Source organism: Lissotriton helveticus, chromosome 5_1 (genome assembly GCF_964261635.1).
Source record: "Lissotriton helveticus chromosome 5_1, aLisHel1.1, whole genome shotgun sequence".
Classification (NCBI taxonomy): domain Eukaryota; kingdom Metazoa; phylum Chordata; class Amphibia; order Caudata; family Salamandridae; genus Lissotriton; species Lissotriton helveticus.
In genome coordinates, this window is record NC_136065.1 from 1,162,377,254 (window position 1) to 1,162,449,342 (window position 72,089).

Genomic DNA, 72,089 nt, shown 5'->3' on the forward strand with positions numbered 1-72,089 from the left:
AGGTAAAAAGTGCCATAGCAATGTATTTTCAGGTAGGCCACATTTTGTCCACTTGTCTGAGGCATTGAGAGAGAGAGAGATTGTGTTTATGTGTCTGTGATAAGCCATACAGTGCAGTACATTGAAAGAAAGTGCACCTTATTAGAGAAACATCTATGACTACCATTGGGTCTGGCAAGTGCAACAGCTGAGAAGCGCAGGGAAGATATTAATGGACATTGCCAGCTCCTCTTTGGCAATTACTGTGTGTGGCATGTACTTTGCCATTCTTGATTATTTTGCAGTAAAGGTGGGCACCAGCATGTTATTCCTGCTATCCTGCTAGTCCAGTTTCAATGGGTCTTACTGGTCTGCTCATCTGGCCTTGCATCAGCTCAGTAGAGTGACATGCATCAAACTGAGGTGAATGCCTTCCTGTTCACTAGATGGTGTATGTGGTGTGCCAGAAAGTATGAGGAGTGTTCACACTGCTGATAATGGATCCATCCGATCCCATATACCATAACATCCCATATGTAAACTGGATTTACATGTAACTGACAGGATTACATCTCTATTTCCAGGATGGACATGGGTCATGAAGAAATGTATCTTGCATTTTTTTCATTTGTGTCTGTTTCTAAACCTTCAGGGCCTTGCCAACATGGAATGCCTAATCCCCACACCCGAAGGAAGATTTTCTCTTTCGAAATATTATGTCCTGTTGGGATGTCATTAGGCTAAATCTCCTTGCAAGTGCAAATTTACTTTGTGTGAATTTCATAAGTGAATAGACATTCACATAACTTCAAATTACACATGCAGTAAATCCTGCCGGAAGAATCAATTCTGCTTTGACCTTTGTAGTGCTCCTGTTTGGATGCTTCAGAAATGTCCTGATTCTTGCGCCATAGCAATTACTAGTTTTCCTGAGCTAGCCCTGTTTTGCACTGTATGCTTGTTGCTTGCACTAGCACTGTTGATGTGCATTCTTGTTTCCTGAGCTGGCACTGTTTTGCAGTGCATTCTTATTTCCTGAGCTTGTCATGAAGTGCATTCTTGTTTCCTAAGTTAGCAGTATTTAGCAGTGTTTCCTCTTATTCCCAGAGCTAGCACTAATTAAGTGCAACCTTTTTTTTAAACGTCCACACCTTTTATTGGTTACCTTGCCTTTCCTGCTCCCTTAGTTTTCAGATTTCCCAACTTGCTGCTTCACCATCTGTGAGTACTGGCTTGGGGGTCTCTTAGGAGCAGCTTGTGCAGTTAAGAGCGGGGGATTGGGAGTCGAATGAAGACGATAAGAAAAAAGAAAAATTTAAAAAAGAAAATGTTCTTTGTGCTTGAAGCGTAATTGCAAGGTAGGTGGTTTTCTTTATTTTTTATTTTATTTTCCCTCTTCTTCATCTGTTGACTCCCCTCCTTACCCCGTCCAACCACTCTTACCTGAACAGGCCAATCCTGGGTCCTCTGTTCCAGGGAGGACCTGCCCTCGCAGTTCGGGCTGGTCTGTTCCCATTGGGCGCAGGGTCAAGACTGATTTGCATATGGCTGTGTCCAAACTGGAATGGTATGGTGAGCGAAAAAATTGATGGATTTAGGCCCAGATCTCTGTACTGGGGTGAATGAATGACATTGTTCTGCATTCTGTCCATCAATTGTTCTTTTTTAATATCTTGAAAGCATATATTGCACATGTTACAGACCAATGATGAACCATACTATTTAGCCAGGAGGGAATTTAAAGGGAGCATGCCCTGCCTCAGAAGCATGCAGAAGTGGTGCACTCCATGAGGTAGAATCCACGAAATATGAGCCTATACTTTGTTTATCAAACAGGAATCAATAGCTGGATGGTGATCTCTTCCCATAGGAAAACATAAGTACCATGTGGCCTGTATTAGAGTAACTTTTAGTTGCTGCTGTGTCAAAGTAAAAATGATAGAAGGGTCTAATTGCAGCAGATTTGCTGCAGTCACAAAATGTATGTAAATTACTTATTCATGTCACATTCCAGGATATCATTTGTAACTCATTGCTAATAAGAGGGACGTTGCGAGTGTCTACTGTGGGAAAACACTACATAATGCTGCAGGTAATCAATTCCATTTAGGGTTCTCATCTTTAAAATTTACCTGAGAAGGACACACAGGGGATTCTCTGATTGACACTTGTCTGCCATGCTTATCTGTATTGAATTTTTATCCCTTTTATATCAGTCAGCGTCCCACCCCCTACTACAAGGTAGAAATTGATATGAGGGAGACCTTTTTACCACAGCACAAAATAGATCCTCTTCTAGAATTGGGATACCATCAATCCCCCTACTTTGTAGACCTTTAGATAGTCTTAATATCAGATTTGCAATAATTCTAGAATAAAGAATTTCCCTTAATTTAAATCAAGCTTCAGAGGGTAAGAGGGAAACCAGATTTTTATCACTACTGTAGATAAGCTTCAGATTCTCAATCTCCAAAAATCATTTAAGCAACAGAGCCCTATTTAAAATTAAATCTACATTGAACAGGGGAATAAAATCTGACATATGTGTCCACATTCCACCATGACAGTTCTAACACTTCTAACAAGGAGTACCTCTCTTTATGCCAGTGAATAGGACATGTTACAACGCAAACCATTTCAACGCATGATTTTATAACGCATGCCATCCCAACATATTTTTAGAAACTACATTCACAACGCATTCCATTACAATGCATACCATTACAATGCATAATACTTTTAGGGCTACAGTAGGGTAAGTGTTGGATGGTGTAGGGTAAAAAATACTATTCCCACTCCAGTGAGTGCAACAGTAGGGTAATTGTTGGATAGGTTAAGGGTAAGAATTACTATTCCCATGTTCCCCAAAACCCACACCCACCCTAAAACTTAAAAAATACCCATTACTTACCTCATAATGCGTTGTGATGGCATGCGTTGTAATGGCATGCGATGTAAAGGCTGTTGTGTTGATACAACCGCGTTGTGATGGATGTTGCCATACCAGTATCTTAGAAAGGAGCAGCCGTTGGATTCAATGAAGATGGTATATAAGAGAGGGATACCCTTTTGTTTACCATTGGCACCACTGTAGACCCCTCAGCCAATATATTAGCATGATCATTTTCAGGGTCCATTGGATTCAATTGAGATGGTATATAAGTGGGGGACATCCCATAGTCTACCATTGACTACTGCAAATCCCTTTGTTGATATGTTAAAATGACCACTTTCAGGGTCCATGATTTGATGATACTTGCGGGGGTTAGGTAATACCCTCTGCACTAAGTATAGCATCTATGGGCCAGATGTAGGAAGCCCTTTACCGGTCGGTAACGTCCGAAAATCGGTATTTTCGGCCGTTACCGACCGGTATTGAGCTTTCGGGATGTAGGAGACCGAAAATCGTCTGATTCGGTAAATTTACCGAATCGGTAAAGTTACCGATTCGGTAAAATACCGATTCGGAAATATTACCGAATCGGTAAATTTACCGAATCGCAACGGTTTGCGATTCGGTAAATTTACCGAATCGGTAAAGTTACCGAATCGGTAAAATACAGATTCGGTAAATAAGAAGTGGTAAAAATGGATATTGAGATGTAGGGAAGCTCTGAAATACCGAATTTGCTTGAAATTCGGTATTTAAGAGTCGGTATTTACCATGGATTGGAATCAGGTGGTAAACAGGTGCAACCTATAAAAATGGACCCAAAATGCAATTCTTCTTGCACAATGGCGGCATTTTATGTCATTGCAAGACGGCTACGGCTACAGGAGGAAGGAGAGAGGGAATGGCAGAGAGAGGAGCAGGTCTACAGACAGAGGATAACCCTGTTCATGCTCACAGAGGCAAAGATACTCCAGAGGTACAGGTTGGCCCCAGACACCATCACGGAACTCATCAGGGACCTTCACCCACTGTTGGAGCATACTACCCCAAGGGCACATGCTATTCCTCCCCACGTGCAGGTGCTGTGCAGCCTACACCTGCTTGCGTCTGGGAGCTACCAGAGTGTGGTTGCTGTGGTAGGTGGGGAGACCCAGAGCAGCCTGTCAAGGTTTTTCCACAAATTCCTTGATGCCATGTTACAGAGGATGGAGCATTATATATCTTTTCCTGCAACCCATGCTGAACTGGTCCAAACAAAATCTGACTTCTACCAGATGGCACGTTTCCCCAATATAATTGGCTGCATTGATGGCACGCACATTCCCATTTGTCCCCCTGCTGCCACCAAATATATATATACAGGAATAGGAAGTCCACCACACCATCAATGTGCAGGTGATATGCAATGCAAAGTTCACCATTACTGACCTTGTGGCAAAATTCCCTGGGAGTACCCACGACTCCTATATATTTCAAAACAGTGGCATCTATGCCCGGCTGACTGCAGGGGAATTTGGTGAAGGATACCTCCTAGGTAAGACACAGTGTACGACCCCTATAACACCTATTGCAGTAAGAAGTACATGTATGCATGTGAGTAATGTATTCCCATTTCCTTTTAGGAGACAGTGCATATGCCCTCCGCTCCTTCATACTCACCCCCTACCTCAACCCCTCAACACCCAGCCAAAGGAGATATAACCGGGCACACAAGAGCACACGGAATGTGGTAGAGCGAACATTTGGTATCTGGAAAAGCAGGTTCAGATGCTTGCACAAGAGCGGAGGTGCAAGGCAGTATACCCCCATCACCTGCTGTAAGATCATTGCTGCCTGTGCTATGTTGCACAATCTTGCTGTGAAGAGGGGTACTGAGGTGGAGTTGTCAGACTATGAGGATAATGACGACGACATTGCTGTGCCTGAAACACAACCTGCTGGAGTGTCAACACCAAGTGATGGCAGATACAGACGTGAGGAAATAACACGCAACTATTTCTGAGTAAGTGATGAGACTGAGACCTATATTGAAAGCACGCGAATTTCTTTTATTTAGTATATTTCTAGGTATGTTAAAGAACAAAAGTGCAACAGTAAGCATTTCACAGCAATGCTCACAGTGAGCAAACACACACAGACAGGTGTTGAATCCACCGTAGTTGTATATTGTCACTAGGCAGGTTTAAATGGCACAAATGTGCAACAAAAACATTATTATCTATAAATTGAATGTCCAATGGCAGTAGGCCATAGTATTAACTGTTCATTTGCGGCCACGCTTTGCACTGGCAGGTGTATGTGGCTCACCCTGTTCACTGGGCGTTTAGCCTGTAGCCTCACCCTGTCGCCTGCTGCTCCTCCTTGTCTCTACGACATGGGGGCTTGCCGTGCTGCTCCTACTGGTGCTACCTTCAGTGTCCGGCACGTCAATAGCAGCAGTTTGTGCAGTTTGAGCATTGAGTAGAGCCTCCAGCGCACCGGTCATTCCGGCTATGCCCCTTGTCAGCTGATTGCTGTTTTGAGTCAGGATTTCCTGACTATTCATGCTACGCCTGCATAGCAGGGATGTGGCTGTTGCCAGGCGGTGGATAGATTCCTCAATTCTCTCTGCACGCTGCTTCTCCCTGCGCCTTGATGTTATTTCAGAGTCCAGTTTTGTGCACAGTTGCTGCATGGATTGGGTCATGTCATGTATGCCTGTTGCCATGCTCTTGTTAACTTCCACCAGTTCCCTGATGCCCTTACCAATTTCCTGCATGTTGATGTTGAGGTTGCGCATTTGTCTTTGACAGGACATGACGCCCTTGCCCTGCATCCTCTGAATCCTGACCATGGATCCCTCCAGGCCTTGGAAGACACTGGACCCCTCCCCATGTGCACCTACACTCCTTCCTTGTACTGTGCGGCGTCTAGTGGTACTTGGTACAGGCTCTGTGCTGGGCTGCAGTGTGGCAGAGATGCCAGCTTCAGGCAAGTTGTGTGACTCTTCACCCACCATTTCACCAGCAGCTGTCTCCATTTCCATCAGTGGGGAAACGACATGCCTCTTGCTCGGGTGTGCAGCAGGTGTTTCAATTTCTAAGGATGCTGGCATTTCGGGTGACGAAACCAATAGTGGGGACTGTGAAGGTCTTGGGGAGGCCTGCATTTCTTCACTGATGTCAGGTTCTTGGGAAGGTGGCTGCCCACTCGGAACACCTGTGTCCTGTGATGCACTGGGACCTGGCTCATGACTGTCATCCCTCTCGGGTGCCGTGCCTTCTGCCTCCTGAGACTGCCTTCTGGATGTGTGACCTGTGGACATATGAGCACATATCAGCTAGGTGCAAATGTCTCACAGCCACTACCATTAAACTTATGAAATTGCACTTATTACATGCTGCCTGCCCTTCATTATGTCTGCATTCATTTGCCTAACTTGGTGGTTACAGTGCTGTGTGACATGCTCTTTCATTAACTGACTACATGTACCATGATGCATTGCTACTGTTTTGCACAGACACACTGGGACTGGGGTAACTTAGCTGCAAGGGGTGAGGGATGGATGAGGGTGTGAGGGGGATTGCTGTGCATGCATCTTACCTTTTCTAGTTGCAGCTTTCGCCGAGCTGTCCACTTCTCCCAGTCCATGGACGCTTTCAGGCTCCAAGGTTGTGGCTACCATCTCCTCCAGGTCGGTGAGGGGGGGTGCTGTGTTCTTTCCTCCACCTGTTTGCGAGGCCTGTTTGTGGTGGTCAGCTATTTTTTTTTTGTGAGGCTCCTTAGGTCATAAAGCCTATTTTTTAAATCTTCAATGACTTTGGTGGTCACTCCCACTGCATTGACGTTCTCTAGGATTTCAAGCCAAAGCTTCCTTTTTGCTGATTCAGGCACAGTAAGGGAATGCCTTCCAAACAGTCTGTGGTGCACCTTTACCACCTCCTCCACAAGGACCTGGAGCTCCATGCTGCTGAATTTGAGCTTTCTTTTTCTTTCTGTATGCTCTGTGTCCTTGCTGCTTGCCATGTTTAAATTTTAAAAGAGCACAAACTCTGTCTGCTGCTGCTCCCAGTCTTTCTGCTCCAACTGCCTCTCCAGAACCTTCTAATTAGTTGCAGCTGCCTGTGTAGCCACTTCCTGGTAGGAAGGGGGAGGGTGGTTGCACCTGATTGGCTGTTTTCTTAAGTTTCACTTTTGCTTGCTGTCCGATTCGGTATTTACCGAATCGGTATTTACCGATTCGGTATTTACCGAATCGGTATTTCCAATACATTCCTGGCCCATAGGGATGAATGGTAAATACCGATTCGGTAAATACCGATTCGGTAATTACCGATTCGGTATTTTCCGAAAGTCCGATACCGAATTTTACCGATTCGGTAAAAAATACAGATTTTTCTCCAACATCTCATTTACCGATTTTTGAATACCGAATCGGTAAAATTCGGTATTTAAGAATCGGTAAATTCAGATTACCTACATCTAGCCCCTAGTCTTCTATGAAACATAGTCTCCTTTGTCTCTTTTTAGCAAATTTTTCCTCTTTTTATTTCCTTCCTCTCCTTTGCATTTACCAGTGGAGGACTTGAATCGCCAACATTTAACTTCATGTCTAGGCTGGGGTTTAAGATTGAAAACACTTCCTGTTTAACCTTCCGAGAATTAGCGTCCAGACTATTACTATTAGGATTAGTATTGGAGACAGATTTTATAGATTCAAATAAACTCTCGTAAAGTGAAACTTTTTTTAGACAGCTTCTTACATTGTGGTTTACCAGCCTGAGCACACACATCTATTTAACAACCAACATTTGTGTGAGCATTGTCTCTACAGGACATGAAAATCCCTTCTATTTCTACTGGTTTCCCCGGGGTTGTATTCTTTCCTTTTTTATTGCTTACCAAAGCCTTTAATATTTTTGTCACTGTATCAAGAACACAATCAGAGACACCCCAAAAAATTCTAACAACTTTTAAATTGGGGATAGTAGCCTTTCTAAGCACACTAAGTAATCTGATACTTTTACCTCTTCATTTAGAGGGTGGAAGGTTTGAATAACACTTATAACAAAATCAGGGGTTACAGAATGATGAGATATTAAATAGGAATTATTTAAAGATGTGCTAGTGAACAATTTCACTCCAGTGGGAACTACTGCAGCAGATGTACACACAGCCTCCACAGTCTTACTAATCTACTGTAAGCCTTACCTCCTACATAAGTCTATGTCCAAATCTGGTAAGGTAAAATCCTCATCCTGGACGCTTGCTACTATCAGTGGATGGGGAACTTCTATGAGCATTATGTGAGGGTTATCAATAGTGGTGGCTCCTCCCTTAAGGCGGAGGAGCGTAGCCCGCTGCTCAAAAGGAAAAATAAAATGATAATAACGTATCTTTATTATCATTTTATTTTCCCTATTGCAGTCAGTGGTGGGGCGGGCAGGGCTGACCAGAGCAGGGGAGGAGTGGTGTTATGTTATGTTAAATATTACTTGTAAAACGCATGTACACCGGGTTGGTTTCATGGCGCTGACTTATAGGGAGCCAGTGCAGCTTCCTCATAAGGGGCGTGAAATGTTGACACCTGTTTTTCTGAAAAATCAGTCTTGCTACCTGGTTCTGTACCAGTTGCTATTGTTTGATTAAGTAGACTGGGATGCCAAAGTAGAGAGAATTGGCGTAGTCTACATGGGACATAAGTAACCATAGCTAGAACTACCTGTATTAGTTCAAGTTCAAGTTTATTTTATTTGCATAGTTCGTTAAAACCATTGCAACACAGAAATAATTCATTACAGTCCATTTTATGTATATAAAAACTCCTTAGTTATAAAAGGATAAAAGTTTCTGTTAAATAACTGTACATTAAAATTCAAATATTAAAAATCACTTGTTCAGGCACGTTATAACCGGGAGTACATGTCACGTTGTTTCCGCCAAATAACTACCTGTATTAGAGTTTCCTGTGAGAAGAATCTACTGATTTTTCTTTTTTTTCTCAACTGGAAGAAGCACGTTGAGATCACAGAGCCAATTTGGGTCTTCCTGATAAGATCGCTATTGATTGTTACCCCCAGACGTTTTGCAGAAAAGGGTGGGGTAGGAGGCTGTCCTAATTCCTTTGGCCAAAAAAGAGGACTCCAAGGGTTCAGGGATCCCCCCGTTAGGATCACTTCCGTCTTGTCTGGATTAAGTTTCAGGTTATTGAATTCGCCCAGTCACGAATAAGTAGCGTAGTACTCTGAAATTCATGAATGGATTCAGGGGAGTTACTAATTCATTCATTCATTCATTAAGCTTTATTGAGGCTATTTCAGACCAAAAAGCACAAAATTAATTTTTACAATACATTAAAACATAATCAATGCCAGCATTGCCAATTGCAGTTTCAGTTCATATAAATTCATACATTGTGCAAAGAGTCGCAGTAGGAGTGCAGTGAATCAACCATATAGTTAAGGCTATAAAAATATAATTTAAGATAAAAGGTTAAAAAGGAAATCTAAAAATCAGCGAACAATAATTTTTAAAAGAGAGCAAAACATCCCAACGTAATACATAAAAAAATGTATCCAGAAGATGGGAATCACTAGTAACTATATAGCTTCTTTTACCAAAAACATACGTTTAAGCCACATTGCAAAGGGAAATTTTGAGCACACCACAGCATGTGCTAATGCAGTGTCAGATTTCAGAATCCTTAGAAGATATCGATAGTTTCTAATGCCCATGTTCTTACACATTTGGATGATCCACTTTGCCCTGGATGTTTTGTACGCAGGGCAAAAAGAACATTACATGGGTCAGAGTTTCCTCCTCCACCATGCAGCCTGGACATAGAGAATATGTGTGTCCAGCCCACTTATCAGTTACTGCATACAGTGGGAGGGTTCCGTATCTGAATTGCAAGTATAGCCTCCTTGCTAACGGTGGCTGAATCTGGTCTAAAATCAATTCAAATTGATAAACTGACTTAAAATCCAGAAACACCTGTGTTAAGCTTGTCGTAGCTACTCCCTGTATTACTCTCGTGAGTTGATAAGCTCTCACAGTCTTAGATAATTGACTTTTGGAAATAGCTGGACATGCTTCCTCGGGCGAGGTCCCTAGATCCTCCATGCGCATGGCACGGAAGGAGTCCTTAATAAACAACAACCAGGGTATACGGCCTGCAGCCCCCAACAATGAAAGTACCGCTTTCAGTTCATCCCTATAATGCCTTAATTCCGGTGTGCTCCACAACCGCCGCCAATATAGCAGCGGCCTAGCCGAGATAAGATCTTCTATTGGGAGAATTACCAAGTCCATTCGTAGTGGGACCAGGGGGGTGCTTGTTGGTAAAGCTAGAATGTTTCTTATAAGCTTGTTTTCTGTAAGTTGGAGGCATTTAGGCGAGCAGTGGCCCCAGAGGTCTGCCCTGTAAGTGGCAGCCGCCCTAGCTTGGACTTTATAAATCTCAAGTAACGGGCTTATAATCTTTGTCGTACAGGACTTGTGCACTTTCATTAAACCTCCTACAGCTTGTATTAATTTCAAATTTGCCTTGGCAATTTGGGTGTTCCATCCCATCTTGTCATTTAGTGACAGACCCAGATAGTCGAATGTTTTAACTTGCTCTAACGGTCTATCATCCATCAGAGGATATAGGCAGTTAGTGGTGGTGGCATTGAAGACCATATATTTTGTTTTATTAATATTAACCGCCAATTTTCGCTACTTGCAGAACTGGGCAAACTCATTCAACACCTTCTGCATCCCCATTGATGACTTAGAGAGGAGCAGGGTGTCGTCTGCAAACATTAGAGCAGGAAATTTAGATGACGAGATTCTTATGGCATCTAGATCTTTTGCGAGAAGCAGGTCATCTATCAGACCATTTAGAAATAAAGAAAAAAGGGTTGGGCCAATAGACAGCCTTGTCTAACACAATTTCCGACTGGGAAGGGAGCTGTTAAAGAACCGTTCTTCCCGTATCTTACCCTGGCATAGGTGGTTTCATGAAGACGCTTAAGTTGAAAGCACAGATATGGCGGAACCCCCATGTCCAGTAAGATCTTCCACAACTGGTCACGGTCCACCATGTCGAATGCCGACTTCAGGTCTACAAATGAAAGATACAAGCTCCCCCTTCTAAAACTACATGCTTCCAGTAAATTAACTGGAGCCTGAATAATTGGTCTGTAGTTGAAATTTTCGATCTAAATCCTGCTTGTAATGGAGTTAATATGTCTCGGTCCTCAATCCATTCCTACAATCTGCCCAATAGTATCCTTTCGTAAATTTTCTGTGTGACATCGATGAGACTGATTGATCTGTAATTTGCAGGCTCAATCGGTGACCCTTTTTCATAAAAATGGGGACAATCTCTGCTCCCGCCCATGTTGAGGGTAATGGAAGGCCATGGAGTATCTCATTAAACAACAGTAAAAGATACGGTGCCAATACTGTCTGTTCATTTTTAAACAAATCCCCTGGGATCCTGTCCAACCCGGGTGCCTTATTAGGTAATAATTTTGCTAGAGCTAATAGAACCTCGCCACTTGTAAATGGGGGTGTTTCCTGTATTAGTTCCGAGTTAAAATAACAATGGGATGAGTTACTATCAGGAAGAAGAGGGGACGATCAAGAATACAATTTTTTAAAATATAGAAACTATGATTGTTCGTCAATGTTAGGATCAATATCTGTCTTTCCCTCTGATTTCCCAGTATGAACCAGGTTCCAAAATGATCTAGCGTACTTGAGTTCTAAGGCGGTCTTAATGGCCTGCCATCTGTCATCCTCCCAGTCCAATTTAGCTTTTTTAATTATTCTTCTAAAATCAGCCCTGGCATCCCTAATGCGAACCCTGTCACTCCCCTTGAGTGCACAGACAATGCCTTTTTGGCTACCCTGCAATCCCTACTATACCAGGATTCTTTATTAGACCCGGATTTCTGCTTTTGCGAACTGACATTAGAAAAGAAAAACTCAGCTAAAATCCATACCATTTCCGTGTGTATTTCCCCAAAATTGTTTAAAGGGCCCGTGTTTAATCTATTCTCAGTTAGGCCACTAACCTTTTCCAATAGAGGAATAACACTTGTATAAAGCTTAGACAGAATGTCCGGAGACTGGTTGATTTTTGCCCACCTTATACGCCTACCTCCATGTGCCACTTCTAGATTATTACATAGCACAGTCTCTTGACTAGTGGCCACTCCCACCAACTGGAAATCCAGATTGATAATCAGTGGGTTGTGGTCACTTTCAGGGAGTGCATTGACTCTAAAGTCAGTCACATGGTGCCAAAGTTCCACACTAAGCATTAAGTAGTCAATTATTGATGATATATCTCCTGACCTGAATGTGAGATTACCCGGATTGTCTCCATTAAACCTCCCATTACATGCTCTTAATGAGTAGGTCAGTGTTAGGGTTGTTAACTGTAAAACGAGAGGTGTCCACCCCCTAGTGGGATAACTATTAGGAGGGGGAATTGACCATACTAAATCCTCTTCGGAACTTATGGGTTGTCTCATCCCTTTAAGTGGCTCATAATGACAATTGAAATCCCCCCCCAATAATGAGGTGGATGCCACCCTCAAGTGTGCCGAAGAAGTCTGCCAGAGAATCTATAGTTGGGGAGGTGGCCCCTTATTGTACTGGCCTCGAGTAGACATTAACAACAGCTAGTCTAGGGAGATTACTGTGTATCAGGGGAATGCACATAATATCGGGGGAATGCGTGTCTACCCGCCTTATTTTGAAGCCCAAATGGGTGCCTACCCATATACAAAGTCCTCCTGATGGTCTACCCATGGGCACCTTGGATGCTGCTTCGCAATATGCCACATATCCTGTTCTATACTGAGAATCAATTGCCCACGTTTCCTGGAATAAGCAGATCTCATGCCCATCAATGAAGGCCCCCCAGTCAGGTTGGTCCATTTTGGATACCAGACCTGCAATATTCCAGGATAAGATTCTAAGACCACCTACGTCTAGACTTTTCTCCAGTTGGGGGCTTATCTCAAGCATCTCATCCAGACCTTGAATAACAGTTTCACAGTCTCCCCTAGGTCCCTGGTCTAGCGCAGGGTCTTCACAACTGGGCACATTAGTTCTAGTGGAATTCTCCCCCACATCAGCTGCATTGGGCCACAGTGTTAATTCATCCAAAGCCAGCCCCTCGTTTACCTTTGATACAATTCGGGGCAATATCCCCCCTCCCTGAACCCCACTAGATATTGGTTTTAGAATTGGCATAACATGCCTATTAGTGAGCGCGGGGGTTAGTCAGTCTACCAGATCTAAACCACTGAATCTATTACTAAGTGGGACCATGAATTGCAAACCGTTGTATCCGGCCCTATTCCCTTCTTGATGGTCATAATTAAACAGTTGTTTTAGAGGGCAGTAAAAGTGGCTAAGGTTGTAGGAGTTACTAATGGAAAACATGAGATGAAAGTCGTCCGGTTAGTTGAAAGTACACACTTTCCTTTCTTTGAAGATGCGGATCAGTGGGAGAAGGTAGAGGTTAAGCAAATGAGGGGAAAGTGAGGAGCCCTGTGGGACTCCGCATGTGGTCCTCATCTTAGGGGCTGTGAACTGGCCTACGCGGACCGACTAAGATCGGTTTTCTAGAAAGGAACAGATCCAATCAAGAGCTGAACTTTGGATTCCCGCGCTTCCGACACAGTTGATCAGTAAGTTGTGGTTTACAGTGTCAAAAGCTGCGAAGAGGTCCAGTAGCACCAGAGCCTGCGGAGAGCCCTTGTCGGCCTCCTTCCGGAAAGTTTCCAATACTGTCAGTATGACCAACTTTGTGGAGTGTGCTGGACGTAAACCCTGCTTGATGGGGGTAAAGATATTCAGACTGGGGGGGGGCGGAGCTTGCCAGCACCGATGGCGGATGCCTGATTTGGGAGCTCCGCGCCATCACCACAATAATCCTGCAGTAATCCTTCCAATAAGACCAACAAGGAGGCCGGGTGCCTCGGGAGATCTTCCGGAACCCTCTGGTGCTTGATGAGAGTTCCAGCGGCGACTTTACTCCGCCTGAAATGGACAGAAACAGTAACTCGGGAGCTGACGTCCTAGGTCTCTACTCCCCGGCCTAGATTACAACGGAGGCCAGCGTACGTGACCCTGCGTGAGGCTGACTAGAGGCAGGACCCACCGGTGAGACCACGGAGTGTTGCGGGAGCCTGGGATCCCAAGAGAAGGCGCCGGAGGGGACAGAACTTGTCCTACACCTGAGGTGGCGGTCTACGCCAGCGGCCCCTGTCCCAAACCGCTGAGTCACACGGCGTCCTACAGAGGTGGATGAGGCACGGTGCCATTGTCTGCGCAGCTACGAGACAGCAGGGCACAGTGGGAATTCGTGGGCGAATGCAGAGGCCCCGGCTGGGGTCGAATCTGTCCCGTGCCCCAGGTATCGTCTCTCACGCAAAGTGAACCTACCTCGCGCGAACACGTATTTTGAGCGGCGTATGCAATCCGAGAGGCATTAAACATTAAAGCCCGGCGGCCCCCTCCTGTGCTGTTACACCGCGCGGTGCTCTACAACGGCAACCGCACCACTTGACATTGCCCGAGTGGCCCTGAGGACAGACACTACCGGCGCCCGCAATTTGGTTCTGCGACGAGGGACCCTAGGTGGTTGTGAGACTGCTGCTGCAGGGGGGGCTTGCAAGGGGACAGCACGGCGGAGCCGGGTGAGGGGTCCAGACTATACCCCCCCACTACAGAAGGCCTGGGTTACACCAAGGTAGCGCTCTAGGGGCTGCGGACCTGTTACACGGATAAGCTGGTCCGGGTGGGGTCCCGACGGTCCCCTGAAAGTGATAATTCCAACTTCGGGGCCTGGTAGTATATTGCTGCCTCGGTCGGACTGCGCCGCAAGATAGCGGAGGAGACCAAATGGTGGATGAAGTGCTGTGTGGATAGCCGTCCAGCAAGTCGAGGACACAACCTCGCGTTGGAACCAACGGGAGTGGCCCGGAGACACATTGGAAGCATGGGCAAAGGGGACAAAACCCAGACTAAATTACCCTTCGAGCAACGCCGCACAAAGGCCCCAGACACGCGGGACATGGAAGTTGCGTCACAAAGCAAAAGTGCAGAAGGCTCGATCTATACAAACATTAAGGACCTGCTGGTCACGATGGAAAAGAGCCTCCAGGACAGTATGTCATCCCTGTGCACTAAAATTGATGCGCTCTCCTACCGCATGGACAGGATGTCGGAAAGAGTGGATAAACATGCGGAACGCCTGGATATGGCAGACAGGCGCATCACGGAGGTAGAAGAAGCGCAAACGGAACAGGACAAAGTTTGCAAACAACATGATAGACTTTTGCAGGTAATCCAGGATAAATCAGAGGATTTAGAGGCCCGCTCTCGAAGATCGAACATACGTATTACGGGTGTGCCGGAGACCACCCAGACCGGGAAGATGGAGTTATTTGTAGAAAAGCTATTGACTACGCTGTTGGGAGCAGACCTTTTTTCGCCAATGTTCATTGTCGAGAGAGCGCACCGAACGCTGGGCCCACGCCCGAAACCGGGTGCTCCCCCGAGACCGATCATAGCTAAACTACTGAACTACAGGGACTGGGACACAGCCCTCCGGATTGCTCGGGAAAAAAAGACTCTGCAATATGAAGGTTCTGACGTTTCACTGTATCCAGACTTCACTGCGAAGCTCATGCTATATCCGGCAAAATTGAGGATAAATCGGCAGGGACACTCGCACATTTTCACAGACCCCAGGGAACTCCAAAAAGCACTAAAGGTCTGGACCAAGGAGCGTAGAGGCAGCCCCCGGAGCCAGAACGACGAAGAGAGTGGTGGCAGCCAGCTGGAGAAACAAGACTAATGACACTGAAAAGCCCGGAGTATAGGCCTCGAGCTGTGACCTGGTGAGCCGTTACGCGCCTGGGTCTGGCCTTGGGGCCTGGCGGCAGCGCAGGCAACCTCTGATTGACTGGAAGCTCGAGAACCTAGACTCTATGAGGGGGGCTGCGGCTGTCCGGAGGCTCGGTCTAATGGGTGAGAATGTTCCTTTTTTCCTCTTCCCTGCACACTTCGTATAGTTAATGTAAAAGATCGGTGGCTTGCAATTTGCTAGCTGTGCAGGGAGCCAAGGGATGGTGGACCTGGAGCTCTCCGAGCAGTATTTGCACAGAGCTGAGGGTATGATGTTTAAGATTTCTGGAAATTTGTTGGCACATGTTGGGATGCAAATCTAGACGATGGCGCTGGGAGCGATGCTTGCACAGACATTAACTGAGGGAAAGACTACTACTACTGGCAACCTCGGCCCCGGCGCTGTATGCACTGTTCGTCCCCACGGGGGACATCCAGAGTTTGGAGGGGTTAACACGGGGGGGAGTACTGACAGGCGGGGCCAAGTTGGGGTTGGTCTGCTGTGGGTGGGGGGATGTGGGAACTTGTGGGGGGGGAAACTGCCGAGTTGGGGTTGGGCAGGCGCAGATTGAGAATAAGGCACTCATGTACTCGGGAGCACGACTGGCTCTCCGTAGATTGGCTCACGCCTGGTACGCACACTGCTTCACGACATATCGCACTGCTCTGTTTCCCATCTGTAATCCTGACTCACTTCACAATGTACACGAAATGTCACCATGACAGCTGACTCGAGAGCACTGGACCATACACAGCCGGCCACTGTCTGCGCACTCACGTGGAATGTTAGGGGGCTGAATGATTTTAGGAAGTTGAGGAAAGTTTTAGGTTATCTTAAAAGACACAAGGTAGACATAGCGCTACTGCAGGAAACACACTTGCCTCTATCAAGCGGGATGCTACGCAGCAGAGGCCTGGAGGGGAACATAGCTGCGGCTGGGTTCACTACACATGCTAGGGGGGTTATCACGTGGGTAAACCCGAGTGCAAAAATCCAGATACAGACACTCTGCGCTGACTCGGAGGGCAGATACGTGATAGCAGCATGTAAGGGAATGGGGCTGGACTTGCTGGTTGTAAATACCTATGGTCCCAATTATGACTCCCCTGAATTCTATGACACGCTAGCTACTAAGATTGGCACGTACGCTAAGCCACACATAATATGGGGGGGGATTTCAACTTGACACTTAACCCAGACATTGACAGGTCTGCGGGCCCACCCCGCAGGCCGTCGGCGGCAGCGCAGTTGTTGGCAGCTAAGCTACTGTGATGGACATGGAGGATGTGTGGAGAAGCAGGAATGGGGAGTCAGGTGGATACACGCATTACTCGGCCTACCACGAGGTGCATACTAGAATAGATTACTGGTTCGTCACCTCGGGACTTAACCGCAGTATCAAGCAATGTAAAGTTCTACCGCGCACGCTATCTGATCACTCTCCCATACTACTGATTGTGGAAGCCCCTGCGAGGAAAATTCCTCCGTTTACCTGGCGCTTCCCGCCCTATTCACTTCTGTACCCGGTTTTTCGTGGGGAGCTCGCAGAGGCGATTGAATTATTTTTTGAAAAAAACTTAGGATCGGTGGAGGACTTCCAGACTGGGTGGGAGGCGTTCAAAGTTTATATATGGGGCATCGCCATGGCTAAACACTCCAGTGTCCTGAAGGCGATAAGACGTAGGCTAGCCGAGCTAGAAAATCAGCTGCAAGCTCTGGTGGAGCAGCAGCGGCGCGGGCCAGGCCTGGACTCTGAGGAAGGTATTCGTCGCCTCCTGCTGGAGTTCCACGATGAGGCAGACAGAGAGGTTAAACATCTGGGCAAATATGCCACAGCCCGCACATACGGTGAGGGGGAAAGGCCTGGCTCCGTATTGGCTAACGTCCTGAAAGGTAGTAGAGGGCGGCCGTTGGTCACGGAACTGAGAGACGTGAACGGACACAGTGCTATGGATGAGGCCGATATAGCTGCCATCTTTCGTGACTACTACTCGGACCTGTACTCCTCGAGAGGCGTGGATCTCTCAGCAGAAATACTAGACTACTTGGAGCACATAAAGCTCCCCTTTCTCTCTGACTCGGACAGGGAATTCCTCATGTGCCCTATACAACAGGATGAAATCAGGGATGCCTTGGCCTCAATGTGATCGGGCAGTGCGCCTGGTATTGACGGCTTGACAGTCGAGTTTTACAAAGCGTTTCAGGAACAGCTGCTGCCGCATATCACTAACCTACTGAGCGACATCTATATCCAGGGAAGTATGCCAGGCTCTATGAGAGAGGCTATGATAATCACTATCCTCAAACCGGGCAAGTTACATGACGAATGCGGATCATACCGTCCGCTGTCGTTGTTAAATGTAGATACCAAACTTTATGCTAAAGTACTAGCGACCAGATTAGCGGTACTGGCCCCTGAACTGGTTGCCCCAGAACAAGCAGGGTTCATACCCACCAGAAATCTGACATACAATATTCGAACGGTCCTGGGAACCATACAGCATGTTAAGCAGGATATCTCGGCTGTTGCTGTTTTTCTGGACATGGAGAAGGCGTTCGACTCGGTGGAATGGCCTTTTCTGGTACAGGTGTTAAGGCGTATGGGGCTTGGAGAGCCATTTATGCAAATGGTGGGGGCCCTCTACGAGGGGCCCTTGGCTAGAGTGCCTGTTGGCAATGCAGTCTCGACACCCCTCCACATAGGCAGGGGGACGCGCCAGGGATGCCCCCTGTCCCCCTTGCTATATGCCCTGGCGGCGGAACCTCTGGCTTGTGCACTGAGGGAATACCATGGCCACAGGGGCATACGCTTTCCGACCTACAAAATAGTAGTGTCTATGTATGCGGATGATACGCTACTGTATGCACACGACCCGGCTACTACCCTTCCCCCGATGCTGAGGGAGGTTGTGCGGTTTGGTGCGCTGTCAGGCCTCAAGGTCAACTGGGCAAAGTCCATGGTGTTGCCGCTTACGCCTGTGACTAGTCGGGTGGAGACGGATTATCCTCTGCAGTGGTCAGAAGACCCGATTAGATATCTAGGGATACAAATTCACACAGACCCGGACCTGCTCATTAGCCAGAACTACGGCAGAACGGTCAGTAAGTTGGAAGACGATATTGTGATCTGGAGTAAGCTGCCACTCACTCTAATGGGCCGAATAGCCATTATGAAAATGGTGGTCCTGCCGCGGTTCCTGTTCCTTTTCAACACTCTCCCCATAGTGCTGTATAAGGCATTCTTTCAACGGCTGATGAGTCTCATGATCAGCTTGGCGTGGGCGGCAAACAGCCGAGAGTCAAGTGGTCAACTCTGACTCTGCCCTATAGCATGGGAGGCTTGGCAGCGCCGGACCTTGAACTATACTACAGAACGGCTCAGGCTACACACCTGCATACCTGGATTCATGGGGACACGATGATCCCGCATGTCCGTATGGAGAGACTATTCGCGCAGCCACTGGCACTTCCAGCCACGATCTGCAGGCCACTAAATCGTAGGATAGGGGTGTTAGACTCCATTACAGCTACTAACCACGCATGGCACTCGCTTCTGCAAAGACGGGGATGTGCGTTGCTATACTCACCGGAGATGCCGCTGGAATGGATGCAATGGCTACCACCCATGACGGAGAGGGGGGTCACTAGAGAGCTGGAGAAGCTGGGTCTCCGCCGAGCGGGTGACCTTTTCCAGGACGGAGTGGTTAAAACCTGGGAGCAGGTATGCGGAGATCGAGTTGAGGTCCCACTGATGCAACACTTCCACTTTCACAGGACGAAAAGTGCGTTTTCGGAACTGCTAGGCCTGGACATGGCGGAGCCCCGGACGTCCCTGAACTGACATACGTCATCAAGACTAGGGAGCCTCGGAAGCTCCTCACGAACCTATATCTGGTGGACGTGGAGGTACTGCTGCGAAAGCACAAAGCGAATATCGCTTAATGGCAGGCAAAGACTGATCCACTTTAAATTCCTGCAGAGGGTGTATTACACCCCGGAGAGACTCCACAGATACGGACTGAGACCCACAGCGCACTGCGAGTGGCGCCTCGCTGCTGATGCGGACTTCCTGCACTTGGCGTGGAACTGCCCGGGTGTCCAGTCTTTTTGGGGCGATGTGTTTGCGGAAATGAGTAGAATTCTGGAGGTTGACATCCCCCCGGAACCGAGCTTGGCGCTGATTGGCAACTCCAGGCGACTCCCAGTAGCGGGATGCTAATGGCTAGGAGAGTGGTAGCACACTGTTGGATGAGAGGTCCGCTCCCAACCAGAAACAAATGGGTGAGGGATATGCTGTACTGTAGCACACAAACGGAACATTATAGCGAACTGCTACCCCCCAAAAGCCGCCCTAAAAATTTTTGGGCCCTGTACCAAACCTACCTTATTGGAAGGGAGAGTGGGGAGTCTGTAGGCCTGGAGCAGACGGCAATAGGCTAGCAAGCCGACAATAACTTGATGCCTGAACCTCGGCTGGAGTGAGTTGAAAGATGTGAGAATGATTTGGTGAGTGTAATGCGGGGCAGAGTGAGGATGGAGAGCGCTGTGGACGTGGAATGGATAGGCGAGGTTGCAACCCAGACAAAAAGTTTCACCTCCAAGTTAGTTGGAGTACTACAACAGGGACAGATACTCACTAGGCACATTCGTGGATGAGATGCAGAAGTTGCGGAAGAGTACACTGAGAATAAGGGCAGCTATAACACAGAGCTTGACGGCACTGGAGCGTGCACTCCATAGCCGCATACACTGATCTTCACAATGTTGGGATGGGGGAGGGCCTGTTGAGGGGATTGGGGTAGTTATTGGTGTTTAGTTAAGTCACGGACATACTTATCTTGAATACTGGCTGCAGAATTATGGGGGGAGGGTGGAGGTTGCACTTGCAGTTGCAATAAGTATTGGGGCAAGATGCTCTAGCACAGCGCTGTTGGCTTTGGCAACTGAGAACCGCTTAGTTGCTATGACGAACTCGCCGCCGGACCCCCGGGTTGTCGGCTGATGGGCTGTGTACAATAGTGATTATCATTCATCTGACATAGGTATAATGCGCGGCCGGCCCGGGGATTGTAGGCCTGAAGCTGTGTACTCGGAGTTCGTGGTGTTAACAATAAAATTTTATAAAAACAAAAACAAAAAAACTCTGCAGCTTTCTTGAAACCACCACCACCGTTTGTACCGTCAAAAAGGTGAATATTGGTGATAGATGGACTGCCTGGATAAAGGCATTTGATGATTTCCTTGATGCACTTGAAGAGACTAAAAATCAAAAAAAGATGATCAAGTATCTCATAAATATTGCTGGTGATGGTGTAAAAGAAGTCATAAAGAAAGTGCTGCAAACTGAAGATGAAGTCATATACTGTCCGAATAAACACATTTTAAATAAAAAAAAAAAAAAGATATTCAGACTGTTCCAGAAAGGCAGAGAAACAACTGGCCACATTGGCTTCCAGTACCTTGGCCAGGTAAGGGAGCAATGAGGTAATTCATCAGAGTTTGATGAGGAGGGAAATGACAATAGCCTCCTTGAAGGTATCGGGAAAGTAGCCTTGGGACAGTGACTCATTCAGAAGGGACAGGGCTGGTCCAGGGAGAGCAGAAAAGGCTTCCCTTAAGATCCAGGGTGGGCAGCAGTCCCTAGGTGACCCTGATTTTACTATGACCAACAGGTCCAGAAATACTTTCTAACTTACTGTTGAGATTTGTTCAATGGTACGAGAGTTCATTAGAGTAGTCTGGCATTAATCAGGGATAGAGCATGTGGGGATGCTAGCCTTAACAAGTTCAAAACAACAAATTCTCTTATCCTATTGGTATAATTGGGAAGAGATTATCTCCTTCAAAGTCTCTGTTCTCTCCTTTGAGAGAGGGGGCTAAGTGTGAGATGGAGTCTTATCCAGGTTACCAAATTTACAATATATCGTTTCGCTACCTTAAGATTGCACAACAAAACCCACCAATTATACAAATGCAAAGGAATGAGATATTCACCTATTTTATTTACCAATACATTATTTTTGCTTCATGTCAATTAAAAACGCTTTTCATGTTATTTATTAAAAAACATATACAATACATAATAATAAAACAAACACATTTTATGAAAAAGACTGTTGACGCGGTGTTTCGGTGTTCTGAAATATCATCACCTTCTTCAGGACAAAAATTTCAAGGTTAAAAACATCTGAATTTTGTACTGTTTGGAAGCCTCAATCAATCGGTAACGGGTATTATTGCAATCCTTCAATGCTTTAGGATAAGAGACAGAATGGTGCTCCAAATTCATAGATTTCTCTGTAGCATCATTCCATGTTTCACCTTCTTCTAAAATTAATGGGTTCTTTTTTGCTTAAAACATGGGGTGCGTTTTATATCTCGCTATACTTCAAGTCCCTTATTTTTGTCATCATTCGAGGATATTTATTATCTTTATTATTTTCTGAGGGTCATAAGTAGGACGGTTTCTACTTCATTAGTTTCCTCTCTTTTATTCTTAGCGAGGAAGGTTCTTGCCTTTTCCTCTTTACCACCTTTTATTCATTAATTTGGGGTCTCTCATCTATATCTTGTAAGATTATAGGTTGAAAAAGGGAGGAAGATCTCCTGTAGACGTCCGTCCTGCTGGCCTGTTAGTCTTCAAAAAATGTGTTTGTTTTATTATTATGTATTGTATATGTTTTTTAATAAATAACATGAAAAGTGTTTTTAATTGATATGAAGCAAAAATAATGTACTGGTAAATAAAATAGGTGAATATCTCATTCCTTTGCATTTGTGTAATTGGTGGGTTTTGGTGTGCAATCTTAAGGTAGCAAAAACAATATATTGTAAATTTGGTAACCTGGATAAGACTCCAACTCACACTTAGCCCCCTCTCTCATAGGAGAGAACAGAGGCTTTGGAGGAGATAATCTCTTCCCAATTATACCAATAGGAGAAGGGAATGTGTTGTTTTCTACTTATATACCCATCCCTTTTCCACAAGAAGGGTACCTCCCATATTACTTTCAGATGCTAGCCTTAATAGCCATAATTTTTTCGATGAAGAAGTTGTTCAGAGAGTCGCATAAGGTTTGAGAAGGTATGGATTTTAATATCACTCTGTCTGGATTGGGCAGTTCATTAACTATCGAAAAAAATTATTTTGACCGGTTGGTAGAGGTCACGATTTTTGAAGAGAAGTATGCAGCTTTTGTGGTCAGATAGCTTTTTTGTAATCTTTTAGCGCAGCTAAGTAGATGCATTTTTGCTTAGGCAGGTATGTACTTCCCCACCTCCTTTCAGATTGCCGAAGGGCTAGTATTAAATTATTTAAATCAGATGGTAACCATCTCTGTGCTTCGTGGTGTCGGGCTAGATGTATTTTCCTGAAGGTGGCATGTTTATCACTAGCTGCTGGTAGCCAAGCTGTTACATTTTCCTCACTGAGGTTAATAGATTATTGGGTGTGCACTCCCTAAATGCGCATGAACTGTTTGGCCAGCCCCCTAGGACCAACCAAACAGTTCATGCACACTTTGCATGTTCCTACCAGGATGCATTACACAGCCTGGTCAGGAACATGAACAGGCTCTCTGTTCCAGTCTGAGCGCCGATCAACGGCGCTCAGACCAATCACAATGCTGCATTACAGCGTTGTGATCGGGTCAGGGGAACCTGTCCGCCCGGGTGCTTCCGCAGACCGGGACAGGAAGATGTAGAGGATGAAGACGGAGGACAGAGGAGAGGTGGCACCTGGCCGTTAAAGGTAAGTCCTTTTTTTAATATTACACTCCTCACCCCTGCCCCCCACCCCACCACCCCCATCTGGCAGTAGCCGCAACTGGTTATCAATTACCGTCACTGACACTGATAGAGGGGGACCTAAGAATGTTGGGTGGGGGTGACTATTTATACCACCAGAACACCGTTTGGAATCTGTCTGCAATATAGGCAACTCGCCCCCTTGACACCAGGTTCCATAGAATGCAAATTATCAATGCCATTAACATTAGTATTAGCATTACCATTGGACCCCCATTCGATTCAACCAATGCATTTGGCTCCGCTTGGAGTGATTTCTCCCTTTCCTTTTCCCATAAGCTGATTATCTGATTTTCCCTTTCAGCATTGTAACAGGGGCATCTTTGATCCGGAGAGGGTTTGATTTAGTCAATACGCATGCTCTACCCTGAAGCAAATTACCCAATCTCAGCTTCCTTGCAGTCTTTATTTACTTTTACTTTTGTAACTTACAAACTTTCAAAAACTTCACAACTCAAAGCTCTCGGAGGAAGGGGTGGGGGCGTTTCACGATTCAAGATTCCAAGGTTAGGTTCAGGACAGCAACAGCAATGGTATAGAGGGCCAACATCTGTGGCCCAACTCAATCTGCACAGCCACAAGAGAGACCACTCTCCAACTGACTTTCTACAGCTGGAGAGGGAGAGAACTGTAACTCTAAAAAAGCGAGGCTTGTCACTTCTCCTGGCAGCAACAGCAAAGCGTCCAAGTACACAGCGGGGAGCGAAATAGCCTCTGCAACCGATGGCGAAGCTGCCCAGGCGAATGATAAAGTTTCACAGTGGAGGGGGACAAAAGACCACACAGTAGTGGGGGCAGAACCTGCCCCAACAGCCTCCCACCAATGACACAGCCACACCCCCGATGACTTCTTCACGTCCTCCCTCCTCGTTGTCCTCTTTTTCCTTGTTGCATTCAGCTTGGCGTGAAAGAGCCAACTAAGAAGGATGAGCCCCCCAGGAGAAGCAACCTACACCGGCCTAGTGCTGGCTACTTCCATGCCTGCTGGGGGACAACCGCAGCCTTAGGGCCCGCCTGCAACCTCCTACATCCTCCTTCACCCGCTCCCCCAAACTTCCATGGTATGCACCACTTGGCTCCTGCCCTGAGGTCCTACCGTTGTTGTGCCCTCACTGGATTTAGGCTATGGTCCAGGGAACCAGGGGCTGGGAGTCACAAGATGCCGTGAAATGCCCGGAGACAAGGTTTGTGTGGACTCTGTAACTTGGCTTGTGACATCAGCGCGCACCAGTGTTGGCATTCTCGTCCGGACCACAATCAGCCTCACCTTCATTCCTTTGACATTATTAGTCTCATTTTATTTGCTGTACCTAAATAAATTCTTGTTTTCAAGAAAACCCATTAATTTAGGTAGAATTTTTTTCTTAGTGCATTGAATACAGTTGCTTACTGCATATAGCACTACATTACTTTCTAAAGTAAGCCTTTTGCATGGTTCACTAATGAAAGCTGAGCGAGTGGTTATTGTTAAAATCCATTTTGTTTGCTGTATGTGCGACTTTGAGTGCTAGACTTTGGTGTATTCGCAATTTAAGGTAATAACATGTATTGTTTCTGTCAGTTAATATCTATACAATAGTACAAAATGTGTTATATAATGTTGTTTGTAAAATATAATTCACTATGATGATAAGACATCAAAGTTGAAATATTACGAATAAAGGGGCTGCCCTCATCACTGCATAGATTGAAATAAAAAACAGTATTCAAACCCCTAAATTCACCTTCTTGTTCAACATTATTTTGATATATCTTCCACCCGACAAATAGTAATTGAAATAAATCCTACTATTTTTAGAACAAGGCTTGTATATGCCAATCAAAGCAATCGTCAAAAAACGTCTTTTATGTGAGATAGATGTCTACAAGGTCAAACATTGTGTAATCGATTAAACAGTTTTTCCATATCTCTGGTCAGGCACTCTAGAAATTGCCTACTGTGTCACATGAACGAGAGTGTAATAATTTTTTTAATAGTTCTTACCACAAAGAGATTTAAACCAGATCTTTATAATTTTCTTCTCAACATGACTCAGCATTGGTCAAATAGAAAGCAGGTTTGGAATTATTTCATTCTTTGGAGGCATTAGTCATGGAATGCGTCAAGAATTTTGTTTATCCCGCAAATGTTTGCAAAATAATTTTATTTCAGCCTTTGGAGATGGTGCAATGTTTCCAAGTTTACCTTTGCCTACATCTGTGAGCAGATGTTCTTACCTTAGTGGGAAAACGTTTTTCTAGAAGGTCCTTTTCACTTTTATCAGTGCCTGCGAATCTTGAAAGCATATGCAATCTTTTACTTCACATGTTTACCTTTCGCTGCACTTTTATGTGCTCAAAGGTAGTGCACAGGAAAAGAACATTGAGGCTTACATACAAGAGGCCAGTGCTGCTGGAACGACACTTTTTTAAAGTTCGGTGGCATAGGTCTCTCATTCTTATCTATGAGGCGACGCAAAGCCACCCTGCGTGGCTTTCCATGACCTCATAGATATGGACTAAGGCAACGCAGCGCCAAGTAATGCGTTGCCTTACTCTGCGTCAAGGAGGCGTTCCATGGACACTGCAGTGGGTGTCCCCATGCAACACCCATGGATTTAGACTCTGCCCCAGAGTTACAAAATTACGTAAACCTGAGGCAGTGCCAAAATCTAAGGCCTTACTAGCGCAGTCGTAACAAGGAGAAATGTTTTCATTTTGCCTCGTTTTTTATCTCTTTCCATCTGTGCTGTATTTTACAGCACGTAGAGAATGAGGAAATGCCGCTCTGGAATGTTTTTGTGCTTCCTGCACAAAAACAATTGTAGGAAGGTAGATCCCTGACTATGGTTGACCCCAACTTTTTGCCTGGTGTTTTGCTGGTTTTCTGACTTAGTTGACCTGGGGCCCTGCTATTCAGGACCCCAGGCCTACTGCTCTCTCTGTAAAATGGATTCCATGTACCTTAGGTACATATCTAATTGGGTACTGAGTCACCTTATCAGTCCCTGTACAGTGTACCTTAGGTACCCAGGGCATAGGTGTACCCAGGGCCTACCAGGGGCTGCAGCATGTATTATGCCACCCCTGGCTGGCCATCCAAGTCTGACACAACTGGCTGCACGACAGCTGGGGCAAGGTGGTGTAATCACCCTTTGCTTTAGATATAGTGTTCCTATATCTAAACCTAAATGGGCACACAGATCTCCTATCAGTCACTCCTATGGCAGGCCTTGACAATCCTGAAGGCAGAGCGCTTGGAATCGTGTGAGATAGTGCTCTGGCATGAGCTGGGCCTGTCTGCGGCTTTCGGGACCCATCCCTTAGCCGTTTCCATGATATCGCATACAATATACTCTTAAGTGCATTATAATCCTCGCGGTTATGTGCCAACTCTGGTATCGCTTTATCAAAACATGTCGAGTAAGGTGTCATACGAATTGGAATACTAACCCCTCGCCAATTCTGGCGACGGGGTTAGCATTCCACCCTTCTAGAGGGACACGACATGTATGTAACCTGTAACCCCGGTTAAAGTCAGACAGAGCCTTAGCTCCACAAAATGGATGCTGCCACCGAGACACAAGTCTGCCCTCCTGCTGCTGGGAGTCCTCCCAGCCCAGGAGGCAAGGACAAAGGGTTTCCTGCCAGGGGCGGTGCCAGCACCGTCCCAGACAGGATTTTGTGTATCCTAGGTAGGCAGGGCTTTAGAGGAAGGTGACTGCAAGTGGCACCCCGGTGCTCACTGTGTATAGGCCGGCTTGAACCAGTTCCAGGGGCACTCCAGCCCCTGATCTGGGGAAAGCCCGCCAAAGGAGAGGGGTGTAACCACCCCCCTCCTAGTCCCACCCATAGGGCAGGACTTAGTCGCGTGCCAGCCCCTTTTTGCAGGATAAAGGTAGGAACTGGCCCCCTTCCAAATCAGATCATCTTTGAATCCTGAAACTACTTTCCACGAAAGAAACTCAAGACTTCTTCCCAAGATTCTCCCTTGTGACTAAGGAGTAGTCACCCTGCAGCAGCAGGCACCAACCAAGCATCGCGGTTTGTTGCCAGTCTCTCCTCCGGATCAAGACTGCTCCAGCCCGACGAGAACCGGCTTCCCTGGCACCTCTGACCTCAACCTACATCATCAGCCCAGCTGTGATCCGTGGGTGCGACGAGACCTCGAGGGACCGGCCATCTTCAGAACTGCACGACGCTTGTCCAGCACGACCGCTGAGTGAATCTCCACTGAGTGCTTTGGGGTAAGAGAAGCCCCGACCCTGAGCAGCTCCAGCACCGAAGTTCAGCCCCCCTGCATCCACGAGATCTGCGTGGGGCCCTTCTGCACTTTGCTGCTCCCCGCGTTGTCCAGGTCGCTTGCCCGTTGGCTAGTGGCCCTCTCACGATGCTCCACGACGACAACCACTGCTGGTCTGGTTGCTCCAGACTAGCCCTTGCTTCCCTTCTTCAGAGAAGCACCCTGGACCCTCCTGGTCCACCCAAGACGCCATTTTAGGTCCACCGCGTGGGCCTTGCATTTGCCAAGACTTGTTGCCCAATCCTGGGTCCAGCGACGTCGACAGCAAATACCTTCGTGGGACAGCTCGCACCTCCATCCTGGTCGCCGACAACGCCTCCTGGTCCGAGAGACTGCAGAGCCCAGCAGCGCCCACTCACCTGGCTGAGGTGACTTCGTCCGGTGCCATCCTGGTGCCCACTCAAATCACTGGCTAGTGATTCAGAACTTGGTCCCCTCTGCTTACAGGTTTCTTCTTCCCTGATCCAGGCTTGGATCACCACAAACTCCTTCACTGGCCGCCTGCCAGCAACTTCTTTCTTCAGGCTCCTGGATCTTCAACGAGGGTTTCCGACGCAACTTGAACCCTATGCAGCCGCAGCCCCTGGGCTAGGTAAACCAAGTACTCCGGTGCTTCAGCATAGTCCAACACTCTAAGTGTTCGGATCCACTCTTGTTTTCGACCCACCTAGTCGGGTTCGCCCGAGAACAGTAACTTTGTCTTTGCTAGCCTCCATAGACTTTTTCCCGCCTTACGGTGAGAGTTCCCACTCTGCACACGACGTCCACAGGCCTCCTGCTTCTAATCTAAGGGTTTAGTATTGTAGGCCTAGCGTTTCTAAAGTCTATGAGAATAGTTACTTACCTGCTAGTAATTCGCATTCCACTTTTGTAATATATGGTTTTTCGTGCCCCTCGGGCATTTGTGTAAATTGTGCGACTTAAAGTATTTTCTTAAGAGTTTTGTTGTGTGCTTAGCTCCCTGACTCATAAAGAGTTCAGGGTAGACTTGTTATAAATAAATATCTGTTTATTTTCATAACAACTTGTGTGGTGTCCTTTCACTTGGTGTTCAAGGGGTAATGTGATGGTAAAACAGCTGGCTTAACACGCCCTCTAGAGTCTTAGCCTTAGACTGCTCGTATCCATGCTACTAGGATAGCTGGTCTATAAGGTTGACTTACAACCAATCATCAATAAGGGTTGTTTGGACTGATACAGAGTGCTCACTAGAATAGTGAACATTATATATCAGGCCAACTTCTCACAACAATCCTGCCAACAAGGCCACCATGGTGCAAGGGAGCCTGCATTGGCGTTAGGCACCAAATTGTGTGCCGGGGCTGACTGAAAGTACAGGAATGAACCGTATCCTGCCCTTTCAAATTGGCATAGGGCAGCACAGCAAAAAGCCTTGCGGCGCTGCCCCACGCCGATTTTTTGTAACTAAGTCCCATTGTTTTCTGCCTAGCATATCTTATGCAGAACCATTTTGTTAGGGTTATAAAAGGATATATGTGGCATAAAATGGCACAAAACTCCAATGTTCATGTGATATAAGCAAAGCATTTCAAAACTTTGACGAAATTGCGATGATGTACCCAGGATTTTGCAAAGGATAAGATAAACTTCAGGTCTTTGCAGGTCCTTCATAGTGAGAGAGAGAATCCCATGTGCCACTGGGCAATGCACAAACAACTCCCCAGTCATTCCTCCCAAAGACATGAGCCCCGCGCTCATCGCGATGCATCTCGGAGAGGCAGGAAACTGGGAGTAGAGCTTGCCGAGGCGCGCCTCTTTCTCTCATTAAGCCAGCCTTAGAAAGAGTAGCGTCCCTTAATGCATTTCAGGAGCAGATACATAAAGGGGGGTTGAAGGACGAAAACCAGATTCAGAATCCATCTTCTCTTTTTTTTTTAAATCTCTGCTTTCAATGATTGATGCTCGTTGCGCACAGGCCTCTGGAGACACATCAAAAGGCCAACTTGTCTTGTTTTCTGTTTTCAATGCTCTTTAGAAGTTAATAGCAGGTCAAGTGTAACATTTGCCTACACCTTTTCGCTGGAGCTGATTGCACCTGCTCAATGGAAGGAAACAAAAGACGAAGTGCGAGGCAGCATTGTTCCATGCAGGTGGGAACACGAGCGCGTGACAGCCGGAAGAGTGTCGCCAATGAGCAGGAGATAGTTCTTGTTCAATAGCACTTAAGGAGTCAAAAGACCTAAAGGTAACGCTCGACGGATAGCGCGCGGTAACCATTAGCGCGGTGCAGAAGGTCTTCCAGCGAAGTGATCTTTTGTCCGCCTTGTCATTGTCTTCGTCGTCTCAATAGGCACCGAGTTCCCGTATAGGCGGAGGCCATTTGCAGTCACCTGTTTTTCTTGGAGTACACAGCCGCCATTTACTGCAAAAACAAAGGAAAAGACACAAGGCGGCTAAAATGTCTCACCTGCAGCGCATCAGCTTATATTGGGTTTGAAGTTTGAAGGGCTGATGCGCGTCTCCGCAGTCTGACGGGCACTAGAAACAGAGGCTGGTATAGAATCACTTCTATTTGCATGTATATATTAAAGTTAGATAGCACTTAGTTTCAATGCCAGTGTTAATAGCCACTTTTCAACCTCAAGAGCTGTGAGGAGTGTGCGCCACCTACGCACAATGCTTTGCACACCGTCAGGAGACTTCTTAATCAGTGCCTGCAGTCTGTCAATATGGCTACCTGGCATGCTGTGGGGCAGCACATCAGTTATTTCAATCTATGAGAATACCGCAATATCGATCTATGTATTCGAGCAGACCTAGCCTTAAGTTATTGATCACATTAGGGATGTTGCTGCCACAGACCAGCATCTTTCAAGGCAGTGAGGCTTGAATTACATATGTGCTGAGGGGCATTCTTGCTGTTGTCTCCCAAGGCAATGCTTGGTGTATCAGGGCCTGCTCCCAGCCTCCACTCTGAGCACTGCTAGATTGTAAGCCTTTAAACAATCCTTGTTTTTTGTTTTCTCAAATTCTTCTGCATTACACTATGACCTAAGAGCAAGAGACCGGCTGGATACAGGTTTAAGCAGCAAAGCTTCACGCCCAATCAGTTTCACAGTAACCACAATTGTTATGTTCACACCAGACTTGAGCAGGTGAAAATAACACAAAAAAGATGAAGTGGGAGGAAAACAAACAATAGGCAAATCCTTGGAACCCACCAATCAGAAATTGTTCAATATTTTTACTTGATTTAAAAAGAATTGTGCCCATGCCTTTTTTTAATTTCCAGTCAAAATTAACCCTGGGCAAAGCACTACACTACACTCGCCTAGTTTGCGCAACTTCGCACTACGCGAGCTGCACGTAGCACAGTGCAAACGTGCGTAGCATAGTGCAGCGGTCATTTTTTGCTTGCTCACTGTCCTCAACATCAAGTTGGCAACCGCGAGCAAGCAAAATGACATCCTCGGGAGACTTTTTCCTTGTTCGCGATCGCGAGCATGGAAAATAAACCTCCCAGTGAGATTCTCAATATGGGGAGGTCAGGTTTCTCATTGCGAGTGGTCGCGCATGCTCGCGACCGCTCGCGATGAGAAACTACCAGTCCGCGTTGAGAAAGCTGCAGCTCGAGTAAAAATCTACTCGAGGGGCAGAAAAGTACAGCTCGCACTGTGCAAGATGCCGTTTTGATTGCACAGTGCCGGATGCTTGTCCGCACTGTGCAATCATTGAAAACGACATCTTGCACAGTGCGAACATGCTACTACGCAGTTTACGAAGTGCTACGCGTAGCTCGCGTAGTGCGAAGTGCACTTCCTGTAGCTTCGCGTAGCGCTACTTCGCGAATTACGGCCAAATCCACTGTCCAAATGGCCTTTTTTTCATCCCATTTAGAGCTTTTTGCCCTGCAACGCTAGAGTTCTACTATAATACTGCGCTTCTATTTGTTTGCTCCCACAATGCCATGGCACATTGACTTTCTATGACAGAATATCAACAACATCGACTTACCAGACTTTAGTGCCAAAAAAGATGGCTACAAAAATATTGTGTTTCCATACTTTACATGTAAAGTACTAAAATATTGTGTCAAAATTATTACAGAACAGAATAATGTAAGAAAAAGGTAATTATATCAAAAAAATGTTATGTTTAAAAGTTTTTATTGGTTGCTTTCTTGAACATAGGAATACAGCATCACACAAAGGAAATAAATACAAGACAGTACTACAAAGTGTGCTAAATCAAGCGAAAGGAGATAAAACGAAAGAACATAAAACAAATACCAACAATTAGCATCTACTTGTATACTGCAATGTCAAATTACAGTACAGGTGATTACACAGAGGATACATTAGGCCGAGAACCGGTACCAAACAAGCTTGAGCAGGCTGAAGATTTTCATCATTATAGGAATGCATTTCATGGCAGCTTGTGTGATTCAAAGTAGTATATCGAAATTTTAATAACAGTAACATCATTTCAGACGGATTGAGTAATACAGATACATCATTATAATTAATGTATTTAAAAAATATAATTCCAAAATAATAATATAATGGCAAATAATAGTATGAACATTAAATAGTATTAACATTAAATAATGATATATTTCAAAATAGAATACTTTTAATAAATATTGTAAATAATATATATGTATTCTTTAAAAATTATAAAAACTATATTGAAACAATTTTTACAATACATAAAATTAATACTATTAGCAATAACAAAAGTATAAATTAACTAAAATACACATAACCAAAATATAGATGTAACAACACAGTTCTTTTCAAACAAGTTTTATAATTTTTTATAATCTTACCGCAGCACACAGGAAGTAAAAAATAAGAAGGCAACACTTGTGGCATAATTGCAAATGTCATGTCATAAGTCGTCTATTAGTTTAGGCAGTAAAAATCTAAGATTTTGCTCAGATACCTGTTCTAAGGAGAGTGCACAAAAAGTCTACCTTGCATGTAAAAAAAAATGGGATGAGCAAAGGTGGATGGCCCTGCTGGACTTATGTTCCATTGGCGATTTGTCCATGTTCTAGGCTTTTGGTGGCTCAGGATCGTCCAAGAGCCACACAGAACTGGGATAATAGTTTATATGCTGTTGATTCTGTGGAGCCTGCAACGTCAGCAGGTTTGACACCGATCCAGACAACATCCAGTAACAGGCCGATGTTTAAAATTGCAGATATTATTCAGGGCCTCAATTCCTATTCATGCAGGCATGCGGCTGGCCTGGATGGCATTCCTGCTGATATCTTTTTAAACAACATAGAACCCTGGTCCCAGCCTTGGCTAATGCAATTGCAGCAGGGGCCCCTATTCCTGATTCATGGAAAAGTGCATTAGGTCTAGGTGACCGTTCCATTTAATTATAGGCCAATAAACCTCATATATTGCATTCAGAAATTGTTTAGTCAGTGCCTACTTAACAAGATAAAACATTGGGTACATGAGAATAATAATGTAAGCCCCTTTCAAGCTGGCTTACGCACCGAGGTTTCTACAATTGACCAGGTTTTTAGATTTATGTTAATAAATTGGAGAACTGTACTGATCTGGAGTGGCATCCTGTATGTTGCATTTGTAGAACCTAAAATTGACCTTTAATATGATTTCTAGATGAAAACTGTGGAGCACTTTGGCCAATTTGCACATGCTCCCTAGGTAGTTATCTCTTTTAACCCGCTTACATGAAGGCAAGTATGCACGTATAAGATGGAGAGGTGACCAGACTCAGTTGCCAGAAAGAGTAACGGTCTGCAAAGGCGTTCAACAGGGATGTGTGCTGGCACCCACTCTGATTTCACTTTTTGTCAGTGACATTGCTTCCATCTTTGCTCAAATGGAGGTAGACGCCCCATCGTTGGCAGGTTTTAAACTCCATTCTTTTATTTGCTTACACTTTGTTGGTTTCCAAGACCCCGTCAGGCCTCCAAAAGAATGTATGATGTTACTTAGCATGCCATTACTTAGCATGCTTTTTTTTACAAAGTTTTTACTTCGCAAGTGCCTTTATTTAGCAGTATTTTATAACGCATGCCATTACTTCACAAAATCAATGAAAACCATTAAAGTGGCATTACTTAGCAGTACATTACTTCGCAGGTTTTTACTACGCATACAGATTCTTTTTTTCTTTTTTTACCATACACACCAACACTACCCTACACTTCCTTAAACCCTAAAACACTACCCTACACTACACATACACTACAGCACTACCCTAAACCCTAAAACACTTCCCCCTACACTACACATACACATACACTACAACACTACCCTAAACCCTAAAACACTACCCCCTACACTACACATACACTACAACACTACCCTAAACCTTAAAACACTACCCCTACACTACACATACACTACAACACTATCCTAAACCCTAAAATATTAACCCCTACACTACATATATACTACAACACTACCCTAAACCCTAAAACACTACCCTACACTACACATACACTACAACACTATCCTAAACCCTAAAACACTACCCCTACACTACACATACACTACAACACTACCCTAAACCCTAAATCACTACCCTACACTACGTGTACACTACAACACTACCCTAAACCCTAATACACTACCCCCACACTACACATACACTACAACACTACCCTAAACCCTAAAACACTACGACTACACTACACGTACACCACAACACTACGCTAAACGCTAAAACACCACCCCTATACTACACATACACTACAACACTACCCTAACTACACTGCCCCACTTACCTCTCTCTCCTCGTGGTCCCTCTCTTCACCTTCAACCATGGATCCACTCTTCTCCTGCTTCATGGTGCATGTCGTGGTGGATAGTCTGCAAATAATTTAATTTGCGAAGTAACGGCATATGCGAAGTAACGGCATATGCTAAGTAAGGGCATGCTAAGTAGAAGCATGCGTAGTAATGGACTATGCGAAGTAAAAGTTGCTAAGTAAAAGAATAGCAAAGTAAAAGTTGCTAAGTAATGGTTGTTTACCCTCCAAAAACATTTGGATTGTTTTAACGAATTCTGTGAGGATCGGCGCTTGGAAATTAACAATTCAAAGACTAAGGCGATGTCCTTCAGGCAGCATAAATCATTTAAGAGCAAATTAATCCTGGGAGGAACTTTTCTCAAGCAAGTTGATTGCTTTATATACCTAGGAGTTACCTTTGCTGAGGGTATGTCTTGACACATTAGCAAGGCTACGACCAGGCTAAAGCATATATATGACGTAATACTCAAAACGTTTTTGACATCCTAATCAAGAGCCATTACTCCTGCACTTAAAATGTATGATGCCAAAGGTTTTGGGCCTGTATGGGGCTGAGCTGTGGGGATTTGCCAAACATGATGACATCACAAAATCTGCGAACAAGTTTGTCAGGAATTTCACTTCCCTCCCATCCAGTACCCCATAACTCCCATTGTTTTTTGACCTCAATGTTACAAGAGCCACATACAAAAATTTGTTTATAGCTATTGTTGTACTGGAGGCGCTGTTGGACCACTCCTTAGCTTGCACAATAAACTGATAGCCTAAGGGATGTAATGAAGGCGGACCAATTTACCTCAGTTCCATGGCTTTCAAATATGAAGTCAGCCTTTCATTCATTAGGTTTTCATGATTTGTGGAACCAACCCAACACATCTGTTTTTCTATCCAAAAATGAGTTCAGAATGAAATACTGGTCACATGTAGATGACGAGGTTGTTCGGAAGTCAACTACTGCTAAGCTGACAAGTGACTATATGGACATCAAGATATGTGGGAGTGGGATCTATTATGGGATGCAATAATGGTCCCACTACATTGGAAGCTTTATTTACAGTTTTGTATTGGTACCCTGCCCCTCAGGTCATTTACTGCAGGTTATAAAGGTGAAGTAGGTAGCACCTGCCCTACGTGTGACCATCAGATGAAAAGTGTTTCACATGCTATGTTCACCTGTCCAGGCTATTCATCCACCCGGCACAAATGGCTGGCACTGATATGTAGGTCACTAGGTGCACAGAAACCTCAGGATGTCCTCTGTATTCTCAGATAAGATTACTCTATGCAATGTGGGTGCTACGCAAGAAAGCCCTAGGTCGATCACCTGCCTAACGATCCAACTCTCAGTTTGTCTTGCCCTATAAGGGTTATTTCTTGCAATACTCCTTTTTTAATGATATGTTTTATCTATTTACATCCATTCATAACTGTATGTAGATATATATCCAATATGATTTTAAGATTATTTTTTTGTTTTTTGTTTTATTGCATATGCTGCTGTGTGATGTATATATGTAACCTATTTAAAATATCAAAGTTAATATCAACATAGTTTTCATTAGTACTGTGAACTTAGTTTATAAATAATATATATATATGTATATATATATATCCACCGATTTGGCTCCGTTTCACAATCCTCTGGCGCTCTCTCCACCGGTGCGAAGACTCCTAAGCAGAGCCCCGCTTTCTCAATATTTTATCCAACTCCCTTTCATCAAAGGAATGAGTCCGCACTCACGGAAATGATTATTTCCCAAGTTCTTTATTTTCAAATCGTCAATGCTCCAAAACACAAGCACAAAACCAACACGTTTCGCAACAACAGTCGCTTGCTCACGGTCAATTAGCAATGTGTTTACTCCTCCTATATTTCGAGGGAACCGCCATGACTTGTGATCTCACTTCCTGTTAGTTAACAGGAAGCGAGATGGGAAATGTAGTTTTTTCCCTTAGTAGATCGTGATTTTTCCAATTGTTGAGATTTTATCGATCACAAGTTTAAACATAAATGTGGGTGAACAATTTCTTTACATGACTCATTTATATTGCTCACTTATTTGTGTGGATATTTACATTTCAACATTAATTATTTAAATAATTTAAATAAGGAAAAGTCGAGTTCTTGCCCACTGGTGGGCGAATTGGATTCATACATTCTTAATGAGAAACTCAAAAATACATTTGATCTAAATTAAAGCCCTCTGGTGGGCATATTTCCACATTTAGTCATATTAATCCATTCAACTCTCAGTAATAATGAATCCATTTTGAAAATCACATTAAGTATATTATTATCACTTGTAAATGATCACATTTGTTTCCATCTACCCACTAGGAATACCGATTAATCTTTTCGACATGAAAATCACCATTTATCTCATATCATTATACTTCTCATTATTGTATTATCTTTTCACTACAATTTTTATATAAAAAGTTCTTATTTGTCTATATTGCTTCCTCTCCTTTGGACAAAGTATCAACTTAAGTTTAGACACACTATTCCATCTGTCTCTTATAGATGTACATATAGTTCTTCGCTCTGGTTTAATCCCCAAGGGGTCATTGTTCGGAAATTCAGGATTTGTCTGGATTCTCTACATCTTAATTGTTTTTCTTGATCACCACCCCTTTCATGTGGCAATATACATTCAAGTGCATACGTTTTAAGCAATTTCCAATCACTGTTGTGTGCCAATTCCATATGTTTCGCGACTGCATTGCTTCGATCTTTGTTTGCAGTCGCTCTTATATGTTCCAAGATTTGTTGTTTGAATTCCTTTTTGGTGCTCCCAATATATTTGAGCGAACACGGGCACTCAATTACATACACTACGTGTGTACTCTTGCAGTTAATCAATTGTTTTATTTGCCACATCTTTTTATTTGGTAACATCACTTCCTTTGTATTGATCGCAATCTGGCAAACCTTACAATGTTGGCACTTTATGAATCCTTTGGTATTCAGCCATTGTATTCCTTTTTTCTTTTTTGTGTGGTCTATATGGTGACTATGAATAAGTCTGTCCTTTAAATTCCTAGCTCTCCTGAATGTGACCAGTGGGTGTTTCCCCATTACTTTTCCAGTTGTCTGATCAAGGTGTAGTAATTTCCAGTTTTTTCTTAGGATATTTATGATTTGTTTAGATTCTCTACTGTAGTTGAGAATTAGTCTGATTTCCCTTTCAGAACTTACACCCTCCACGGTTTTCTTGGTGGTTTCTTTTTTGGATGTTAAGGCATCCCTTCGAGTCTTCAGATTTGCTCTTTGCCATCCCTTCATTATGATCTTACTGTTGTATCCTCTATGTTTGAACCTCTGGGCCATTTCTTTGCTGGTTTTTTCCCATTGTTCCTCCTCTGAACAGATTCTCCTCAGCCTGAGGAATTCCCCGTACGGTATGTTTTCCTTCACCGATGGTTTGTGAAAGCTATCAAAGCTCAAGGTAGAATTCGTAGCAGTCTCTTTTCTATGTGATGTGGTCTCAACTCGGTTGTTCCGGATATAGATTTCAGTGTCGAGAAAAATGGCTTTGTTGCTGCTAATGTTATACGTGAATTTGATGTTGGAAGTGGAGGAATTAAGTATTTGGAAGTAACTTTCAAATTCTTGGGTTGTTCCTTCCCACACGATTAAAAGGTCATCTATATACCTTGTCCATTTCGCAATTTTTTCCACATAGAAGTCATTTTCTGGGTGCCAGGCCACTTGTTGTTCCCACCACCCCATTGTGAGGCAGACGTATGCAGGACTGAAAGAAAAACCCATGGCGCAGCCACGGGTTTGTTGATAAATTTCCTCTCTAAATAAGAAAACATTTTGTGTCAAACACATCTCCACCATGTCCATCAACATTTGGTTGTGTCTGTTGAACTGGATGCCTCGTTTTTTTTTAGAAAAAATGCTGTTGCATTCAGACCGATATCGTTGTCTATATTTGTATACAACGATACAACATCCATAGTCACTAATAAATAATTCGGCTGCCATGATAAATCCTCAAGATGTTTCAGTAGGTCTGTTGTGTCTCTTAAGTATGAACTCAAGTTGGTTACGAGCGGCATAAGAAAAAAGTCTAAATAGTTCGCCACAGGTTCCATCAGAGATCCCTTTGATGACACTATAGGTCTCCCTGGTGGTCTTAGTGGGTTCTTATGTAACTTAGGTAGGAAATAAATAGTAGCTGTTACTGGATGTTCCGTACTGAGAAATTTCATTTAATCTAGATCAATTAGATTGTGATTGTTCCAGACTTTCAGTTTTTGATCTAGTTTTTCCTTAAACATCTTGGTAGGATTGCTTTGTAGTTTATTATAGTATTTTTTATTGTCCAACTGTAGATGTGCCTCAGTTACATAGTCTACTGTATTTAAAATCACGATGTTTCCACCTTTGTCTGCTGTTTTTAACGTGATATTTTTATCATCCATTAGGTTTTTTAAGGCATTTCTCTCTTCCTTGGTTAGGTTGTCTTTGTAATTGGATCTTTTGATTTGATATATATCTTTTATGACTGCTTCCTGGAACAAATCAATTTTATTACCTTGAGGTAACTGTGGGTAATATTTAGATGATGCTTTCATCCCGCTTAACCCTGCTCCTTCTTGGGGAATCACTCCTGAAGCAGAGATGGTTTCCTCATCATTGTTTGTGTCTAGGTTTGTCAATGCTACCAAGGTTGGTAAGTCCGCTGATGTTAACTCTTCTCCAACTGGGGTTGTTTCCACACGTGTTTTCTTTTTATTGTTAGCATAATTAGCCATAATTTCATTTTCTTCAAAGGTTTTCGCTAACTTTATTTTTCTGATATATTTGTATATATCAATTCTCGTTTGTGCCATATCCATACATTCGGTCGGGCAGAAATTTATTCCCTTTTCCAATAGGGATATTTCACTTGTACTCATAGCTCGGTTGGACAGATTAACAACAAGACATTTCCACTTCTTGAAACCAGAGCGAAGAACTATATGTACATCTATAAGAGACAGATGGAATAGTGTGTCTAAACTTAAGTTGATACTTTGTCCAAAAGAGAGGAAGCAATATAGACAAATAAGAACTTTTTATATAAAAATTGTAGTGAAAAGATAATACAATAATGAGAAGTATAATGATATGAGATAAATGGTGATTTTCATGTCGAAAAGATTAATCGGTATTCCTAGTGGGTAGATGGAAACAAATGTGATCATTTACAAGTGATAAGAATATACTTAATGTGATTTTCAAAATGGATTCATTATTACTGAGAGTTGAATGGATTAATATGACTAAATGTGGAAATATGCCCACCAGAGGGCTTTAATTTAGATCAAATGTATTTTTGAGTTTCTCATTAAGAATGTATGAATCCAATTCGCCCACCAGTGGGCAAGAACTCGACTTTTCCTGATTTAAATTATTTAAATAATTAATGTTGAAATGTAAATATCCACACAAATAAGTGAGCAATATAAATGAGTCATGTAAAGAAATTGTTCACCCACATTTATGTTTAAACTTGTGATTGATAAAATCTCACCAATTGGAAAAATCACGATCTACTAAGGGAAAAAACTACATTTCCCATCTCGCTTCCTGTTAACTAACAGGAAGTGAGATCACAAGTCATGGCGGTTCCCTCGAAATATAGGAGGAGTAAACACATTGCTAATTGACCGTGAGCAAGCGACTGTTGTTGCGAAACGCGTTGGTTTTGTGCTTGTGTTTTGGAGCATTGACGATTTGAAAATAAAGAACTTGGGAAATAATCATTTCTGTGAGTGCGGACTCATTCCTTTGATGAAAGGGAGTTGGATAATGTATATATATATATATATATATATATATATATATATATATATATATATATATATATATATATATACATTTTTTGGTTTTTAGAAGACACAAGGAGGTCGGCTGCCGTGACGGGTGAGTGATGCGGATTCCTTTCAGGACCCGCTGCACCGACTTGCCAGTGAGTGAGCCTCATCTCTTTTGCTACCTATAGAATCCCGAGCCTCAGTCCCGAGAAAATCGAGTTGTTGGCGTAGACCCCCTTCTGTGAAACGTGTGAGTTATGCTAATAGTCCACATGTCAAGCCTCAGTGAGAGGGAGGAAGCGGCAATGGACATTTTTAAACCAGGGTCTGGAAGCAAGAGATCACAACCCGTGAATGATGAGGCCACAAGCTCGTCCACTTCCAATCTTGTAATTTTGTTTCAATCGCTGGAAAAAGCTAATGAGAGAGAGCTACGAAAATGGTGGAAAGAAATCCACCTCACTGCAACGATACGTGGATTGTGACTGCATTACGAGGGGACTCCGAATATTCACAGTCCCCTCATATGAAAATCCCAATCCTCAGCTCTTAAAGGAATGGGCGGACTACACAACCAAATCAGTGAAAGGAATGGTCAGAATCTTAATAAAATATGGGTGGAGTGATTGCCAAAAATTAATTTTGGAAATCAAGAGACTGGAAGATCTTATAAGCAAAGAAAAGGATGGAAAACTTAGCGAAGAATTAAGAAACGCCATGATGAAACATCTAAAGGATAACAAAATGGTCATAAGGCGCCGAAAGCAGACAAAATTTCAAAGGGACGAACAGGACTATAATACAGGCCGTATTCTAACTTTTGCACGCCAATTTGATGGTGAACAGCCTTTACGACGCGGCTGTTACACCGCCGTGCCGTTACAACGCGGTCTTTTCAACGCAAGTCGTTACCACGACTTGCGCTGGAGGGCACTGCAGGACAAGGAATTTTTTAATTTACTATCCAACACCTTCCCTACTGTACGTAGGCTGGTGTTGGAATAGTAAATAAAAAAATTCCTAAGTCCGCACCCCCTCCAACGCAAGTCGTGGTAACGACTTGCGTTGAAAAAACCGCGTTGTAACGGCACGCGTCGTAATGCCGTACATCCAAATTTGATGGGCCAAGAAAAAATGATGAACCAGCCAGGTGCAACAGCAAGCGGAGGAAGAGACACCTCAGAATCTGAGGCAGAAGTATTGGAAGGAGAGCAAACCATAAATTAAAGGAGGGGGGTCGGTGGAATTTGAGCCTCCTTATTTTCAAGAATATCAGCTAATAAGAGAAACGCGCCAAAGACCAACCCCAAGAACACACTCTCCTCAGCAAACACAATCGAAGGGTACAATAGGTGCAAAACAAGGAGGGGAAAGAAAAGTGGGAGAAGAGGCACCCACCCAAGAGTAACTCACATCAGGGGGAGGAGAGGCAAATGGTGAACCAAACTGAATAAAGAACGGTGGTGAATCTCTCCAATAAAGTTCTATCACAAGACCAAGTTAAAGTATTGCAACTTGGCCCGGCTTTCTGTCCGACATCTGACTATAACTATGCAGAGGTTCGTATAGACCTTTTTCGATATGTTAGGAAATTAAAATTACAAATAATGTTCCTAATCCATACTAGAAGTGACTCACTTGAATTACACAGTGACGATACCAATAATGTGTACAACCCGTCAGACCAACTAACAGGCCATAATCTTCAAGCTCTGATAACCCTATAGACTTTAGAAACAACCATGTCTGCAGAAGATCGAGAGATGAATATTGAGGAGCACTTGGAGGCTGCAGGTATAAAACAGATAAGTGTACATTGAAAATTAAAGAGGAAATCGAGAACAATTCCCCAGACACCATTTGACACAATTGATGTATTCAATGAAGTGGTTATAGTGGATTTAAAAAACTTGGCTAAACATTCTAACCCCAACAATCAATACTATAACATACCAAGGAAACAATGGGATGCCATTAAGTCCTTGAAAGAGGATCCGGACATTGAAGTGAAGCCGTCCGACAAGGGGGGTAACATGGTCGTCTTTAGTAAACAACAATATTACAAAGAGGCCATGAGACAACTTGAATATTTAGAATGCTACACGCCAATTCAACAAATGGAATACGTACTGTGTATAACTATGTACCATCAACTTTTACAAAAGTGGAGGGGCGAAGGTATGCTGGTCAAGATGAGTATTTGTTTCTTCATTGTGAATCACCAACTCTACCAACATTCTACCATCTGCCCAAAATCCATAAAAACCCTGTTAACCCCCCTGGAAGACCGATTGTCGCCTCTATCAATAGTCTGTTGGAAAACACAGCAATTTACATCGATTTTTTCCTTGCCCCCTAGTTAAGGATCTCGCATCATATATTCAAGATAACTAGGACTTCTTGAGATTGATCGAAGGGATCAGATGGGAAGATGATATGCTCCTCATAACCCTAGACATTACTAGTCTCTATACGTGTATTCGACATCAAGATGGTCTGAAAGCTGTAAAATGGTTTTTTAGAAAAGAGACAACTGACATTTTTAAGCCATAACAAAATGCTTTTGGATATGATCACCTTTTGTTTACAGAACAATATTTTTACATTTGCAGGCCAGCTCTAGCAACAACGGAGGGGAACCACAATGGGTACGTGCTTCACCCCCACCTACGCAAATTTATTTGTGGGCTGGTGGGAGAAGCACGTAGCCTGGGAGGAACATAATGAGCTGCGGATGGAAAAGATCATATTATAGTCACGATATATAGATGACCTCTTTGTCATCTGGCGTGGCAGCCGCTCCTCGGCTGAGGAGTATGTTGCCTCGCTAGAAAACAACGATCTCAATTTGAAATTTACAGGTCATATTAGTGACTCTTCAATCACTTGTTTAGACCTGTAAGTATATATTGAAAATTCAACTTTGCTAACACGTCTGTTCAGGAAGCCTACAGCGGGCAACGCTGTTTTGCACAGAGGCAGTCACCATCCTAAAAGCATAATAAAATGTATACCCTATGGGTAGCTCCTGCGCTTAGCCAAAGGGGAGGCCCTACAACGGATTAAAGAAAGAGGGTACACTAATGCAGATTTACACCAGGCAGAATATCAATAGGAAAGATCTACTGGTGGCCAAAGGACCGAAAAAAACATCGCAAGATGCCCCAGTTAGGATGATAACTAAATATAATTACAAATCTACCAATATCTTAGAAATCTTAAAAAGAAATTGGCATATCCTGCAAACAGACAGTGTTCTTAAACATCATCTTCCAGACCGTCCATTGATTACATATAAGAGATGTCCGTCTTTGGGGGACCATCTAATACACAGTAATTTCAATCAAAACCCGATGACCAAAAATAGACTGGATATTACAGGTTTCTTTCCTTGTAAAAACTGCAAGGCTGGCAAAAATAGTAACAAAACCACCACCTTTAATGGCAGACCTGGGGATCCTAGGCCTGTCAGAGAGATAAAGCAGTTTTTGAACTGCAATTCTGATTTCACAGTGTACTGCCTAATGTGCCCTTGTCAGAAAATATATATTGGTAGCACTATTCACCAAACAAAAAAGCGCATCCTGGAACACATGCGCGCTATTGCAAATAAAGATGCTACCTACCCTGTTGCCCGCCATTTTGAAACATACCACCAGAGCAACAGGGACCTCCTGAAATTCTGCTGCTTAGATCGAGTAGAAAAATACGAGAGAGGTGGGGACAGGGTACGCAGACTACGGGCTTTGGAGTCAAGATACATAATTGACCTTCAAACCAAAGCGCCGACAGGGCTAAATAATGATGAGGAGCTGTGGACTCATCTAGAATAATGAATCTTGGATATAGTAAAAGAGCTTACCCAGAAATGAGGTTAAATAATCAAGAAGTATAAATAAGGGTAAATATCTATTGTTCGATATTAAGAAATATCCCAAAATAAGAATAACCTCTCTTACAAAAAGGCTTGACAGTGTGACTGCCCATTGAGGGCACAATTATGTAGGATATAAGGGTGTTGGTAAGGTACACCATTGTATATGTTTGTAAATTACAGATTGAAGTGCACTAACAAATATAAGAAAGTATTGAATGAATGTTTTAAAGATGCACGGTAATTTCGGTTCACCCTAAATCCTATTGCTATTAAGTTGTTCTCTTGCTCATGCACAAAGCCCAGAGCACCTAGTTTGTTTTTATTATTTTTTTTTTTAGAAATAACATATTAGAAGATGGTCGCCATTAATTGTATACCCAATGCTGCATAAGTCTGTTTTTAATGTTTACATGAACATGTGATGTATTGTGATTTTAAATACTTCTGTGTTTGCACAAACAAACTGACATTGATGAAGCTGTGAGGCGAAACGCGTCTGTCAGAGGGGGCTGCACAATAAAAGCACCCAGCTTGAAGATTTTCGTGTGTGGTATCCGTTTGTGGCTACGAATGTTGTTGTCTTGTTGGATAAATATATATATATATATGTATATATATATATATATATATAAATAAAAATGTAAATGTTCATTTGTTCAAAATCGGAAATCTCCGAAAGTTCTTCACCGATTGCTTTGAAATTTTGACACAACGTTGGATTTGAAAATGCGTGTGTTTTTATATACACAACGTTGGATTCGAATATGCGCGTGTTGAATACGTGCGTGTTTTTAAGCGAAAGTCCGAACAGACACATAAAAATGTCAATGTTCGTTTTTTCAAAATCTTAAAAAATGTAAATGTTCCTTTGTTCAAAATCATAAATCTCCGAAAGTTCTTCACCGATTGCTTTGAAATTTTGACCCCACATTGGATTCGAATGCGCGCATGCTTTTATATACACAACGTTGGATTTGAATATGCGCGCGTCAAATATGCGCGTGCTTTTAATTGAAAGCCCGAACAGACACATAAAAATGTCAATGTTCATTTGTTCAAAATCTTAAATCTCCAAAAGTTCTTCACCGATTGCTTTGAAATTTTGACACAACATTGGATTCGATTAAGCAAGTGTTTATATATACACAACGTTGGATTCGAACACGCGTGTGTCCAATACACGCGTGTTTTTAATTGAAAGGGCGAACAGACCCTATCGATTTGGTTGCTGCGCAACAACTACAAGGGACGCATAGAGACAATAGTTTACATATATTAGGATAGACAGTTGGTGTCAGGATGGCAGACCGGGAAGTGGATGGAGGGAGGGGGGAGGAGTTGGTTCACTTTGCAACATTAAGAAGGGACGCATAGAGACAATAGTCTACATATATTAGGATGGACAGTTAGGGGTTTATTAGGATGGCGGGGACCGCCCGCCTACAGGGCGGGGGTCCCGATATTGGCATTAGGATGCGCCCGCCACACAGGCGGGCGCATCCTGTATATTTACCATTGCGGCGGGCGGAGCTGAAATCTCCGCCCGCCGCAATGGCAAAAATGCACGTTGTGCATGTCAAAGCACAACATGACAGGCACCGCGCGGTGCCTGCCATGTTGCACTTTGAAATGCGGGGGGGTACCATAGGTACCCCACATGTGCACCCCCCAAGCCCCGGACTCCCAGGGGGCCCGCAAGGGGCCCCCGCAGGGAGTCTCCGCATGCCTGAAACGCATGTGTAAATGCCCATAGTAATATGGCGGGCGGTGTCTAACAGACACCGCCACCATGTTACTCATTTTCCACCCCGGCCGCAAGGCGAAGAGGGCGGAAAACAGGCGGGCGGTGTTTGACACCGCCGCGGTCCCCCCGCGCCATCCAAATATGGTGGGGGGAATTGGGCAGTGGATGTCGGGCGGATTTCCTCCACCAGGCTGGCGGTGGCCACCGCCAGCCTGGCGGAGGAAATCCGCCCGACATCATAATGGACCCCTTGGTGTCAGGATGGCAGACCGGGAAGTGGGTGGAGGGTGGGGAGAGGAGTTGGTTTACTTTGCAACATTAAGAAGGGAAGCACAGAGACAATAGTCTACATATATTAGGATGGACAGTTGGTGTCAGGATGGCAGACCGGGAAGTGGGTAGAGGGAGGGGGAGGAGTTTACCAGACTGAGCCACAGCAACGCGTGGCCGGGTACAGCTTATATATGTATACATTAAAAAAAAGAAATATATATATATATATATAAACAAGTTAAAAAATAAAATAAATGCATTGATAATATTCCCAATAACCTAGAAATGAAAAAAACAAACCTATATACACACTACATACATCACATTACTTAAAAAAATAAATTATTATAAAAAAATCACATTTAAATACAAGATTGCATTTTTAAAGGGAAAAATAAACATTAAATAAAAATGGAAAGTTATCAAAAAAATAACAACTGTCAAAAATAAACATCACTAGGAAAAAGTGTTGGACTTCGAAGGCATCAGATAACCAATTAAAGTAAAAGTAGGAAATAGATGCAAAGGCTGGGAAAGTGTTGGAGTTTGAAGGGGCTAGATTTACCATTCCCACTCCAATGTAGGCGAAAACATGGAAGATTTTGGACTTTGGAGGTGTTTGATAGGCTATTTTCTCTCTAATCTAAGCAACAGTAGGGAAGTGTTGGTCTTTCGAGGGGTTACATTAAGGGGCATATTCACAAGGAGCCATAGCCGAATTAACAGCACTTTATCACAGCCAAAGTCATGATAAATTTACCCCACCATTCACAGCCCACGGCACCACTTTTCCCACAATAGCAGCCGCAAAAACATCTCCACAGAGGACCCCCACAACTATCGCTAATAAGATGCAGAGTAGGTGTTCCCGTGACAAAATCCGTGACAACACCACACCTCAACATTTACACAGAGCAGACAGATCGGCGATAAGAACAGAAAACACGCGATAAGGCGCGTTAGCAGCAGGAAATTTACACCTGCTCTGACCAGGTGTAAAGTCGGACGGCAGCCTGCACCACAATAGGGATCCCTGCCCAGGGCATTATTGGAAGGGCAACAGATGCCATGAAGCCACTTATCATGCAGTACGGACACCCAAGAGGGACACAACACCCACCTGGCACACTCCCCTGGACCACCACAGAGGCAGCGCAGACAAAGACAGCGGCCCCTCAGAAGACGCACGTGCCTAACAGGCCCAACATCTGACAATGTCACTGTCCACTACAGGCTGAAAGGGAAAACCATCCTACTCATCCTGGCCATCATCGCCTAACAGGCCTACAGCATCAACACAGTGGACAATCAACATCCCACCCCACTCCAAGCTGCTGGCTGTGCACCACCTGTTGGGCCTTGGCACACCCCAAACAACCAAACAACACCCCCCATAGTTGGCGGAGTCTCACAGCCAGCCACATCCAAGACCCCCACACCTGTCCTGGCACCCCAGTCCCAGTACAGCCAACACAATACGCAGGAACCACTGGAGACCAAGCAAGGACTATACGCCATAGCCGGATGCACGCACGTGTAAGGGGCAATCCACTGCACACATGTCCCACCTGTGCCCCATGGTGACACAGCACACAATCAGCGCAACAGGAAGCACATGTCACACATCAATGTGCAGGCAACATCCGAACACCATGGGACCTAGCCGTCCCAGGATGGCACCAAGGGAAATGCACAGCCCCTTGGCAACTTGTCAATTAACACCCCACTCACCTCAACTCCACAACCATGCAATCCACAAATCTGGCAATGCACACGCCTCAAGTCCACAACCAAGATGCAAAACAACGTGCCCACCCACCAGACACGATAGAACAACTCACAATGGTAACCTGGGCTAGCCATGAACATGACCAATCTACGGCATTGCACCTCAGCCACACAATGGACGAATGTTGAGAGAGGAGGCAACCAGGCATATGTGAAGGATGCAGTAGAACCCTGATTGGGAAAGTACACAATGCCAAGAGTAGGGGGGAAGTGCTGAACAAACCGCAGTATGCAAAACTTACCCATATCCACGGCAACATACACCTCTGGTGAATGGAGTGTAGTGGACAGTGGACGCAACAATGTCACACCAGCCAGAGGGGGTCGTTGCAGAAATGTTGCCTGTTATGCCCACCCTTAAGCGTGAGCAGAGTGGGATGGGCCGGCGTACGCCAGGCCAACGGAGGGGTGTGAATAAAAAGCACATAGCTCTGGGTGTCCTCTTCCAGAAAGCCCAACGTTTCTGCCCGGGCGGCTCCTCCCAAACCCGCCACAAGGTCGATGCCATCCTCATTAGTGGAGTTGCCTGAGATCCTGTGCACCTGCCATACCCCAGACTTCTGGACCACAAACCCATCATGGCTGACCCTACGCAGCCAGGCCGCACTAATCGGCATCCGACACCGGCGTGTGTCATGGATGGTCCATCACGTGCCAGTGTAATCTCCAAGCCAGAGGCCCGTGACCCAGCCAGCCTTTCAGACCACCGTTGTCCCCCCGACGCTAGCCCACATTACTTCTTTCTCATTTACATATTCTACCGGCGACCTCTGTGGCCCAGTGGGTCCAATATGTGATACTGTGTCCTGGCTCCTAAATGGCAGTGACCCCAAATCTGGGACAGCGGCCACAGCACCAGACTCGCTTCAATCAGTGAGGCATAGTGCCATATGCGCATCTTGCGACACATCCTGCCACAAAGCCTGTCCAGCGCCATCCGGCGAGCCGTGCTGCCACAATCCCTGTCCAACGGCATCTGGCCAGCAGTGCTGCCACAAACCCTATCCAACGGCAGCCGTTGAACCGTGGATGAGGGACCAGGACAAACCTGCGGACCAGTAGGTCTAACATCCAGCACCTAGTCGCGAATCACATCAGTGGACGCACAGAGAGGAGTAAGATGCGGCTCACTCCGAACGAAATCCGGGTCACAGTCATGGAGGTGACTGAACATGTGGTGCCACTGAACCTGAACTACCCAGGCTGATGGGGCCATCAAACTATGCCAGCGACACTTAGTGAATGGCCCATGCTGACCGCTGCCTCCGGCCTACACTACTCTCGGCCTAGGCTGTGCTCGAGTAGGCCACAGATTTGGAAGTGAACATCGAGTATGCAAAGGCAGATTACACATCATTGCAGGCAAGGAGATACCTAAGAGGATGTCGCCTTGCAACTTGGTGGAGAGAAAAGGATTATCGTTACGGAGGTGTTTGTACACTACTGACAACTGCCCTTGTGTCACTAGAGCTGTGCATCGCGAGCCAAAGACACGTGGCTGTGGGCCGCTGCTGACCGCTGCCTACGGCCTACACTGCGGTCCAGTAGGTCACAGAGTCATGACTCAGCAATGGCAGAGTCCATATCAGAGTACCGGCATCATCGCAGTCTGCATCCCCACTCAGCCCCGGTGCCACTAAGGGGTTGATTCCGATCCGGTAAAATGCGCTCCGAATCGTCGTACGGAGAGTTTTTTCCCCATACGAATCGTACCCGTAGACGTCCCGTACGTACGACGAAGTACGATCCGTACCAGGTGCCAAACTCCGTACGAGTCGTACAGGACTCCGTACGACTCAAATCTCCGTACGAGTTTCATTCGGAACTGGCTGTACGCGACATCACTACGGTTCGCGGCTGATTTTTACGACCCAGCAAGTACGATTCGTGTCGGGTACGCGCCGTACGACCCTTTTACTACGGGAGCCAAAAACAGTCGTAAACGCAGAGTTCGCGCCGAAACAGGTACGGAACGCCACCCCCGGGTACGGCACGTACCCCCCATGATCGCAGGGGTACGTGCCGTACCCCTGTGATCATGCGGGGTACGTGCCGTACACCCAGCGTACATGGGGTACGCACCGTACCCCATGTACGGTGGGTGTACGGCACATACCCCATGTACGCTGGGTGTACGGCACATACCCCGCATGATCACAGGGGTACGGCGCGTACCCCTGCGATCATGGGGGGTACGCGCCGTACGGTGTGTAGGTGATCGTGCGCTTTTCCGTACGAATCGACGTGTACCGTACGAATCGCGTCCGGGTCGGCCGATCGGAATCGTCCGGTCGTACGGCGTCCGTACGAGTCGTACGGAAACAGCTCCGGATACGAATCGTACGGATGGGGATTTTACCGGATCGGAATCGACCCCTAAGTCTTTTCCCCGACATTCACCCCCATGTAGCTGATAAGGAATTGGTGGTGGCAACGTGCTGTCGCATTCCACTCCTCCATTTGCTGCTTACTGATAAAATCAAACCTTTCGGCGTCTTGCCCTGGAGGACACCTTCCACTGTCCCCCGAAACACTCCGAAACATACACGTCGAACAATGATGGTTACCCGCTCAGGTCGCATGGCCCATCTGACTGCACTGCAAGTCACTGTCCCATGGCTGGGTGCCTGTGCCAGCCGCAGTGCATCCGGGGACACTAACTCTGTGCTGGTCAAGTCCAGGATCCATTCTACTGAGACATAGGCTGGCCCTTGAGGCGTGGGCCTTGGGCCCATCAACGCCATGACTCTATGGCCTTGTGCTGTATGCAGCCTCCGTGCCCAAATGCGTCCCACCAGGGCTCACACACCAAAGCGAGTCCAGACCAGCCCAGACGACGCATCACCGCAGGAGGCATACTCCACCACCGCAAGGACCACCTCCAAACGCCATCTGCCACAGTTGAAGCGGTGGTCCTGATGGACTTCGTGGTTGTTCAGTCCTGTCGTGGATACCATCATCGGCCTGATACCTTGCTCAGCACTCCAGGTGCCAGTGCATCGCAGTCCGTAGCTGATTGTGTTTTGTGCTGTGGAGCGGTGCGCAGGTATGTCACCTCAAACAGTGTGGGGGCCATGAGATGTTGATGGTGATAATGATGCAGGTCTGACACACCCCACTGCATCTGCATCAGGAATATATTGAAGGGACACAATCCAAGACTTTTTCTGCACATGAGCGCACTTATCTCTAGTGTCCACAGCCCAGTGCACTGCGACTCACGGACACTTCTGTTTGCATGTTGGCTGTCCTCTGAACTTTATCCAGCTCACCCCACATTGCCCATCAGTTGACTCTGTATTGCATGTGTTTTCCGTTTGCATTGCACTGGTGTCCAATGTCCAAGTAGTTGCCAACACCAGACATTACATGCAGGTTGGCTTACATTCACCCCACACACATCCAGCACAGGCGTCACTGTAAATGCGGCCCTGCCAATAAAGAGGCAGGGCGCATGTGCCCGTAGCCAGTTCAACATGATCTCTGCATGTGTCCCTGTGGTCTTGTTGTGTGCATGTGGGCCCTGGGCCCTACGACTTTACATTGTGCGGTGTACCATGGAAGCAGACATGTCACTGGAGGCAGCGGGTTGGGGCTTGGACATGTAGCTTTGTCATCACCCACTCCATTTGTGAGGGGAGTGGCCAGGGCAGTCATACGCACAGCCAACATGGGTGTGTGACTGCTAATTGCGTGCCCCTGGGCGTGGTTCTGTGCTGTGCATGTGCATCTGCATGTGTCTCTATGGCAGCGTGGGTCTCCTTAGTGGGGTGTGGGTGGGCCATGTAGGGTGATAGACCCCATATGTAAGTGTCCTGGTTTGCATTCCATGGGTTCGACCCCACCCACACCTGTTGGGCCTTCTCCTTTTGGCTTGCTGACACATGCCATTGGGGTGCCATGTGTGGGTGGGTGAAGTGTCGTGAGCCAGCTTTGCCTGCGGGAGCTTCCTGCTGTGTGGTCTGTTGCAGGCTCGGTGTTCTCCTCTGAGTAGCTTGGCTGTCCGGGTCCTGGTGGGGGGTCGCGTGGGATATCAATGGGCTGTTGTAGGGCATTGGAGTCGACGGTGTGGTGGTCCTCTCCGGCATCACTGATGCGTTGTATTATGTGCTCTGCTACAGGTGGTGTGTGCCCCTCTGCAATGTGAAGGGGAGGTGCGTGTTGCCTTTGTGTTGGCATATATGTTGGCTCATTGTGCTGGTTTGCATGCAGATTGAATGGCAGTGTACATTGTGACTGTTTGGGGGGTTCTGGATTCCTCTGCTTGTGGGTCAGTTGCTGGTAGTGTTCTGTCACCTCCGTGATGCTGGTCTTATTTTCCTGCGGTCTGCACCCCGTCTTCCTCTCCCTCTTCTCCTTGGCCTTCCTCGGCCCAGTTGTTCCTTGCTGGTGGTCTGTGAGGGTTGGGGGTTCGAGTAGGCCTCTGAGCTGGGTCAGGGTGCATCCATGTTGCTACGTGCTTTGGCTTGTTTCAGGTGTATTTTTCATGGGGTTTTTATGGTGCATTTTCCCGCCATATGCATGGGATTAGCAGGACGGTGGTTAAAATAACAATTAATAAGAAATGCAGCACATAATTTACATCTCATATAATTTACATAAAAAGAATCAATTAACATTACATATTCACCAATTAAATATTTAGTTTCCAAAAAAGGCAAAAAATATCACCCTCAACAATACTATAATATAAAATAACGTCACCCCTATTCCTCTACAAACCAAACATTCTGTAACTAAAATATTAATTTGAAGTTAACCACTACTAAAATATAATATACATTAAAAATCACAAAATACACTTAAATGATTAAAATAATATTTAATCAATTAAAAAAGTACATATTAAATTTGTCAATTAAACATTTGTTTGCATAAAGTATATATGAAAATAAAAACAATAATTTATAATTTAAATAACTTCCAGCCCAGGAAACCAAGCAACCCTCTAATTATGAATTCTTAATTACATGTAAAAAGCATCAAATTAAAAATTACAAACTACACAAAACTTCATTTAACACAATTATAACAATAATGCTAAGACCTAAAATATGTAATATTAAATATGAAATTAGCTAAAAGTTTTTAAATAAAACTATATTAAATTAAACAATGGTGTATACAATATTTTTATAATCGCTATTATAAACATTAAAAAAACATTCCTGCCAAATATATATTGTTTTCTTGATATTTTTGTACTAACAATGTTTTTCGCACAACATTTAAGTACACAATATGTTTAATTCAATATGTGTGTTGTTTACCCACGTATAACCTTCTCTCAGAGCTGCTCGAAGAGATCAATGTTTCTTCCATGAAGCCACTGCAGATTAGTTGCATCTCGTCCTCTGTTTCTCATCTCAGGGACCCTCAAGAACATTTTCAAGCATTTTTTTCCTGTAAGGATTTTAAAGCCCACTTCCTACTTTCCCTGATTTTTTAAAGCACACAGATTCGGTGATGCCAGGGCTTTTTGTAAACAAAAGCTTGCAGCCAGGGCTTCCTGTTTCTCTGTGGTTTTAAAAATAGGGTCGGAAAAATGCGTGATATGTATTCTTCACATTTAATGGAATGCCTGTTGATTTACCTGTCCCGAAAAGAATAAATGGGTGTCTCTTTTAACTCTGCGATTATGAAGGAGAGAGGTAAGTGCTTACTTCCTAGTGACAGGATTCTGGCTGAGTTTTCTACAAAGATTTTTCTCTCTAAGAAATGGATTACAGTTTTCTTTTTAAATTAGCAGGAGGGGGGTGAGGGCATGTTTCCCATCAGTTGTCATTTTATTTATCTTCCATGTATTTTTAGTTTCTTCCTGCTTAAAGTTTGTATGATGTTACTACGCATACTAATACCAAGCGTGCCATTACAACGTGGGTATTACTACTCTAGTATGCTTACAACGACCTACCATTATAACGCATTATTTTAGCACGTTATGCCTTTACCACACATGCCATTACAATGCAAAGGCATGCATGGTAAAGGCATAAGCTTGGTAAAAGCGTGTAATGTAAATAACACTACGCTGCCCTACCCTAAACCCTAAATCACTACCCCTGCATGAGCCCCCCGGTCCCCAGCCCTTGCCCTACCCTAAACCCTAAATCACTACCCCTGCATGACCCCCATCCCCCATTCATCTCCCTACCCTAAAACACTACCCTGCACGACCCCCGACCCCAGTCCTCTCCCTACCCTAAAACACTACCCCTGCACAACCCCCACCGACCCTACCCTCAAACCTAAAACACTACCCCTCCTTGACCCACGACCCCCAATCCTTTCCCTACACTAAACCACTACCCCTACATGACCCCTGACCCCTTTTACCCTAAAAGAGCAAACCCCAACCCAGACCCAACCCCCTTACATCTCTCTCCTCGTGGTTCCTCCCTCTCCTTGTGGTTCCTGGTTCCCGCGGTCATCTGAGGGGCGGTGCATTTCATTGAGAGGAAGCGGAAGAGCATCTGTTTCCTCAAAATGACGTGGATCGCCTATATTTTTTTGCAGCGTGTGTGCTTTTACCGTACATACATTTACAGCGAAATTTGTTGTAAACGTATGACTGGTAAAAGCATATGCATTGTAAAAAAATGCGTAGTAAAGTCTACGCGTTGTTACAACGCATTGTGATGTATTCCTATAGGTACTGTATCGATTCCCCTATTCCTGACCCTGGTTTGGTTAATAATTAACTAGCAGCCATCTAACGGTGCAAAAACCGTTATCTGATTAAGCCACACCACGGCACAGAAGCGCGTTATCTGATTAGGTCATAACGCATGCCATCTAATTAGACAAGCGATATTCCTCCAGCCCCTGATAAGGCATACAGAGTTCTCAAAACAAATCAAACCTACAGCGACCTGGGAAATTCCCATAACCATTGTTTTGATTTCACCGAGAACTTCAGCAAAAGAATGTGCGAACGAGCCCGTTCATATGACATCCTTATTGACGTATATATGTCCATCCTTACGTCAATCTCGGCACCTTTCAGGAATAAATATTACCGACATTGCCTTAAGCAAACACATGCGGTGGTGACGAGATCGGAGCAGCGAGACGTGCCGAGGAGCCCAGCAGAGAGCGAAGCCCACAGGCGCTGCCCCGCCTTCCTGACGCGCTGAGAACGAGACGCTGCCTTTCTCCTGCTGAGAAATCCAGCTCCGGCGCTTCCAAGCAGCCCTCGCAGGCAGCTGGAATATCAAGACCTGGGATAAGAGATACCAGCCCTCCATCATTCTAGATCTCAGGTACAGAACTGAATAACCCCTTGCAGAGAATTCTCAAATCAGTCCCTTGGCAAACAAACTTAACTTAAACTGCTACTTATCTACTCCCGCCCACGTATTAGGCTTAGGTCAGGTACACTGGGGTAGGCGTGGTTAGAAGCACCAGTTGAGTATGATTAGTCAAATGTATATATGTATGTATCTATTTTATCCATTTTAAAGTATCATATGGCTCAGAAACCATATCAATGCTTTTACAGTATTATTTTATAATTCTGTCTTTACTGTATGCACTTTACTTAACTACAAGTATTGCAATAATAGCGATTCATTTCTCTTGTATGAGAAAGGAGACTGATCAATAAATAACATCTTTTATTGAACACGTCCGTCTCTTCCTTTTCTCTACAATCTGGTGAAACTAAGAATGCACTGAACTGACTGAGTAAAATAAGTTGTCTTTTGTTTTCACACGACTCTAGAGATACACTCTTGATTAGGGGAGAGCAAAGTTGTCATGTTCTATGGTTGTCAGAAACTAAATCCCTTCTTGTCTATCCAGGGAGGTTAAAATCCTCCTTGCCTATTCGAGAAAGTTTCTAGTGAACTCTGAGCTAGCTGGCAAACACAAAACTTTAAGTCTAATATCGTCGGTAGAAGACCTAGTTAACCTCTGCCCTAGGTCTATACTATTGAAGATATTATTCCAAATGCGCAGAGCCTATTGGGATAATAGGAACTACACTACATGGCGCCCAACGTTTGGATAGGCGATAAAACTAACGCAAGACATTAGAGTAACTCAGTCGTGCTTTTTCACACAGACCCCTTTCTTCCCATAATACTCCAAAGACGTCTGGAGTGGGTGAAAGGTCATATCCGCCAAACCTCGCAGGAGGAGACTCCTATGTATGGTTCTTGGTTTATTCAACGTTGAAGGATACACTGTTCCAAAATATTGTGCATCTAATCTTTGTTTCCATAGAAACCTGATCTGCAAATAAACAAAATAACCTTCTTGACAGTAGAATGTCAGAAACTGAAGAAGAAAGGGAGACAGTGAGACTAGCAGCTGAACTCCTAATAGCAGACAATACTCTGCTGGAAAATGACCCAGATGCAATACTCATCCCGGTCAACATAAGGAAATCTATAACCCTAAAACTTATAGAAAATGGACTGACACCAAGAGGTGGTACAGTCATATTCGTAATTGAGGCACACGAATATCGGCAGACAGAGGTATTCTATTCATGGATAAACTTTCCAGCAGCAAACGCTGTAACAAAGGACTTCCACTATTACAAAATAGAGGAACCTCCTAGTGAGTACACTCCTTTCGAGGAAGTGGAAATACCACTCAAATTCCAAGAGCACCTGCTCTTGTTTCATGGCGCCCTAAAACATAATAATCACATCACAAGGCTCGGTCCACTAGGTAGACCAGGAGCAACGTGGCCGGTCCTAGCCGGATATACACCACATCCAGACATTGAAGAAATGCCTGCACCAGAGCTTTTAGCACAGCTAAAACGATTAATAAAAATACATAGACAATTAGTCCAATATGTAATGCGGACTTCAACAGTCCAACCAGCTATTAAAATTCCACAGCTGATCCCTCACCAGGGGAACACAAATAAAATTACACCTCAGAACATACAGTCCTGTCTAGGTAAAGTACCTGCAAAACGGGAACAAATTCCTTTCTGGCTAGCACAAAAAATCACTCAAATAGAGGCGGTGTTTCCAGATACCACCCCTGTTGAGAAACATAGGATTCTGACTATCTGTCTCCCAATGGGAATCGCACCACATGTGGAGGACATTGACACTTGGGGAACAGTCTTTTCTTCCATTTACACAAAAACACATGGTGTTCCATCCATGTCAGTAATACCAGATGTGCTAAAACAAATTCAAGATGAATATGGTCCAGAACCCGCCTTAACTCTCGGTATGAAACTACTGAAAGATTTCAAGCAGGTCTCTGCAATATTATTAGCCAACATAAAGGGAGAAGCAGCAAATGTGGCGATTCGCCAGAGGTTAAAAGAGACAAATATAGCAGACCAACCATCTGAAATTGCCAGAATCATAGAAAAATCCTATGAAGAACTAGGAAGAGATAGTTTGGGTGGAATACCAGTGAAACCCCAACTAGTTGAAAGTCCTGAAAAGGTATTTATAAAAAATAATTTAAACAATCAAAAAAAGAGCTGGGATGGAAATAAACAATCCAATCCTAAAGAAAAAAGATTCCAGTCCAGAGGAAGGTCTCCTCGGCGGAGAGAAAGATCTCCTGATCAAGGATGCAAGTCTCCCCAAAGGGAGCCCTCTGTGAAAAAATACAACCTTAGGAAATAGGGAAAATATAAAAAAACCTGATAGATATCAAGATATTGATACACGTCCCTCTCAATCTTTTCAGACTTCCTCGCAGAAATCGGAAAGAAGAGGACGATCAGAACACAGGAAAGAGCACGTCAAGTTCAAAGACAAAGAACCTGCTCATCTGAATAAAAAATTACAATTTCCAAAAAAGAAGGTAGCCAGTATTAAAGTAATCAACAATGCCGAGAATACTGAGGACACAGCTGAAAAACTGAGAATGGGCTCAGACAATGCTAGACAGCGCAGCAGAAGTGAGCATAGCTCGCAAAGTCCTTATGAATCATCTGGAGACAGTGGACACGAATGAATACATTCAGGTGGAAACTGCAGATACCAGAGTTAGCAAACCTCATAAAATATATGAAATAACATTGCGTATAGAGGGGGATAAGACTAGAAAAATAAGGGGTCTATTTTGGGATAATCTCTCCAAGGGCTATGACATCCTTCTAGCTGAACGAGACTGGCCTCCAGAGTTTGTCAGGGAGTGCCCACATGGCGAAGAAATAATTATGCCTGCCTTCTCAAACCATATTCCAATTCATAAAAAATATACACTTGCAAGAAAGTGGGCAGTAGCTGAAGCCCCTGCCTTATATAAAAATCATGTGGGATGGGATGAGGACTCTCCTCCTCACAAAATCCAGTTAAAATCACAACCTACTGCACAGAGGCAGTACCCGATTAAGCAAGAAGCTAAAAAACAGGTAAAAGAGATCCTAGATCAACTTGAATACCAGGGGGTGATTGAAACTTGCACCTCACAAATGAACAACCCTTTGTTTCCTGTCTCCAAACCAGACAATTCATATCGTCTAGTTTTGGACTACAGACACCTTAACTCATGTTGCAAAACATTTGCAGTACAAAACTCGCATAGTGCTGCACTAATAAATAACATAGTGCGCAAAAAATACAAAACCACATTAGACATTTCTAATGGATTCTTTTGTCAAAATATAGCACCAGAGAGCAGATATTTGACGGCGTTCTCAATAAATGGCACGCAAAAATATTTCTGTCGTTTGCCCCAGGGGTTCAAGAACAGCCCAGGATTATTCTCGGCGAGAGTAACAGAATTACTACAAACATATGATGATGAGGCATTATCTTATGTCGACGACATCTATCTAACAGATGATGACTTGGATACTCACTTAAAGAGAGTGAACACCATAATACTTGGGTTCGCAGCAGAGGGTTACAAATTCAACTTTAAAAAGTCAAGGATTGCCCATCTAACAGTCCTGTTTTTAGGATATGAACTATCAAGTGAAGGCAAAAGCCTGGCCGACAATTTCCTAGAGAAATGTGCTGTAAATCCAAGCACCTAGAACACTGAAAAACTTACAATCAATTCTAGGCTTCCTAAATTTCGGAAGAACTTACATCATAAATTATGCAGAGAGAATTAAACCTCTCTATGATCTAATAAAACCAGATTTTAAAAGAATCAACTGGACTCAAAAACACACAGAAATTTTGAGATCTTTACAAACAGATATGTTAGTTAAAACAAAATTACAAACACGTGACAACACACGCAACCTTGTGATTCGAGTCATCCCAGGAAGATGCGGATTCACATACCTGACCTCTAATGAGGGAGAGAAGGTACCAATAGCATACAAATCACATTTGTACACAGAAGCTGAAAAAAGGTTCAGCATTAAGGAAAGCATTGTTCATGCGGTTCAAACAGCTGTAGCAAAGGAAAAATGCCAAGCAGACGGTAGACAGGTTACAGTCAGAACAGCAAAATCAGCTTTTGAGGCATTAACAACACCATGTAATTTACCGACAACTGCACTAAATCCAGAATGGGTACAATGGGTAAATTCTGTTGCTACAGACAAAGTAAAATACTATTTTGACCCGGAAATGAAAGAATTAAAATTTCTAAAATATGAGAGAGAATACCCTCTGCCAATCGACATTCTGCCTTTACGACATTACGCCTGTGTAATATATACAGACAGACATGCTCAACCCTCAGTTTGGGGAGAGCTGGCTTACAACGCCACGTGCGAAATTGTAAAAGAAGTGTGGCGCGGAGGCAAACTAAGACCTCTACTTACAAAAACACACTCAGTGGAAAATAATTCAGAACAACAAACTGAAATAATAGCGTTAAAAATGGCGCTAGATAATGCCGATCGCGAATTCCCGACACTCATAGTGTGCGATTCGTATTACTGCGTCAAATCATACAATAACGACTTACAGAAATGGACTCAGAACGGTTACAAAGATGACACAGGTGCCACACTAAAGCAGAAAGCGCTTTGGGAACAATTAGTTCTTTTAAAGAAAGAACTACCAAAAACTCACGTGATACATTCACTGAGTCATCAGCGTGATGGCGTTCACGTTGCAGGGAATTCATTGGCTGAGACAGCCACAGCGGAAGCAACAAAATCGGCTTCCGTAGCTACAAAAAAGCGTGCAGTAAAATACATTGACGGTGAAACTGTGCTGGCGGTGAAAACGTCATCAAAAGGCGACTGTTCAGCACTACCGATCAATTATCCACTCAATTATACATACATAATCGATGCAAACTCAGTCCCTTTTGCGCGAATCCCTGGAGTGGGGGATAGAGTAATTCCAAACACGGACAGGAGAGGCTTGTTAATAGCAGACGCACATATGGGTGAGGGTCTCAGACACCTTAAGCTAAAAGATTCTCTGGAAGAATTACAATCAGTGTACTGGTGGCCAGGCATGAGCCTGCATCATCACATTTTTGTACAAAACTGCCCAGACTGCAATAGAGATCGCAGTGGCGAGCGAGGAGGACTATTTCCATGGCACTTCGCTCCAGAAAAACAACAACAATAAGAAAGTACCCATCACGAAAAAGCGTTACATTAACATAAAAAGACTAATTTTCACTTATGATGTAGACCCCAGCGCTCGGCTGACGTCTGGACTGTTATACAAGGATTTGCAAGTCTATAATGGCATATACGCTAGAAGCATGCTACGTTTTGAATAATGTATTCCCTTTAGCCCTCAGGCTTATAGGGAAGCATGGCCAAATGAGCATTGCATAGCGGGACTCTTCTCACTTCCTTCCTGAGGGATACGGGATGGTGTAAAGAAAAAACCAAGACATAAAGCAATCTATAACGGAAAAGGTATTAGGTTCGGGAGCTGGGTGGGTCAAACATTTAATAAGTGTCCAACGTAGTCTAAATAACCTGCCAAGGAATTCTCTGAAAGGGTTCAGTCCGTACGAACTATTGTTCGGGACTAGAATGATGATCCAAGATCTTGATAGTCAGACTTCAGTGGTTAAAGACAAAAGCTTTGATATCAAAGATCGTTTGGCTATTTTACAGGACTTAAATGAAACAAGAAAAGACCTGAGCAACATAAAGTTGAAACAACAGCCAACAACCACTGAAGAGTAACCACCTGTCCCAGCAAGGCCTGTCTGGATTCCAAAAGTCGGGGATCTAGTCAGAGAGAAGATCGCGGTAAAGAAGGAATTTGGGCCTTCTTACAGAAAAGCAGTTCCTGTCTTGTCTGTCAACGGGACAAGATCAGTAGTACTACCGCCCCTTGCTGGTAAAAAGGAGAACCGAGTTGTATCCATCGACCTGGTTAAACCACAATCATGTGGCCGATAACAAACAGTAGGCCAAGTGGACTCCCAAGAAGTAGCAGAACACCAATGTTTGCTACGAATACAGAGGCTCAAACTGGAAGACTGATCACATTTGGAAAATCTACAGTGAATCAACAAGGACTATGCAACAAAGCAATGGAACTTGAACCTCTTAAAACCCAAATTAAAACTTTTCATCAAGAAACAACAACCTATGATGATGTAACTGCAGACTTTGCTAATGAAACAAAGCAAAATCCAAAAACAATTGGAACAATTGACAGAACAGCATCCGGCTACTTCATCAACTTCGATGATTCATCTGAAGACCTGAGTGAAGCAAAGAAACAGCCATCAACAAAAACTTTTAAAGACAAAGCTAAGGAACTTTTTCAACAGCTGAAAGAAACCTATCTGATTTCTCCATGGATTGAATTTTGGGTGGCCTTCAGTGCATTTATCCTCATTCTTTGGCTCATCATGGTACTATGCTTGGGACATTTCATTGAAGGAAAATATGCTAAAATGGACACAGCAAGCCAGAAAATCAACTTGGTCCTTAAACCACACACATCTTCACACATCGAGAAAAGAGAAATTTCTTCAGTGAACTTCACAGCCAATCCTATACCAGGCGGTGTAGCATGGGACAAAACTGATTATGAAATCTATGGTCCGGTTGAAATCCTGAAGTATCCACACCAATTCAAGATCTCATTGAGTGACTTTGTAAAACCGAGCTCATTTGCTGATGATTGGGACTTTGAAAGTATTAATGATATGATGTCTGATCTTGTGATGTCTGCTAAATTTACAGAACATGATTATTTGCAGGGTTCGTCTAATTATGATCAGATGTTCTGCTACAACCACTATGGTAACCATTATCTACATAAATCTGCACAACCTAGAAATGTTTTAAATTATAACCAATGGGAACATTGTGCTACTCCTCCAAAAGACAGCTCAAAAACATTTTATGATAAATATTCATACTTTTCAGGGTTTAACACAAGTAATGCAGAAACATTTTATTTCAAATTGTCAAATAAGACAGGTATGAAGACCATGATTACAAACACAAAATTGATATATTCCGATTCTTTCTTTGAGCAGATGAATACATTTGGGTTTGATTTCTGGAACAATAATATTGAAGCAAAAACTGTTTGGGGTACAAGAGATTGGCAAGTACAAGGTATAGAATCATTGTTTAGAGCCTGCATGATCCCAGAACAAATTATATTTTTGAATGACACTATTCAACAAACTACCTGTCTTGGCTTAGCCAAAATCAAAGATTTTAACAAACCGTCTATTCCAAAGCCAACAGTGAACAGTAATAGCTCTATAGATGATGAGATAGACGTAAACCATATATTAAACCAAAACAGAACACATCCTGAATGGGAAAAATGGTTGATCTGGCCCACAGATACAAATAACTGTCAAGACAGATTCCTGAACAAAAAACAGGGGTTCACATTGACTAGGCCAGACCCTAGATATTCCCAAAGACAACATCCAGGGATAGTAACCACCTACAGCGTGGGCAAGCTCTGCCTTCAATGGCTACGAACGTCCACACTGGCTGAAATTAAGCAACACCTAACTTTACTTACAGAAGGTGCTGACTTGCGTGATTTCATATTGGGACCACGCAAACAGCGTCAAAAATGTTTCATAGCGGCCTCTATATATGCAGCTTATAACGAAGTTTGGAAAGTAACTCAAATTGAGACAGCAGAAAAAATACGGGAAATTGACCGTATTAATTTGGAAAAATCACTTTCTGTGGTGGACAATGGGTTAATGACTCTGTCCTCCAGAATATAGTCTCTGGACAGCATTGTGTCTTCAGCAATCGATATAATATCGCAAGACTTACTGATGTTACAACACGGTCAGTCCCAATTGCGTTCTATTGTACAGCTTGGCTGGACGTTACAAAATCTGCGTTTTGGCTATGTGCCTTGGCGTTTAATCAACACAACGTCATTATTTAATATCTTTAACCTTACTGATAAACAAATCAGTTTGGCACAGAAGGGTGCTGACTATACAATTCTGAGCATTGAAAAACTTGAGAGATTACCATTGACAATGTCAGAACGACCTGTCATTGAATGGATAATACATGGAATAATAAATATTCCGATAACTACTTTCCAGTTTCAATTCTGCCAAAAATATATACAGGCAGGCCAGTATGAAAGGTTGGGTAAAGGATACATTAAGTCAATATGGAACTTGCCCTATACACACGAATGTGTCAGTAATAAAGGCCAGAAAGTGTTTCTCAGTGGCGATAATTGTGCAAGATCACTAAGCGGTACACTTCTGTGTCAGGGTATTAGTTTGCATGGAGCCTGTGAAGGGACTTCAAATAACCTTTCATGTTACCAGCTAGGCACACCTGCAACACGAATAGAACCATTCTTTAGGAGACTCTCGAACGGGAGTTACATTCTAATAGTAGATCGCAGATGTTGTAGTTTGCTGCCGGAAAACCTTATCTCATAACCGTGACTAGGAAGGTCATGTGCTGTGAACGAGTATTGTTCCCTAACGATTCTCCAGACAGGGAGGCAAGGTTATGGCCAGATTTGAAAATTGCTTCTATTCGAATAGATACTTTAAGCAGAATGAAGACTGTGCTCCTACAGACGCCGACCAGGCTCACGTCATCAAAAGAAACGTATGATCTCCAAGTTGCAAGGACAACAGAAGAGATTCATTCATTATTATCAACTAATTCCCCCATACATTTCGCAGAAATACTGAACGAAATCTTAAATATTTCTGATACCACTGGTGTCTCCAGTGTATTTAAAGCAGTGTTTTCGGGTGCTTTAACTCCATTCAAAGCCATCCTGGGTATTTTCCCAGACTTTGTCCATTCCATTTTTGGCGGACTTCCACTCCTTTTGGGACTAGTAGCGGGTATTCTATTTTTGATCCTGTTATTTCGCTATGGCAAACCATGTCACAGACAAAACACCTGCGACAAGGGAAGAAATGATCCTAGCCATTGGCTACCGGGACCGGGTAACTAAAATCCTTGGACTATCCCGGCTTAGAGACCTGAACATGACTTGGTCTCTTTCATTTAGACCAATGTGGCAAAGTTGTGTTATGCCTGTATTAAGGTGCTTGCTATGCGGCGAAGAATGCGTGTTGGACACCTGTCTGGCACTACAATCGGATGTGCCAATGGACGCAGATACCTTGTTGGGTCCGGTAACGGCTCATGCATTGTGCTGTCCCCAGCGGCTACCAATCCTGATGACGGCATTCGTGGAGACTTCACCACTACGATTGAGGGGTAGTGAAGCACAAGATGAAAGCAGCATCGATCAGGTACGACCTTCAGTCAGCTATGCTGATCAAAACATCAATGGAGGCAATCATGCTCAGGCTCATGAATGCATGGTAACAACCTTTTCCGAATTAGTGGAACTTACGCAAGAAGCATTTGACAGTTTTTTCAACAGTCTAAATGATATGATGTTTTCACCAGAGCAGCAGGAATAACTTTGATCAAACTAGAACTTGGAGTTCCCTACATCCTGAATTTGGCCTTCAACATTTAAAAAGCGATATGAAAATTTTTTTTTCATCAGTTTTTCAGACTGCAAGAACCTTTTTTCCCAATTCAAAAATATTTACGATTTTTGGGACACTTATCTTCTGCTTAAAGTAGACATTATTCTTAGAGAACTAAATTTCTATTTTAGGTAGTCACAAGACATTCGCTATCCTCTAGCACTATTATACATAACTTTATGATTGTGATGAAATGGTCTCGCACTTTTTTTCTGTATTAAGAGCCATTTCATGTGTGGTTTTCGCATTTATTCATGCTGAATTTAGAAATATGCGTTATATGTTTAGCATTATTAGACTGCTTGTGCATATAGTACACGTGATAGTACATGTGATTATGTTTCAAAATTTTCAGGATACATATGAATGTATTTTGGGGTGGTACGGTATACACAAACGCTACTGGGTTCACTATGCCTAGATTTGTAAATATGGACATAGTCTACGTGGAGTGGGTGTGATGTATTCCTATAGGTACTGTATCGATTCCCCTATTCCTGACCCTGGTTTGGTTAATAATTAACTAGCAGCCATCTAACGGTGCAAAAACCGTTATCTGATTAAGCCACACCACGGCACAGAAGCGCGTTATCTGATTAGGTCATAACGCATGCCATCTAATTAGACAAACGATATTCCTCCAGCCCCTGATAAGGCATACGGAGTTCTCAAAACAAATCAAACCTACAGCGACCTGGGAAATTCCCATAACCATTGTTTTGATTTCACCGAGAACTTCAGCAAAAGAATGTGCGAACGAGCCCGTTCATATGACATCCTTATTGACGTATATATGTCCATCCTTACGTCAATCTCGGCACCTTTCAGGTATAAATATTACCGACATTGCCTTAAGCAAACACATGCGGTGGTGACGAGATCGGAGCAGGGAGACGTGCCGAGGAGCCCAGCAGAGAGCGAAGCCCACAGGCGCTGTCCCGCCTTCCTGACGCGCTGAGAACGAGACGCTGCCTTTCTCCTGCTGAGAAATCCAGCTCCGGCGCTTCCAAGCAGCCCTCGCAGGCAGCTGGAATATCAAGACCTGGGATAAGAGATACCAGCCCTCGATCATTCTAGATCTCAGGTACAGAACTGAATAACCCCTTGCAGAGAATTCTCGAATCAGTCCCTTGGCAAACAAACTTAACTTAAACTGCTACTTATCTACTCCCGCCCACGTATTAGGCTTAGGTCAGGTACACTGGGGTAGGCGTGGTTAGAAGCACCAGTTGAGTATGATTAGTCAAATGTATATATGTATGTATCTATTTTATCCATTTTAAAGTATCATATGGCTCAGAAACCATATCAATGCTTTTACAGTATTATTTTATAATTCTGTCTTTACTGTATGCACTTTACTTAACTACAAGTATTGCAATAATAGCGATTCATTTCTCTTGTATGAGAAAGGAGACTGATCAATAAATAACATCTTTTATTGAACACGCCCGTCTCTTCCTTTTCTCTACAATCTGGTGAAACTAAGAATGCACTGAACTGACTGAGTAAAATAAGTTGTCTTTTGTTTTCACACGACTCTAGAGATACACTCTTGATTAGGGGAGAGCAAAGTTGTCATGTTCTATGGTTGTCAGAAACTAAATCCCTTCTTGTCTATCCAGGGAGGTTAAAATCCTCCTTGCCTATTCGAGAAAGTTTCTAGTGAACTCTGAGCTAGCTGGCAAACACAAAACTTTAAGTCTAATATCGTCGGTAGAAGACCTAGTTAACCTCTGCCCTAGGTCTATACTATTGAAGATATTATTCCAATGCGCAGAGCCTATTGGGATAATAGGAACTACACTACAGCATATGTGGTAACAATTTCATTGTAATGGCATGCTGGGTAACAGCCGCAATGTAATGGCTGTTCCTTCTTTTTTTTAAAGTTTTTTAAAATTATTTTTATTAATCAGATAACACAAATCAAAGAAAAAGGAACAATACAATGAGCATCAGGAGAAATCTTACTCTGCTCATTGCATAGGCCGGTAAATGCAGGTACAGAATCAAATACAAGTATATTGTTATAATAGGATCAAGGGGATTCCATCGCTTCCAGTTCCATTCGTGGCGCCAGCGGTTCACAGATCCCTCCCCGGTGACTATTCCATGCCCCCCAGACCTTTCCCCATTTCTCCGGAGAGCCCCTGGCCACATACACAGACTTCTCCCTGAACATGCACCAGTCCAGATCCTTGGCCCATCCAGATACTCGAGGCGCCTGGCTTGCCCCCCAAAGCTGAGCGATATTCCGTTTGGCCACCATGTACGCCAGGGTCACCCATTGTCTCAGGTAAGCATTCAAATCCGTGGGTTCCCATACATTCAATAAACACCTTTGGGCCTCCGGTCGCAATTCTTGCCCCAATTCCTCTTTCAACTCGTCATGTATCTTCGTCCAAAACTCCTGCACTGCGACGCAGTGCCAGAGAAGGTTCTCCACATTCCCTCCTACAGTCACCACTCCCCACTTGCCCCATTCGCAACAATCGAGGTCCGGTGATATACGATCTATGCAAAATCTTTAGCTGAACCAGCCGGAGCCTCATCTGTATCGCCACTACCTTCGGGGAGGAAGTTGCCTCTACCGAGTCCTCATCATCTAATTCCAACCCGTCAGCACTCCACTGAGTCCTTACTCGTCCCAACGGATTCTCCATGTTGTTAATACATTTCCTATATATCATGGAAATGGTTTTCTCGGGAAGATGCCCATCTAACACACGATCTTCCAGAGGGGAGGCCTCCGGGAGCTCAGCGCCCCTGGGTACCTGGGTAAGGAGCGCATGTCTCACCTGCCGATATCGATAATGTTCGGTATCATGTAAGCTATATTGCTGCTTAAGAGTGTCAAATATATGTATCTTATCCTTTCCCCAAACATCCTTTATCTGGGTAATCCCAATGAGATCCCACTTGTCAAATCCCTTGGGCTTCCACAAGCTCCCGAGCCTCTCCGAGTCCAGCAGGGGGTGGGCCAAAGTCAATTTGTCTCACCAGCCTAAACATCGGTTAGCCGCATGCCACACACCTACTGTATGGGTTGTTGGGCCTGTCAATGCAAATCTCCCTGGCTTGGCATATAAAACTCGATTAATCTCTCCGCCCGGCACTAGCCCACGGTCCATGGCATAACCCGGATCACCGGGGGGGTCCATAAACAATATTGTTCAAAGCCGCCAACTGCGAAGCCCAGTAGTACTTCCTTAGATCCAGAAGTCCGATTCCTCCATCATACCACGGGAGAGTTAATTTAACAAATGCTATTCGGGGTCTGCCGTCCCACAGGAGTCGCCTCTGAAGTGTCTCGACCTCCTTAAAATAGGAAGCAGGTACCGGGTCTATGGAGTTCTGTAGTACATATAAGAATCGGGGTAGGGCCATCATTTTAAACAGCACCGCTCTCCCAAGTAGAGAAAGCGGAAGCAAGTACGTCTAGGAAATTACTCAAGGACACTCTGGGATTAGTGAGATAAAGTAATACGTCATCTGCATACAAGGAGATTTTATCCTCCCAGTCTGATGTCCACCGCAAGCCTCGTATTGACCGATCCCATCGAACCCATGCCGCCAAAGGCTCAAGTGCAAGAGTAAAAAGCAACTGGGACAATGGGCACCCCTGTCTTGTGCCCCTTTCCAGGGAAAAATCAGATGACCTACTGTTATTGATGACCACTCTGGCCAGGTGATTCACGTACAACAATCGGACCCATCCAATAAACTCCTCACCGAACCCCAATTTTGCAACACCGCAAACAAGTAGTTCCATTCAACCCTATCAAAGGCCATGGTGGCGTCCAAGGAAACCAACACTGCCGGTTCCTGTATCTTTGAGGGACCCCCAAGAAACCCGTGCAACCTCCACAAGTTCAGAGCCGTGTTCCGGCGTGGCATAAAACCCGATTGATCCGGATGTATCAAGGTTGAAACTACCTTTACCAACCTAATGGCAAGCAGTTTCGCCAAGATTTTGGGCTCTGCATTTAGGAGTGAGATAGGTCTATACGAGGAACAGCGCGTCTTGGACTTTCCCGCTTTATGTATGACCACAATATTCGCAATTCGTTGATCATATGGGAGCTGTCCCTTCTCTTTGCTCTCCAGAAACATGGCTTGAATATACAGGGCGAGCTTATGAGCATTTAATTTATACATCTCTATCGGTATCCCATTCGGGCCGGTCGTCTTGCCGGATTTCATCACTCTAATAGCCTGGGCGACTTCATCATTAGAGAAAGGAGAGACTAAGTAACTCTTATCTTCCTCAGACAATCTCGGCATAATAATATCTCTAATCATCTCACTGTTCTCGGCTTCCGTAAACCTGTTTCCGGCAGTGTATACCTCCCTATAATATTCAGAAAATGTGTCGGCTACCGCCTGAGGGTCTGTAACTATTTCTGAATCTGCTCCCTCGAGCTCCGGTACCAGCCTAGACGCCCATTCCTCACACTCCAACCACACAATTAATTTGCCGGCTTTGTCTCCATGCTCGTATATACAGCTCTGTATGGCGCTGTTTTGGGCCACTGCTCTATCTCTAGCTAGACAATTATATTCGTCTTGCCGTAGTCGTAATAGGATAAAGGGCCTCCGAAGTAGGTGTTCCCAGCAACTCTCTTCAGAAAGCTTGTCACTGCCGCCCCTTTAGCGGTCATCTCGGCCTGACGTTTCTTCTTCTTTCCCGCCACCAGGGACAGGACCTCACCTCTCACCACCACTTTATAAGCTTCCCACAGGGACTGCGCTGAGTCTACTGATCCTACATTCTCCTGAAAATAACGCTCCGACATCCGGATAACCTCCTTCTTAATGGCTGGGTCTTTCATATGCCAGGCACTTATAGGAGCCACTCTCCCAACCGCCGGCCGCCCGAACATGAACTGCAACCACAGTGGGGAATGATCAGAAATACCCCTGCCAAGATATCGGGCCTCTTGAACTGTGGCGGCCATAGCCGCTGGTACCAACACATAATCTAACTTCGACAAACTATGGTGTGCCGCTGAAGTATGGGTAAAGTATGCCTGTGTCGGGTTACGCACTCGCCAGCTATCCACCAATCCATCGTCTCAAGACAGTTTGAGGGCCATCTCTGAGACTGCCTGAGCAGTCGCGGTGGATTCCTATCTACTACGCCATCCAGCACTGCGTTAAAATCTCCACCCAAAACTATGAGGCCAAGGGGCAGAGTAAGAAATACATTGCTCATGTCTCAAAAAGTATCAGTCTGAAGGCCCGGAGGCACATATATTGACATATAGGTGACCGTTCTCCCCCATAGTTGCCCCGAAATACCAACATACCTGCCCCTCTGATCAGCCCAAGTGGCCTGCGCCATCATGGGGAAGGAGTTCCTGACCAAGATGCCGACACCTCTAGAGCCGGTAGTAAAGCCGGCATGAGCCACCAATTTGTACCCCCCTTTATGGAGTGCCATGCAACGATTGCCTACGAGGTGCGTCTCCTGCAATAGTACCACATCTGGAGAATGTCTCCTAATAAGCTGATTGACCATCCCTCTCTTAATCCTATCTCCCAAACCATTCACATTCCAACTAAGCACCTTCAACCCCGATCCCTGTCTAACCCGTGCCATCCGGCCCACACAATAGACATCCAACTACGCCATTCTCACCTGATGTATAAAGAAAAAAGAAAATCAAAGTAAAAAAACACAATAACAATATTCCCAACTCCTTCCCACCCACCCTGCACCCCTGCTCATGACTTCCGCCTAACCCCAAATTGCAGTGTGCCTGTCGCCCCATACTCTAACTAACCAACTATCTAAAGGTAGAAATGAAGAGGAAGGCAGCCCCCGATAACCCCCCCCGCCCCCGTAACAACAAGCTCTGTGCCTGCAGCAACTCACATCCCCTGAGGGTCAGAATGTAAGGACGCACATGCCAGACATCCCCTATTCGCGCTCACTGGAGCGGCACCCGCTACTCCTGTTCTCGCGCTTCTTCCCTCTCCCCACTTTCAGGCTTCTCAGACCCCGACTGGGGCTGTCCCTCCAACCAGTCGGAGGCAATGTCAGGATTGTCAAAGAACCAGGACTTCCCATCGATCTCAATCCTCAGTCGGGCCGGTAACATCATGGCACACCTCAGACCCCGTTCCCTGAGCTTTTTCTTGACCCCCGGGAATCCCTGGAGCTGCCTCTGTACCGCCTGCGTGAAATCTGGGAAAAATGAGAGACTAGTATTCTCGAATCTCAGAGGGCCTCCCGACCTGGAGGCCTGCAGGATAGCATCTCGGTCTCTGAAATTTAGTACTTTCGCGATCATCTGACGAGGGGGGCTCCAGGCTGTGGTCCCTGTGTGCCCGTGTACCCTGTGTGCCCGTTCGATAGTAAAGAAATTACTCAGTCCCTTGGGTTTGAGGTGATTAAGAACAAGGTCTCCCACGAATAGATCCGGGGCCGGGCCATCGGCCTTCTCCGGGACACCTATAATTCGCACATTGCTTCTTCGAGCCCTTCCCTCATAGTCATCCAGCTTTCGGCTCGTGAGATCGCCGGCCACCTTAAACTCATAATCAGATCCTTAGTCTTTGCCTCTGCATTCTCAAACGTCCTTTGCGATGTACAGGAATACCATTCTTTCTTTTCCCTTGATCACATTGTGTTATGACAGAGGGTTGGTAAACTTAAAGGTAGTTACTTAAATTCTGTTATGCTTCAGTTTCAGGAACTCAACTTTATATTGAGAATAAGGAGAGTTGGCTACACAGAGATCTCATAAGGTACAACGTTTCACTGTTAAAGGTGAGATGCAGAATATTAAAGACAGATTACTGAAATAACTTTTGTTGTCTTTTGATATCTAGTCTACCCTGCAAACGTCAGTGCCCCAGCAGAGTGAAGAGTCAGACTAGTGATAGCCAATATCTTGTTTTCTCTCTTATTCAATTCTCTTTACTCATTTCTTCTATTGTCCAGTATATTATATTTTGTGTAGTCAGTGGGTCCAGTGTACAAGGTTAGTGTTTTCTAAGAGAGAGCAACCATGATTCACTGTGGTCTACGTGCTTCAACTGAAGGCCTATCAGAGGTAGACACCAGATCAAAATTGTCCGTTAGGTAATGTACTAAAGGTATCAATATCTCATAATGT